Raw genomic sequence first — 60948 nt, 5'->3', positions numbered from 1 at the left:
TGTTTAGATAAAAGAATTCTAAATGGGAACTTCAGAAAATTTAGCAGTTAAAATAGTTGTTCAGTGTTCAAAAGTCAGTTTTAAGTTAATTCAAGAAATACACTATGGAGTACTATTTTATCACATGAAATAAAGTGTGTGATGTTGTGGTAGGAAATAGTCAACGAATTTGGGTATTCTCCATTAAAAAGAAAGTCACAAAAATTTTGAGTATCCAAGGTTATAGTTGATCATGAATCTGATATGTTTTAAACGAAGCACTCCTATATAAACACAGGATGATGTTATACAAAGGTAAAGGAATATAAAGAATTTAAAATGCACAATCAAAAGTAACAGGACTATAATTAATTTTAAAAATGAACATTAACTCAGAGCTTAAAAATTCTAATTTATTTCTCACAAATGCCACTTGATGCTTGACTCACAGCTTTATTTACATTTGTCTACAGCATCATTTCCTCATGAAATGAACTAGTACAGCTTAGTTAAACCAAATGAAATCATAATCATCTGAATTGTCTGTAAACTATTAGCTAAATTTATAACCTTGCATTTGCTTAGTACAGCCAAAGTTTCAAATACAGAAAGCACAAGAATAAACCAATGGTAACATGTAGACTCTAGAAGATCATCTGGGCAATTTAGAAGGTGGACTTTCAAGAAGTCTGAGGCACAATTACAAGAGAGTAAAAGTTCTTGTGCAACCTACAGTAAACGTAGCAAAGAAAATTAAGATGTAAAAAAACCAAGGGGAAGTTCATTGTAAAAATATCGTCAAAATACTTCTACATAAGATATTTTTGCTTCCATCTTTAGATCACTTGAAGAGAAAAATCACTCATTTTAAAATAAAAAACAAATAATTTTGGTCTGTCTACTAAACACCTTAAAACTTTAAAATTTTTAATTGCAGTAGACAATAATTTAAAATTAAGGGGAAAAAAAAAAAGTAGATACTGACCCCCATGACAAAAAGTCCCCAAGTGCACTGTCGATTTCCCTTAATATACTTACCTTGCATTGTCACTGAAGATACTGCTAAGAGAAACCTTTCTGTTTTTAAGCCAGAGGACAAAATGGGGTTCAAGTGACCATATTTTAATTCTGAGAAATAAAACAAACTCTGAAAGTATTTTAAGCCATAAGTAATTTCAAGTGAATAGGAACAATAAGTAATTCTGCGTGTCATGCAGAAATAAACATTCGTTACTCAAAAGAAAATTTTATGCAGTGTTTGAACATCCCAAGGTAAATAAATGTTCACTTAAATTCACAGAATCTCTGTTGGTCTTTCACTCAGAGAAATATTCTTCTGAAGCTTTCTTCAATTTGTTCCTCATTAACTATGATTTAACTTTGTCTGCCCTACCATATGTGATAACTGTTTTTTTAAGGATATCACATAAAGGTTCTTAAAATATTAAGATAAACATTTTGAAATAGATGATTTTCTCATCATTAATGCCAGTAAAGAGAGGAACTGGTTTTACACTTTTGCTCAAAATTATGTGTCAAGGAGAAATGAGTAACATCCCTTCTGCAATTCACAAGATTTTTCTTCATTAAATGTGGTGATACAAAAAGTAAAACAGAGTAAGAGAGAGACAAAGATTCTAAGGCACCCTCAGCATAGGGAATTTCAAATTAAAGTTTCCAGTTGGCTATTTTCAACGAGTTTTAACTTTTTCTGCTAAGAATCACTTTGACATAGATTAACATAAACCGGATGACTCCTTTTCCCAGATTGACATAAACAGATTGTTTCCAACTACTTTACCACAGTCTTGCCTCCATGCCCAAGTTCAGGCAAGCCTAGGTTATCCTGTCTTCAGTCAATAGATAGTTCATATTCGGAAATGAAAAAAAACAAGAGTTCAAATTAGGAAACAAAGTACTTTGCCATAGCTGAAATGGTTTTAAGTGAAGCAAATGGTTGTAAATAATGAATGATAAATAGAGCATATATTTTGGGACATTATGGCTTAAAATACTATTTAACTTTTAATTTCACAAATAAACACAGCTGTATTGATCTGAAAAGCAATGAAAGGCATGCACCTCTACTAGCAGATTTAGCACTTCTGACCAAGTAAGACACCAACTTCTTAAAAAATATGCTTCATGCACTGTACTGATTTTTTTTTAAGATGTAAATTTTAATACATTATTTCTTTTTTGAACTTGAACGGGAACCAGAATGGGATGATCCAGATGATGACCTGTGGTGCCTGTAAGACATAAGGAGAAAGCAGATAATCTAGTAAGCTAAAGCTGGTTATCTAGCATTTATTCATAAGACTGTGAAAATACAAAAAATAAAACCTTAATATGCTTGCAAAATAATTTAAATGTAAGATACAAATGTATACACATAATAACTAACTGGTATTTAGATGTTGGGTGTGAGCCCAGTAATATCATAACCATAATTTAAAACTCTCTATAATTTACAAGTATCTTCTCTTTTCAAGATATAGCCACCTCTCAATTATTTAAGGAAATGAAGAAAAGCCTTGCAAAAATGTGTAAAATTACAGACAATATACAACAAAGGCATATAAACCTGGTAATGGAAGTGTGACTTAATCAATCCCTGTGATACACTGTAGTGTGGTAAGTCTATATGTAAAACAAATACAGCAAGGCTTCTGTGTATGAAAATATATACTCATAAATAATTACGTTTGGAATTCTAGGTCACACAAGATGATTGTACAATTAGTTATAGGGTTATATTCATGCAGCTAATATGAATAAGTCAATATATCAACCTGGGTAAAGTAGTGGTGTTCCGAGGGGTTGGCCCTGGGCTCAGGGTTGTTTAGTGTTTTCACCAATCACCTGGCTTATGGAATAGAGAACATGTTCATTAAGTTTAGATGACAACAAACTAGGGGGATTATATGTGGCTAAGATATAAATTTGCAGAGTGGTAAGAAAGCAACAGAATGAATTTCACTCAAGTACGGAGTAATTTTCTTACAAAGGAACAAATGCACAAAAACAACACTAATTGTGTGTAACCTTAATATCTAAACTTCAAAATGTGAAGAAAAATTAATCGTTCTGTATAAGAAGAAATCATGAAGTAACTCTACCACTGAACTCAGCAATAATTAGATTCTACTTATTTATTATTTTCAGAAGCTGAAAGGATATGGAAAATTTGCAAAAACTATAAAGGAAATCATTAAAATGCCTATATAATTAGATACTGAGAATGTGGAGAAAGTTAATGAAACTGAGTAATTAGCCTGTTGCAGAAAAAGCTGACAGATGACACCTGCCCTCTCCAAATTTTAAAAATGTCAATACAGTAAGGTGATCTAGTAAAGGTCTTTCTCTTAGGGAGAAAAAAAAAATAAAAGATTTGGACTGCAAGATGAAAAATTTATTAGCTACACGAACAATTTCCTTATATCCTTATAGATGAAGGGCATAAAACAATAATTTGCTGTGGAAATGCATTTATACATATTTATATGAGAAAAGATTTCCAATGATAAAATAGTTAATTTTTTTACAAGAGGCCCCAGAATTCTGTTTCTAATATTTAGTGTAAACTCAAGAACATAAATCAATACATTTAAAAATCAACTTTTAAATTCTTTCTATATACAGCCTCTGAATTACAATCTTAAAAGACAGAAATAACCGAGAGTTGGCTATAATAATCATATATGAAAATAAAAATTTAAACAATAAAATGACCAAATAGTGGAAGAGTAGTTTGATCTATGACTTTTCTAAGCAACCTGATCAAGCACACAGGATAAACAAAATAATTAATGGTTTTGAAGTTCAAAGTTGCAAAGTGTAATTTAAAATTGGAACAAGGAGAAAACAAAAATCTAATCCTTCACTAGGAAGTTTAATCTAATAAACACACTACGAAAATCTAATCCTTGACGAGGAAGTTTAATCTAGTAAACACACTTAAGAACACCCATTCTTATTTCTACAGAAACCCAAACCTTTCGGGTGACCGTGATCTTGTTCGTCTTTTTTTGCGATCACCAGATGAAGAAGATCTAGAACGACTTCTCTTTCTGTTCCTCTCTGGAGATGATGATGAACTTGAGTAAGATCTTTTTCGTGGGGAAGAAGAGCCCCTGTGGGACCTGGAGCTGGATCTTCATTGATTGAGAAACAAATCAAACATTTCATTAAAAGAAGAAATGAGGCAGATCGTTTAGTTAACAGATAGCTGCAAAAATAAACAGGACATACAACTGAAAACTTTGTAAGAAGGAATACTTACTGCATACTCAACAGAAGACTTCTGGGTTCAACCATGAAAACAATTCTATTTAAGTACAATACTTTAACATTCTAAGCGTTCATCACTTAAAATTTAAAACCAGCTTAATATTTTAAGGAACTGATTTTTTTTAACTTAAGACTTACATTTTAAAGTATACATAAGTAACAAAACCAAAAAGTAACTGCACTGGCATGACTTTATGTCTAGAAAACATCCTCCCATTTGGGAACAAACTTGTAGGTTATATACAACTTCCTGAGGCAAATATAATAATTCCCTGAGGAATTATGCAACCTATTGGTTGAGTTGCTATACAAAAGGCAGGGATAGAGGACAGCAATGGGAAAGAACAGTAACTATTAAATTGCCAAATAAAGAAAAATAAAATGAATAACTTTAAAACTTTGATATATATTAACAATCTTTATTTTTATGAAGGACTATTATTCATGAAGTATGAAGTGTTGACATTCACATGTTTCAGGTAGAAGTAAATGTGCAAATGTTTAATGCAAAATTTTTTCTTCATTTACATATTTTGGTTGAAGGAATTTAGCTCAAACTTCCCAAAAAATTCACCTTTGGGCTTAAAATAAAATCAGAAAGCCCAAAAGGAGAATTCTTTGGAAAGTTATAAGCAATGAAAAAAATGTTTGGGAAGAACATGAAGGCTGTTCTGTAAATCTGAATTCTAGTACTTCCCAAAGGGATATAGGACTTAAGGATCTTCACCTAAGAAGCACTCAAATAAAAGTACTAAAACACTGATAATAGATAGTAACAAGAAACTCACTTGCTCTCCATTGTGTATTGGCTCAATACAAGCCTGCATACCATTCTTTCTTCCTTTAATGTTAAACTGCAAATGCCCTTTAATGCTACAGATTTGGCTCTACTAAGCAAGTGTTTTTTACCAAAAAACTATCCTAAAACTTCAGTGTGAATTTCCACACAAGTGGAATTTTAGTCATTTTCTATTCTTGTTAGATGCTTTAAATAAATCATCAATAAATCAACTTAAAGGGCAGCATAATTTGACCAAATTTAGGAAAAACTTCAAGAAAGAAAACACTAATGTCTCATTTGCTTCTCCACAAATTGTTTTCCTTGACAGGTTGGACTAAGCACAACCTGTAGTTAACAGTAATGCTTGCTTAAGACCACATCCTACCTAGACTAACCAACCATATACATTTTTTAACCAACCATATTTTAGTTTATAAAGTCTAAGGAGTGTTTGTTCTATATATAGTATTTATGTAAAACACTTGTATTTGTAATTCTGTAGTATTCTATATATTACCAAAAAATGGAAATATGTATGAAACATTCCAGAAACTTTATCTGATGTAAATGACAAAACAGTTTCTGTAAATACTGAAAGAACTGCCCTAACAAAACATAATCTGTTTGGGGACAAGGTTAATTTTCTTCCTTTTAAGAACATAGTAAACTTTTTCTTTGCATATTTCTAATTTTATTTGAACTACTATTGCAAACATGACTTTAATGTACTAGAGATCTGATGATAAGACTTGGCTCCATCTTCCTACTTCAGCACATTTTAGCTAGCACAAAAATAACAAACCTTGCATTACGCAAAATAGCAACCTTAATTCAATCATGGGAATGTCTTGGCACACTGCTGGCAATGGAAACATCTCATGGTGAGAAAATTAAGCTGAGGCAAGTGCATTAGTTTTCTAATGCTAAAATAAAATTGACAAGTAGAAGCAAAATAAGAGGAAAAAAGCAGCAACGCCTTCTGCAGCCTTTAAATATTTTTTCTCTCTGCTTTACAGAGAGATGCTACCTCATTCACCTTGATTTCGACCCACGAGATCTCGAACGTTCTCTGGAACTGGAACGAGATCTTGACTGCGAACTGGAAGAACTTCTTGAACGGGACCTGGAACAACATGGAAGGATTTTTTTTTCCAGGACCACTTAAATGAACTTTGTGAAATGAACACTGAAAGAAAAATATATATTAGAGTTCATTTTCATATAAAAAGACAGCTATTTGAGATAGATATTTTCAAAATACAGTATTTTAAGGTAACTAAACAGTTTACTGCTTTAATAGTTATGCCCAAATTTAAGCTAGTTTTAAAAAAAAAGAACTATCACTTCCCAAGTTTGCCTACATTACTACAAAAATCACTCAAAATTGTACAAATAAAAACACTAAGCATTACCTCACTTCATTAAGTACTTTCTGTTCACAAATAATTTTTAAAGCAACTGAGGACTTACACATCCAGGAATAATGAATGCTGCTGTTTGTAATTTAACTTCTCTGATAGATCTCTATCAATTTCCCTGATCTCTAACAATTTCCTTGTTTCTTTAGTCTCTAGCTAGTATGACTTTAAGTATGATGCCACGTATATGTTTGTTTAATCGCTGTTTTTCTGTCTACTCAAAGATTAGGGAATTAAAGAGAAAACACATTAACAATCCTGTCATTGTCTTAGGTAATTACTGAAAAATGACACAAGGGGAGATGTGGCCTATTTAAATTCTAAAAATCACAAAGAAAATAAAATTTACTTATTAACCTAATATATACCTTTAATTTATCCCTTTTATCCCTTTAAGTAATACCTTGCAGAAAAAGATTACTATTACATTTAAATCTTAAAATTATATTATCACACCTATAAGCTTTCAGACTTTACAGTACTCAAACAAAAATTATCTGTTAAGTACTCAATTACTAATATTTTGTCCCTAAATACCATTAAAATTCATGGCCCTTGGCTTCACTGCACCATGAATAAAATTCTTCAAGAGAACACTGCCTATAGAAGGTACTGCTTTTGCTCACCTAAAATTTTCATTGCTGACAACACAATCAGGTATTATTAAAATTTTACATTACTAGTAAAATAATATTCAAGTATGACACCAACTATATCCTTTTTCCTGGACATTTCAAAATCTCACGCATTAAGCCAACAGAACTAATATGTCTGAATTTCCTCCTTTACTCAAAATACTTATATCAAATTATTAAAACATTGTCCATTAACCAATGATTTAGTGTCTAGAAAATTTCTATACTCGCCTTTGACATCATGAGTGAAATCTTCCTTTTTCTTAAAAGTACCTAAATGTATACTACCTCTTTAGGTTAAGTATTACTATATGTAATGATTTAAATTAATTTTTAAAGTCTATTTTAATAAAAGGCATGGCGCTAAAAAATGGGCTAAGGAAGTTTCACATTAAAACTTTGCACTTCTGAAAATACCAGACAATAACTTCATGCCACTAAAAAAATTATTTTATAAATGTTGACTTGAATGAAATCTCTAAAATAAAAAGGAAAGCTTATTTAGTCAAGAAAAACAAAATTTATAAATAAAGAAGTTAGATACTGACATTTTGACTGGTGTTACCCTTGACCTGTACCCGTTTACCTGGACCTAGACCTTGAACTTGAGGGGGAGGATGAGCGTGATGAAGATCGTGAATGTGAAGATCGAGACTTTGAGCGACTTCGTCTATTAGATTTCTTTTTATTACTATCTTCTTCTTCACTGGCATCAAGATTATATTTTGAGAGATCAGCATCATCTTCATCCTCATCCTAACAAGAATTCAGTCGATTATTTACACATTTGTGTATGAATGCTATCTACTAGGAATGATGAACAGTTCTGTGCACTCAACATCTCCATATAGATATACGGTATCAACAGATATATGGTTCCGTCGACATCTCAGCAAATTCTCAATCCTAAAATCTGCCCACTATATTCCTCATCTCAAATAAACAGATGACTATCTCAGACGTTTCAGTGAAGTAAACCGAAAAGTCATACTCATTTCTTCTTTTTCTGTCATAATTACCAACTAAGCTGTCAAGAATTTTCAGTTTTACCCCTTAAAAGTCCTTGGATCCCTCTTCTTTAGTCTAAGTTCACAACTTTGCTCTTTTCTTTAGTATATTACAGTATAACCTCTCACGTAGTCTCCCTAACTCTAGAAATCCATTCTGTCTCCCCAGTATCTTACTATATTGACAGTCCCCAATCTGAAACAAATCAGATTTGCTTGATCTCATTTGTTAAGAAACAAGCTTTAAAAATTGTTCCACAATGATATGTTAAGTAGCATTTAAGGGCTTTTTAGGATCAGACCTCAAGTGTACCCTTAATCTGGATGTATACATGAGGCCATAGAACTTTAGACTCTGGACTCACAGAATGGATACCACCTGACCTGATAGTGTTTGACCCTCTCACCACATTCTCCCCTCTGCTCTAACCACATTAGTTTATTACGATTTTTTGATGTTGCTTCTTTCTTTCCTTTATTTAAATGACTTCTATTTGCTGTTCTCTGCCTGAAAGTGCTCTGATAACAGCTCTTGTGGCCAGCACCTAATATCATTCTATCATTCAAGGTCTCGGCTCAAATTTCACCTCCTCAAAAATCTTTCCATCCACTGAAACCAAAATAGCTCTCCTCATGATCTGTTATTATATTTATCTTTACAATACCATTGCTATCTAAATTATCTTTCATTTATGTCTTTCGGCTCTAGAATTGAAGTTCCATTAAAAGGATGGTTCTGTCTCATTACTGTAGCTCCAGAGGCAGAATAGTGCTTGGCAGAGTGAAGTTCAAAATCTTTTTGAGAACAAATGAATACATAAAAACATATCTTCACTATTGGACAAAGACCACTAAAAGATTCATGTTATATCATAGCTCAAGTAAGACTAAGGGGAAATAAGACAAGGAAATCATTTACCTCATCTAATTTGTATTTAGAAAGATCTTCATCCTCATCCTCTTCTTCTCCCTCAGATTCTTTATCTTCAACTTCCTTTAAAATAGATGCAGGACCAACTGCCTTCCCTCTGTATTTTTTCTTTTTACGTCCGAACTAGAGAAAAAGTTTCATATTTCTGTCAGCTAAAATGTTTTAAAATTACTATTTTTTCTAAGAAATTACTTTTACATATTTAAGTAAATAAATATTTTCAAGTTAACTGCAACAATTATGTATTTAAGTTAGGACTTCTTAAAAATGGTAAGCTGTCTTAAAGGATACAGAGTATACTTACAAAAATATACATTTATTATTCCTTTGCATTTTAGGTATTTTTTAACGTGTTCTAATTTGTGTTCAATCTGCACACTAACATACAGCTTACCTCATCATATTCACCATCAGATTCTTCTCTTTCTATATATTCAACATTTTCTCTTTCATTAAAACCACCGCCATAGCCTAAAAAGGGAGGGGGCATAAATTGTTACCCTATGACAATTCATTAAAATAATAAAAACATGTCAAAATTGGGGCGCCTGGGTGGCTCAGTTGGTTAAAGCCTCTGCCTTTGGCTCAGGTCATGATCCCAGGGTCCTGGGATTGAGCCCCGTATCGGGCTCTCTGCTCGGCAGGGAGCCTACTTCATCGTCTCTCTCTCTGCCTGCCTCTCTGCTACTTGTGATCTCTGTCAAGTAAAAAAAAAAAAAAAAAAAAAAAAAACAACAACAAAAATGTCAAAACTGCCTCCAAGCAATGGAGAAGAAAGAAAAATCTCATCAGTTCATTTGTCTAGCTAATAAATTACTACCTTAAAAAAAGCGTATTAAAAAACATCACTACAGAGAAGTGTTAAACTTAGATACTTTGGCTGAAAAAAGCCTGTTGCTACATTCCTAGCTCTTCTCAATTTCAAAATGTCCTGTATGACTTAGACTATGCATGAGATACCCAGGTGGAAAACACCTCCATCAAATCTATGCTAAAACCCAAGTTTTAAAACAACTTTCCTCTGTACTTTATCATAATTCTTCCGAGAGAAGTGGACTCAGTAAGAACTAAGAATCAAATTTCATTGATTACAGTTGCAAATAGACTGGTATCTTTTGATATGTTGAACTTTTGCTGGAATAAAATGTAGCTAGGGTTTGGAATATTCCTCATTATATGAACAAACATGATGACGTAATAAACGACACCCAAGTTGGTTTTAATACAACTATTTTTAATATATTGTTCAAAGTCACTTAGGTTCAATGAAGTAGGCAATAAACTTTTAAAAATGAAAACATTTGGGGTGCCTGGGTGGCTCAGTGGGTTAAGCCTCTGCCTCCAGCTCAGGTCATGATCCCAGGGTCCTGGGATCAAGCCCTGCATCTGGCTCTCTGCTCAGCAGGGAGCCTGCTTCCTCCCTCCCTCTCTCTGCCTGCCTCTCTGCCTACTTGTGATCTCTGCCAAATAAATAAGTAAAATCTTTAAAAATAAATAAAATGAAAATATTCTATTAAAAAGTAATCAAGCTCAGCAAACCACTATTCTTTGATGTCACAACTAATTATAATTAGATCGACAGTTTTTTGACACAGGTTTAAGAGAAACTGGAGCTGGTTTTAGAGAAAGAGAGTGAGATTTTGAATAAATCTGCCACTGAAAACATAATAGACCTAGGTCAGCAAGAGCAACATTATCTAAGTACTACTGCACATGCTGCAGAGCAGTACCAGCACACAAAGGCAGTGAGTCCAAGATTTAAGGATTTCATGAATGCACAAAACCTAAATAAATTTATGAACAAAAAAGTATTTTTAAAGACCTTAGGCGATGTAGCTTTAATACTGACAATCGTGGGCATTTAAAAAATGATCATTTACCCTATCATTTTATAAGAGACACAAATTTAAGGGATATAATTGTCCCAACAACAGAATATAATAAATTTAACTTTAAAAAAAATCATATTAAATTAATCTTATCTTCATTAGAGTCTGTATCAGTGAACACTGCAATGTGTAGGTGCTTATCCCTCAAATACTTGCATGTGATCTCTTTCCTCCTCCTACCTTATTTCAGAGACAATATGGACTTCAACTGTATTATACAAGAATTTCCTTTTGCTTCTGTACGTGATGTACAAATGAAGAGTGTATTAAATAACAGTAATAACTTGTCCTTACTAAAATCTTGGCTCTAACTTTTCAGAAATTAAATATAAAAAGAGAAAAACGAGCACAAACAAGTATACCCTGAACCTCAAGAAAACAGCTCATACTCAATGCTAATTTTAGATTACAAATACTGTGGAAAGTTGTAATTCACTATAGTTTACCTCTAAGTATATTTAATATTTTATCAGTATGTCCTGAGATTAAGGTATGCGTAGTGTAATAACAAACTTTTAAAAGATGACTAATAATAAAGATATAAGCTTCAAAGTACTTAAAAGTAGGAAAAAAAACAAATTTCACAGGATGAGATGGAAAATAAGTCATTTTAAGAGATGATTAGTAATAAAGAACTAAACTCTAAAAACTTAAAAGGAGAAAAAACTAAAAAACAAACCCAAAAAATCCACAGGATTTAGATGGAAATTAATTCACATATGAAAACAAAAAAAGAAAGTGAACAAATATAATACAATAGCATGATTATTTTCAGGTCAGCAGTACAGAAAAATGCCTGATAAACCAGACTGTTAATATGTGGAAACATGTAAAAATATTAAAACAATCCTATTTAAAACCAAGAGTTGGGCTTTTAGACAGTTCTTTGTTCACATTTAAGTAATTTACAGCTGAAAAATGATACAGCAAATAAATTATTGCAGGATTTAGAAAGTGAACTGTAATTCACAAGTAATTCTGCATAGGTATGTAAGTAAAATTACTTTTTTTAAAAGAAGATTTTATTTATTTGAGAATGAGAGAGAGAAAGAACACAAGCAGCAGAGGACAGAGGAAGAGGCAGACAGCAGGGAGCCTGATGTGGGGCTGGATCCCAGGACTCCAGATCATGACTTGAGTCTACCACAGCTGCCTAATCCAAGAGCTCCGTAAAATTAATTTAAAATGAGTATCATAGCAAATATAAAGCTATTTTTATGTTCTCATATAGGCCACAGAAAAAATTTAATTTTTGACAAGAACATTACTAAAGTATAAACTATTCAAAATAGAAGAATGGCTAAGTAAATTATTTGCATAATTATTTGCAGGGATAACAGAGAAGTCAGCAATCTTTCAGTAGTACATCAACTTTTCTTTTACGCAAACTATCCCATGCTTAGGAAACGTTCCCCAGAACCTTGGACTTCCTTATTAAAAATAGTAAAGATACACTGGAGAGCAATGGTATAGGTTATTTCACACCTACCACTGTGACCAGCAAAGACTACTAGTGATAGCCAAAGAAGTGGGAAAGAGTCAAGACACCAGAATCACAGAAAAAAATACTAGGTAAAGGAGAAGTGAAGACATCAAACTTTGAGGACTTCAGTTGCTCTTGCAATAGTGAAACTTTAAAGACTCATGAAATAGGTCAGAGAATATGATTAGATAAAAGGCTTTTCGGGAATACAATTTAAAAAAACTGTTAAAGATTTTGGACTTTAGCCTATAAACAAAACAGTTTTAAACCAATGAAGTTTTTACTCTGGAAAACAAAATAAAACATCACATCTCTGGCTGCCAACAGGGAAGGGGGGCAGAATATATAGACACCAGCTAAGGAGCTATTTCTCCAAGACAAGATATAGTGGTATTCCTATCTAGGGGAGTGGTGGAAAAGAATTTTGCAGGAGGAAGGGGGCGGGGAACAGAGGAGAAATGAAGGAGTTACTAAACACATCTAGATTTCTGGCTTACGCAACAAGCATATGGTGGGTAGTATTAATCATGAGAAAGAGATCACTAGAAGAGGGCCAGGTCCTGGGGGAAAATCACGAGTTCAGTTTGGATATAATAAGGTTGAAATTTAGATGGTAATATTCAATAGGCAGTTTAATATATGGGTCAAAGAAGGCTCAGCTGAAGACATATATCTGAGTATTATGTGTGCCGAAGATTACTTAAACTAAGGGCTCAGAAAAAAATGCCCAGAAAATTAAGAGCAAAGAAAGAAAACTTAAGAGAATGGATCTTGAAGAAACTCAACAAATATTCTGTGGCCAGGAGATGATGATGAATCTAAAAAGGACACAAACTACCAGAGGTGTGGGAAGAAAAAAGATCAAAAAAGATAAAACATATACTTTAAAGGTGAAGGAAGGAAAAAAAAGTGAGACTCTTTAAAGGTGAAGGAAGGAAAAAAAAGTGAGACTCACATGAGAGATTATTATTAAAAAAACAAACAAACAACAAAAAGAATAAAAAAAAACAAAAAAAAGGGGGAGAATAAAACAAGAAATTTCTGTTGCAGCCTCGAAGGCTTGGTCCAGGTGATTCTGGAAGGGTTAATGGGTCTCATACCCTCAGAAACCACACAGTGTAAGTGGTGTGAAGTTCTCAAGGAAAAGAAAACAGGGAAGTAGTTTAGTAAGTCTAATTCTGACAATGGTAACTGTATATAGAAGCCTTAGATTATGTGATGTCTGAGTCACTACATGATAAAGTCAGATTTGATAATGTGGTTGGGTTAACTGCTGATAACTGAAAAACTGTATTCGATTAGGTAAATATTTTCATCTCACCACAGAGAACACGCAAAGCCAAAGGTAACCTATTACTTAGGCCAATGGTTACCAAACACCACCCAAATCACCTACAGATTATTGGGACACACACCCAAAGAGCTTTCACAGTTCTGTTTTGAAATCTGTTTTTTTAAAAAGTTTCTCAAATGACACCAAGGCACAGCTAAATTTGAGAATTACTGCCTAACCTTTAGACAATTATCTCAAAAGATAATTGCCTCTCTGCCCTTTTTTTTTTTTTAAGATTATTTATCTATTTCTTTCTTTGACCGAGAGATAGAGAGCACAAGTAGGCAGAGTGGCAGGCAAAGGGAGAGGGAGAAGCAGGCTCTCCACTGAGCAGGGAACCCGATATGGGACTTGATCCCAGGACCGTGGGATCATAATCTGAGCCAAAGGCAGCTGCCCAGTTGACTGAGCCACCCAGGCATCCACTCTCTGCCCCTTCTAATGTCACTATTTGTCAGCATAGGACTCTCTAATACTGTACTTTGTAAACTGTGTAATTATTAAACAATATATGATCTTTTTTGGGTATGAAAGAAAAATACCAAGATAAAAACCTAAGGGCAAAACAGACAGAATCTTCAACTACTGTGCTCTTGTAAGAGAAGATGATAGAACTGTCAATTAATTTTTAGTTTTTCTAAAATCATTTAGTTAGAATACGATTGTATTTTACCTGTCCTTTCTTCTAATTTAGCATACTTTGGAGTATTACACATGTTACATTCTGATCTTCTGGCCCAATTCACATTACTGCATCTTTAGAAGAGAAAAATACCAAATTAGTAGGCTATAATACAACAGAAGAAAAAAAAGTAAATTTTTAGACATTCTAGAATTTTAAAATAAAAACTAGGATGAAATCACTACCATAAAGAAACGTTTATTAAGAACATTGCAAACAAAGAACATGTACCAGTAGTGGACATTTTCTGAAGAGAAAATATGGATTCCAACAAAACACTGAACTATTTAAGCAGAAAAGCAAAAGCTATATAGTTTGAGGAGTGCCTGTCATTTTTTTCAAAAATATGAGGCAAATTATACCTATAGAGATTTTGATGCCTTCAGGGGAAAATTCATTTTAAAGGTTTCACTAATTTTTCAGTTTCCAAATTCACCTCAAAGAACAGTAAAGTTATACTCTCCAAATAAAGTTAAATTTTTTTTGAGGAGTAAGTGCAAACACTGAATTTCACAGCATATAAAATCCAGTGACTTAATCTGTTGGAGAATTCTCCAATACAAATTTACTATCGGATCAGAAATTTATGTAAAACCCTCTTCTGATTCAGTCCTTTTTCATATATGCGATTCATCTACACAACAAAAAAGATGAAAGTTGGAAAAAATCTATACAGAACTTGAAAATCAAAAGTATTAAGGAAAACTACCTAATCAGAGATAATTATGGCAAACAACTTATGATTCTAAAACTACCCTGTAAACAGGCAAAATGAATTTTGTAGTGTATTTCGTATTAATGATAGAGACTAAAAATTTTTGAGGTTTTTCAATAGAAAGAAGTAGGTTTTGGTAGTTTTAAATAGCCCTTCTTTTTTTGGAATGCAAGCTGACTTTAAGCATTCATTTACTAGTATACATAATTCACCATGGTAAAAACCAATACTGCCCTTAAAAAAAAAAAAAAAGAATTTAAAAATTCTTTATACTACTCTGTCAGATACGGAATAAACCATCAACGTATCTTTGATTTAAAGGTTTCCTTGGTTTGTCAATGTGACTAATAAGAACTGGAAATACTAATAAGTAAAGGTTAGACATATTATTATGGAAGAAAAAGTGGATAATTTAAAACACATACGTTTTGCACTGCCAGTCATTAGCACTAAAAAGGCCTCGGCTCTTTTCTGCGAGTGTCTTCCCTATTTCAGTACCCCCAGCTTTCATCATCTTAGCCTCAGTTGTTTTCTCTGAAAATAGGAAAATAATGCTTTATGAATCTGGGGAAATTAAAAAAATGGTCCATATACAATTGTAATAGAAGCTTCCTTAAATGCTTACCTCGACCACATCTATTACAGCTGGTTCTTCTGGCAAAGTTTACATTTCCACATCTGAAAATAAAAAAATACAGAGATACTACTTAAATCTACAGAATTTTAAAAATTCTATATGCACAACTTTTAATGTGTCCTTATTATATACCCGCATCCAGAACTTCTAATGCCATCTCAGTCAAATCACAAAACAAACAAACAAAAAACCAATCCCCCCGCCCCAAATCCTTGCAATGAGGTAGAAAAAAACATGATTTAAAATCTCAAGTCCAGGATAAAATATTCCAATCTTTCGCTAACTGGTTACGTGATCCTGGTTAGTCATTTGATCTCGGTGTTTCAGTGTTCTACTGGCATCTACCATTGATTATAACAAAATCCCCCTGGCAATGCTGAAGTGAGATACGACTCCAACAATTACTGAAAGGCACCGAGAGTTAAAACAACTTCAAAATAAATCCTAGTACAGGAAATAAGAAGATAGGTACAAAAATACATTAAGTATTGTAAGAAATACATAATCCTAAAGATGGACCAAGTGGGAAAATAAAGATAAATCAGAAACAGCTTCATGGGTCTCGACAAAATCTTTTTACAAACGAGATGGAATGTAAAGAAAGAAGACAGGTTACACTAACTAAAAGTGTAAGTAAGTTCAATAATTACAAGGAAATGGAGTTTTCTAGGGTTATTTATCAAACCTCTGAAGCCTAGTTGAAAAAAACCACCACAACCAATAAACTCAACATGGTGCAACACAATATCACTTTATTTATATTGAGCAAACTTAATTAAAAACAAGAAAATTATCAGGTTCTCTAACAATAGTCTTAAAAGTACATCTGTATATTGGTAAAAGCCTGTTAAATGCTCTGAATGACATGCAAATCTTAAATTTTAAAAAGCTGATTTCTTTCAGGTGTTATACTAGGATGAAATAAACGTGTGAATTATGGAATGGGCACTAAACTGAGCATTCCATATAATTTTTAGACATCCCCCCCCAAATCTATGCCTTATGACCCAAATAAGCACTGAAAATATATCCTGAATATACACACTGTAGAAATAATACTTTATTCACATAATTGTAACAGAGCTGAAGGTACTCTCTTCGACCTACTTCAAGTATTTGCATATGCGGTCATAATGACACCATCAAAAGCACCTCATTCTACAAGTAACCGACAACACAAAAATCACAAGTTTTTTTTATCTTCTGAATGTTTTCAACAGTCTGTATCACTTAGACCAATGCTATTTGTAGCATATGAATCTGTTCTATTCAGTAGTGTTAGGCTGACCTGATCCTTCAGATAATCCCAATCTTCATGCAAATGAGCCATCCATTTATTATTAAATAAACACAACAATATTTCATTTAACTATTTAAAGTGTGGATAGAAGTCAAATGTTGGGGAAATAAGGATTTAATGTCCTTTAGGGACAGTAATTGATTTAACTTTTCTAAAACTACTACCAAGACCTAACAAGAGTATTTACATTTTGTATATTTTGTTGTTCTACACATTATCTATACTATCGTGTATTCATTAAAATGGAGCTATTCTATACCAGTTTTTGAAAGTTAAATAACCTACTTACATGGTCTGTAAGCAACAGAACTGGAATTGAGCCCAAGTTTGTTTCAAAGTTTCTCCTCTTTACTACCACTAACTCTATGATGTTTGTAGCTAACTTAATAAGAAATCACAGATTTTTATTTGAACGTTCAGTTGTGCTTTCCATTTTTTGGGCCATTACTTTCCGTGTATTTCCAAATGGGTACATTTATTTGAGCACCCTTCAAAAGAATGTGGCAATTTAATAGAGCACACTGGCTTCAGCAACAATGTCAAATAGCTCAGCTACGAAAACACGTGCTTCTCTGATGCAGGAATCTCCAGGGCTGAGCAGGCAAAAACACAGGCCTCTCCCCTTTAACAAGGCGATTGGTTCAACTTTTGTGGGGAATTATCAATAGAGAAAAAAATCAGAATTTCTTAAATAAAAGGTAATGTTTGGGCAAGGGGGGGATCACAAACAGTAGGGAACAAAGCTGAAATTAAAAACTAAAAAAAACTAAAAACAAAACAAAACAAAAAAAAACCCCAAATCCACGGCAAATTATGAGAAGCAAAAAAGACGAGTTCGAGAAAGCAGCTTCCCGCGAATAAAAGTTCCGCAGGAAAAAGTCACGTGGGGCATATCCAATAGCAAGCTGGCCTCGACTCTGGAGATTTCCTTATCGCTGAAACCTGGCCGAGGCGGGGGTGGGGTGTGGAGGCAAAAGGTAGGCCATCTCGCTTTCGAAAAAGAGGGGCTGCCTTGGAGAGATAATGTCGAGGAAACTTGGACACCTATCAACACAAAGGCCCCCGAAAGAGCTCAGAGAGAAGAGACCGGAGCCTCCTTCCCGCCTGGGAGCTGGCGGTTCGCCACCTCAACCCGGCTTGAGGTACCAGAGACCGTGAGAACGGAAAACGCCGAGGGAACCTGGAAAAACTTCCACCGATAAACCCTGCCCCAATTCGGGACCCTTCATGAACTCACTTTTTGTCAGGGCAAATCCAGTCACCGTCACTGACTCGGAAATTCTTGGTCGACATCTTGGACGCCGCCACCACAGCCACCCGCAGCTACGTCTTCGCAGGAGGAAGCGGGCTGGGGACTTTCGGCACTCCGGGGCTGTCCCCACGACGCCTGACTCCGACGCACCACTGCACCAGGGCTTGATGATGAGGACACTCGGCGGGGATTGAGTGTGAACGTTATAAGCCAGAGTAAGATGCCTGTGCGATTGTTTTCTGGCCGAAGGAGTTACAGTGCAAATGTATTCTCTAGAGCTAAAGTAACAGGCGCCGCAGGGTCAGCCCAGGCGGGAGGACTTCGTGGCACTGGAAGCCTCGGAGAGCCCCCTACAGGCGGGAGGACCCGAAAGAAAAATACTTCCGCTCCTATGGGCGGAGCTAGGGAGCCCAGGCGGAAGTGACTGTAATCAAGTTTGAGTTTGGGACCGCGGATTGCTTAGCGTAGGTTTAGCGGGTGAGGTATGATGGGCTAGTCAAGTATTTGTAGAAGTTATTTTAATAAAAGATTGAGAACTCTGTTCCTTAATCATGCACTTATCGCACGGATATCACTTAGAAACTTACTGGTTTTTGACGAGTACGTGGCTGTAACATAAGCAATGTACACGTGGGAACCGACCAATAATTTTAGAACTAGGATATTGCCAGTGTTGTTAAAAGCATCAGTGTCTTTTACCCCTTGCTTCTCTCCAGGGTTAACACGCTCCTCTATTTGGGTTTATTCGTTTGCTTTTTATAAAAATTTATGTTTCTAAACTGTTGAGCTTTACAAGGATAGTTGGTTGTTACGTTTTTGTTTTTGTTTTGTTTTGTTTTCACTCAACAGTGTACTTCCAAATTCGTTTTAGGTTGTTGCGTATACATGCATGTCATTGTAGTTCCTTAATTTTACTGCTTTATACTGATAATATTTCTTTGTGTGGCAGTTTATCCCTTCTGTTTAACAGGTTTGTCATTATAAATAGCGGTGGTATAAACATTCTAATGCACAGAGTTCCGTACCAAAATATAAGAATTTTTCTAGAGTACGACGTATACCTAGAGAGACCATTTTCAACTACTTCCTAGTTATAGTAAGTGCTTTAAAATCTGATGATTTTAACATCGTAGTCATTTAGGGGTTGGCAGCTGCTGGTTTTATTTTTCCTTGAGAATTGGTTATGTTTTCCCACTTCTTTATATATTGCTTAATTTTCTTTGTTGAGTAATTGTAGTTTTTATCTCAGACATTTTGAATGGATCCTGTTAAAAGCCTTTGGGGAATATTGGTTACTTTGTTTTTTGGGGGGAGGCGATCAATCCAGTCCAGTTTGATGCAGTTCCGCAAGCTCAGTCTCACTTTCTGTGTGTGCTGGTCCCTATCAATTCAGTTTTCAAAGGCTTTGGTGTTCTGTTTTGAGTCTGTCCTATACATACAACACGGAGATTTATGTTGGAACTTAGGCAGTACATTAGTTCCCCTTATTTGCAGTTTTGCTTTCCCTGGGTCCAGTTACCTGTGATCAACTATGAAAAGCAGATGATTCTGACTTACCTCAGAAGGTCAAGGGTAGCTTAACACTGTGTTACGAATGCCTATGTCATTCACTTCGCTTCATCTCCTCTTATAGGCATTTTATCATCTCGCATAAAAAGAAAAGGGTGAGGTATGCCTGGGTGGCTCAGTCATTCGAGTGTCCGATTCTTGATTTTGGCTCAAGTCGTGATCTCTGGGCGGTGAAATGGAGTCCCACATCAGGCTCAGGGCTCAGCACAGAGTCTGCTTGAGATTCTCTTTCTCCCTCTTCCTCAGCCCCTCAATAAATAAATAAATAAATAAATAAAATCTTTAAAAAAAAGTATGAGTGCAGTACAAAAAAATATATTCCAAGAAAGACCACAATAACATAACTTTTATTACAGTAAATTATTGTAATTGTTCTTTTTCATTATTAGTTATTATTGCCTAATTTATAAATTAAGCTATAAATTAACATAGGAATGAATATATAGAAAAAGTGTATATATAGGGTTTTATATACACAGTTTCAGGCCTCTGCTGGGGGTCTTGGAACATATATCCTATGGATAAGGGGAGACTAATGTAGTTTAAATTGTAGTTCAGTTCTCATACCTTTTGCTGTATGGCTTTGTGTCTTTCCTGCAGATGCTTAGCTCAGGTGTGAGAACAGAATTTATATGAGTTTATGCATAGAATTAGGGGGTCCCCTTCTACAGCTCTTTTTGATACTCATTTCATGCCCTCTGTTTTGCAGGGACCCCTCTTCGTGTCCCTCTTGCCAGAAATAAGAAGGTTTTCTTGGACTTCTAGCTGTCTTCCATAGCAGCAATAGCTGACTGGCGCCCACACTGGGGCAAAGAGGTAAGAGAAAAAAACGTGGATTCCCTCTGTGCCCTTCATACCACAGAGACCTCCTTTCCTAGTTCCCTTGTTTGGAAAGGTAGGGTTTCTCTTGGTCTGAGTCTAAGGCCCAACTCTCAAGTAAAAGTCCAGAGGGAGAAAAGGAGACGAGGGGGGAAGCCAGGTATTCCACTCCCCCCACCGTTTGGCTCACAGAAACCCCTTTTCTCCATTTATCCTGCTAGAAATACTCAAAAGAAAAAATTGCTCAAAAGAAAAAAAAATACAATATTTCTCTTCATTTTTGCTGCCTGTGTGACCATTAGTTTTGTTAGAGACCAGGCCTAAAGTCAGAGCTGTAGTAGAAAGTAGCAAAAACAAACAAGGCATTTCTCCAGCTTTGATTCTCCCCAGTCTGCCCATCTTTGTTTACTTTTCAGAGTCCTCAGGTAGTTGCTTTTTTAAAAATTTTGATTTGAGCTTTTAGTTGTAGCCAGCAGGAAAGAATAGTGATCTTACTTCATCTTGGCTCTGGCAGTGCAAATCAAGGAAATGCAAATTACTACTGTATACTCATCAGAATGATTAAAATGAAAAATTCAGGGATGCCTAGGTGGCTTAGTAGGTTAAGGATCTGCCTTCGGGTTCAGGTAATGTGGGGCAGCAGGGAGTCTGTCTCTCCCTTTGCCTGTTGCTCCCCCTGCTTGTGTGCCCTCTCTCTCTCTGACAAATAAATAAGTAAAAATCTTTTAAAAATTATTAAAAAAATAAAAAATAAAATGAAAAACTTGGACAATTCCGAGTGTTGGAAAGGTTGTGGAACAACAAATTCTTATACATTCTTATACACAGTGGTAGTATCAATTGATGTGTCTCCTTTGGAGAACATTTGTCCAGAACTTCTGAACATATATATACCTATGACCCTGAAGTTCCACTCCTAAGTATATTCCCAACAGAAATACACATATGTTCACCACAGATGTATATAATAATGTTCATTATTACACATTCATAATAACCCCAAATTAGAAATTCCCAGTTGCTATTAATGAGAGCCTAGATAAATTGTCATATATTCACCCATTGGTATATCACATATAGCAATGAAGATAAATTACAACCACATTAAACAGTGTGGCTGCCACTGAAAAGTATAATATTTATTGAAAAAGCCAGATACAAACTGGTACATTTACATGAAGTTCAAAAGCAGACAAAACTAACCTAAGATAATGGTTGCCTTAGGACGTGGGAAGGAAATAACAACTGGAAGCGTACATCAGGTGCTTTTTAGGATCCTGGTAATATTTGTCATGATCTGGGCTCTGGTCATACAGTTATCTTCTTTTTATAAAGACCCATTGAGTTGCATACTTACGACTTGGGGATTTTTTTAAAAGAAAAAGTTTAAAAAATACTTATATTTACTTATCTCACTTATCCCATCATTCAGTAGATGCTTTTTAAATATTATACCAACTTGAGGGACAAAGGGTGTGTTCACAGACCCACTTGTGACATGGCTGATAGAGACCCCTGGGCCTCAGCCCCTTCCTCTGCTTCTCCCTATTGCTCCTGCTGAGACAGAAAAAGACCAAATGGCCATCCCGCTTGGTTAAGAAAAGAAAAGAAGTTCCCTGGGATGACTTAGCATTCTCCTGAGACGCTTCTTTATAGATTATACTTCCACATAAAGGGGGCCAATGGGCCCTGAGAGACTGTGAAAAAGCCCCGTTACCATCCCCCATCACCTGTAACTATTAAAACTCACCCCTAACCCTGCTGGGTGCTCAGTCTTTGGGGAACAATCCCACTAGCCTGCCAACAATAATAAAGCTGAGCTGATCAATGGGCATACTGAGTTCTCCCAGATTTCCATGTGCTGCTTGAGTTTCCTTGGTCGCTTCAGATTTTCCCCAACATTTGGTTCACTGACTGGGAAACCCAACTCCGCTGGCCCATTGTGTCACTGGTGTGGGACAGGAGATGAGCCGTGAAGGACAATGGAGTACATACCCTAGGGTTTAGGCATGTCCTGCTGATTTCGGCAGACCCAAAGATGGGTTCTCCTGGACGGCTGTGGCTCGCCTCCGCCTGCTGGACCAACAATAGGAGACTGGATCCACCCGTCTGGACCAGGTAAGCCCCGGGGCCACTGCCCAAGTCAGATCTGCCCATTGGGGATGGGAGGGGAGCCTGATCACCTCCCGTTAGTCAGGAATACCCAGAGGGGGGCATCCAACCTGCTTGAATGTGAAGAGTGCCTGACTATGTGAATATGTCTGTACGGCTCCACCGCTTCGGCTACGGAGTCTGAGTGGGCTGCACCCTGAGTCTCGCAGAGCGTGATATGGCATAATGGTCATCTACTCCACGGAGTAGCCTGGTCCGGGGTTTATACAGATAGACCTTAGCTAACACCCTCCTAAGTTCTCTTGAGGGATTCGAGCAGGACAGCATCTGAAAGAATCCCCTCCCTTTGTCTGCGAAATCGTTCATGATGGGAGGGAAACCCAGTAAACCCACTGTCTTAGACTGCATGCTTAAAAACCTTACAAAGGGCTTCAGGTTCATATGACCCTGAGATAACGAGGACCCTCTGCAAGCTAGAATGGCCTAGTTTCGACATTGGATGGCCCTCAGAAGGAACCTTAGATTTGCTCACCATCCGACGTGTTTATCACACAATCACCAGAAACCCGGGGCACCCAGATCAGTCTCCATATATTGACTCCTGGTTAGAAATAGCTAGAACTCTTCCCCCATGGGCACGGTTCTGCATAAATAGTAAGGGACACTGCAGGATCCTTGTCACTTAACCAACCAGAAGTACTTGGAATAAAGCCATACATCAGGGGACCCAGAGGAAGAGTTCCCACCACCGAATGTTCCTCCACGGCCCCACTGACTGCTCCTGAAGTGAGACCCGGCACCCCACACCCTTGGTCTCCCCACTTTTACCGGTTCCATAGGGATGGAACCAGTTGGAACCTGCCTCCTCCCATTCCAGCGACAACTGCAGCCTTTCTGACACCTCTGATTCCGCCAATGGCCGCAGTCTCCCTGCCACCTCCAGTTCCCCAACCATCAATGGTCTCACTACCAGCCTCCTTACCACCCCCAAATACTCGTGATGGGGACTCCTCCCCAGAACCCGAACCCCGAAACACCACGCACTGCCTCTGAACACAGGAGATCCCAGCCTACCAAATGCCCCTCCATGAGACTTGAGGTCCTGATACGATTGTTGCAGATGGCATCCCCCAACCAGGTCAACCCATCATCTATTATCAGCCTTTCACCACTACTGACCTCCTAAACTGGAAACATCATACTCCCGCATATTCAGAGAAACCACAGGCAATGATTGACCTCATGGAATCCATCTTCCAAACCCACCGACCAACATGGGAAGAAGCTCCTTCGCACCTCTTTCAACACCGAGGAGAGAAGAAGAATCCTTCAGGAGGCGCATAAGTGGCTCGAGGAGGTGGCTCCAGCAGGCACTCGAGAACCAATGGATGGTAAATGCAGCCTTTGTGGCACAGTCAGCTCCTGATATCTGTTGCAAGCTCCAAAAACTTGAGGGTTTTGCCGGGATGAACATCACCAAGCTACTAGAAATAGCCAATAAGGTCTATTGAAACCTAGAGACTTTAGCAAAATGCGAGGCTGAAAAGGAGATGAAACAAAATATCACCCTGCTGACCGCAGCCCTTCAACAAAACTCTCAACTACGAGGACTGCCAGAACAGTTAAGAGGACAGCCTCAACAATGCAGAGCCCTCAAAAGGGATCAATGGGCATACTGCAAGGAAATGGGGCACTGGAAGAACGAATGCCCAAATCAGAGGCCAAAACCATTCAAATCCTCCACCCGACCTGAAACCCAGGCAAACTGGGATCCAGACTTTATCAGACTAGCCAACATAGACTCGGACTGACGGGAACTGGGCTCATTAACGTTAGGGCCCTGAGAGCCCATGGTTGATGTAAATGTGGGGGGGCAAAAGATCACTTTCATGGTGGACACCGGGGCAGAACACTTGGTAGTAACTACACCAGTGGCACCCCTTACAGGACGAACCATAACCATCACGGGTGCCACAGGGAATCGAGCCACAAGCCAACTCTTTTGTCAATCCCAAACTTGTAAACTAGGCAGATCATTGTGTCCCATGAATTTCTATATATTCCAGAATGCCCCGTCCCTTTACTGGGAAGAGATTTGCTTTCAAAATTAGGAGCACAAATCTCCTTCAGAACTTTGGACAGGCCACCATGAGTCTAAAACCTGCCAGATCTTAACTCATCTTGTCCCTCAACACACTCTGGGATGCAGAATGGAGACTGTTCAAAAGAACACCCTGAGACAAACCCTGAGGCCTACCAGGCTGCAGTACCTGGTGTATGAGCGGAAGATAACCCTCCTAGACTTGCCATCCGGTAAGCTCCAGTCATTATAGAACTAAAGGCTGGAACACAGTCGCAATAGCAAAGGCAGTATCTGATCTCACAGGAAGCCTGAATAAGCATATAGGCCCACCTAGAGCAACTAAAAGAAGCAGGCATTCTGGTCAAATGCCAGTCTCCCTGGAACACTCCACTGCTCCCAGTCAAAAAGCCCAATGGTGCTTTTGATTGTCCAGAACTTGTGTGCCATAATCGGGTTGCTCAGACTACATCCTATGGTGCCAAACACCTATACCCTCTTAAGTCAGATCCCACCAGTCGCTGCCTGGTTTACCTGCCTCGATCTGAAGCACGCCTTTTTCTGTATTTGCCTAGCCCCCGTAAGTCAGCCTCTCTTTGCCATAGAATGGACTGATGTCAGCTCTGCACGCCAGATGCAACTCACCAGGACCAGACTTCTGCAGGGCTTTAAAAACTCACCAACAATATTTAGTGAAGCCCTGGCCTCTGACTTGGCTGACTTCCCTAGGAGCAAGCTGGCTACACAGCACTCCAGTATGTTGTCGACCTTCTCATTGCCAGCCCAGCTAAGGAAACCTGCCGCCAAGCAACACTCAACCTCCTACATCACTTATCAAAAAGAGGATATCGAGCATCCTAGAAAAAGGCTCAGTTATGTAGACAAGAGGTCAAATACTTAGGATTTGTGATAACTCAAGGAAGATGGACCCTCAGCACCTAATGAAAAGCCGCGATAATTAACATCCCATGGCCCACCACCAAAGGAGCCTTTCATGAGTTCCTGGAGACTGCAAGATTCTGTAGAATCTGGATACCAGGGTTCTCAGTCATAGCCAGGCCCCTATATGATTCACTAACGGGACTGGACAATCAGCTTCTACAATGGGAAGACAGACGAGAAAAGGCCTTCAGATAGCTCAAGGGCTTACTTGGAAAGGCCCCAGCCTTAGGCCTACCTGATACCAGGAAACCCTTCTGCCTGTATGTTCATGAGAAAAAAAAACAAAACTGCTGTATGACTTCTAGCCCAATCAGTAGGCCCTTGGGTGAAGCCCATTGCATTTCTGTCAAAAAAATTAGACCCTGTCGCCTTCAGATGGCCTCCTTGCCTGCGGGCTCTGGCAGCCGCCATACTCCTCATCAAGGAGGCTGACAAACTCATTCTTGGACAACAGCGCACAGTAAAAATTCCTCACTCAGTAATCACTCTTACGAACAGTCAGGGTCAAAAATGGATATCAAACAGCAGGCTCACTCAATATCAAGGATTACTTCTAGAAAATCCTCACATAAACCTAGACTGTGCAGGCCCTCAACCCAGCCACATACCTCCCAACAGTGGAAGGGGAACCAGAACATAACTGCCTGGAGATCACAACTGAAGTCTATGCCACCCGGCCGGACCTCTGGGACTCCCCTTTGACAAACACCAACCTTACCTTATACACTGATGGCAGCAGCTTCCTAAGCAATGGCCTAAGGAAGGCAGGTTATGCCATCATCATGGCACAGAGGTCCTAAAAGCCAAAGCACTCCCTGTGGGATGGTCAGCTCAGAGAGCTGAACTCTGGGCCCTCATCTGGGTGCTCTTACTGTCTAAGGTCAAAAAGGTCAACATATATACTGACTCAAGATACACCTTCGCCACTCTACATATACATTGGGCAATCTACAAAGAAAGAGGACTCCTCACATCTGATGGAAAAACCATCGATGGAACCACTTAGTTGACCAGGCAGCCAGGGAAGCTGCCCAAGACGGACAACCTGCCATTATAGCATCCATTACCCCTTCCTTACAAAATCCTACTTATACAGCAGCTGAAGATGACTGGGCCAAAACCGAGGGAGCCATTCACCATCCCCAAGGGTGGTGGATCCTCCTGGATGGGCACTTATTCATTCCAGCAAACCTCACCCCCTATACCGTCACTGAACAACATTCAATTTCACACTTGGGAAAAACAGGGCTTGAAAAACTGCTGGCAAAACGTTTCTACATCGCCAGACTTGCAACCTTAATGCAGGTCGGTCACAGATTGGTGCACCACTTATGCTAGACACAACCCAAAAACCGGACCTTCCATGCCCCCTGGAGTACAGTGCACAGGGACAGCTCCCTTTGAAGACCTGGAAGTGGACTTCACAGAGATGACCCCTTACCGAGGTATAAAATATCTGCTAGTTCTGGTCTGTACCTTCTCAGGATGGGTAGAGGCATATCCAACCCAGACCAAGAAGGCCAGAGAAGTCACCAGAGTACTCAGGGAGGACATGCCTTGGTACGAGATCCCACTTACCATACACAGTGACAATGGCCCGGCTTTTTATCTCTGAAGTTCTGCGAGAGTTAACTTCAGCCCTCAACATCTCCTGAAAACTCCAAACAGCCTACCAGCCTCAGAGCTCAGGGAAAGTAGAGCGTAATTTGGATAGGAAGCCCTATCCAAATTACATGCTGAGACCTCCTTAGGGTGGACAGATCTACTTCCCTTAGAAGTATTCTGCTCCTGCTGTACCCCTCAGAAAAATGGATTCTCCCTATTTGAAATACTCTGTGGCAGGCCACCCCCACTGTTGTCTTCTTTTCTGGGCAACCTTAATGTCTTAGGAGACACACATCTCCAGGATCAACTATTATCCCTAGGAAAAATCCTCGCAGAATTACATGCCCACATATTAGAGGGCCCCTATATCTCTAGGAACCCCTGCCCATTCTTTCCACCCTGAAGATGAGGTCTGGGTAAAAGATTGGAAACAATGAACCCCTTCTCCCAACTTGGACTGACCTACAGATAGTAATTCTCATAACTCCTATTGCCCTCAAGGTTAGCAATATCATGCCATGGATCCACCATTCATGAGTTAAAAAGGCAAACCCAGGCCAAGCTACCTGCACCCCACATCCATCACCATCAAACCCTCTGAAGATCACTCTAAAAAAGGGCCCCTAAGCTCTGAAATATATCCTCTCCTTTCTCAATCCACCTGGAGCTTCATGTTATGGCTACTAAGCTTCCTCTGCCTCTTCCTGCCAGGGACCCTCACTAACCCAACACCATATGACTGAAAGTTAACCCGGACTTTGGGAGGCCAGGACAAAGTCCTCTGTAACCAGATCACTGACGACTGTCCCACCTTCCAGATATCCTTATGTCAACTCCTGGCACCATACAAGGAACAAGTGCTTGAAGGGAGGCTATGTAAAGAACAGGGACACCAGATGAATCTTTGCCCAGACCAGGGGTTAGAAGAATGCAGAGAAACCTTTTGTGACCAATGGGGGTGTGAGACCATGGCCCCATGGGTGACATCAGGCAACCTTCAGGTCTCCCCAGTTTACGTGTCCCAGGCGAACCAAACACTCACAATTACCCCCACAGAACTGCAGAGGCTCCTACTGGGACCAGCCTCGACGCTGGGGACTGTATTTGTATGTTTCTGGGAGGGACCCTGGAATGATATTCACTCTCTGCCAGGACAGAACCACTCCACGGCCCAGGTTCTCTTCTATAAACCCCACTTCCTCAGGGCCAACCATTCAAAACTATACTTGTCAACTCTTTTTTTTCTTAAAGATTTATTTATTTGACAGATAGAGATTACAAGTAGGTAGAGAGGCAGAGAGAGAGAGAGAGGAGGAAGCAGGCTCCCAGCCAAGCAGAGAGCCCGATGCGGGGCTCAATCCCAGGACCCTGGGATCATGACCTGAGCTGAAGGCAGAGGCTTTAACCCGCTGAGCCACCCAGGCGCCCCTATACTTGTCAACTCTTAAACACCTCCTACCACTTATGGCTCAACTCGACCCATTCCCCTACTGGTTCCACCTGTTGGGTCTGTCTCCCCTTGACTCGATCAGCTTTCTTCAGTATCCTTGTTCCTCCTAGCTGGCCGTTGCCCAGTAATACAAGCCCTTTGAGATTTGGCCCCATACAAAACTCAGTCCTGTTGCTCCCAGCTAACAATCTAACCTGCTTTCTTCCCCTGGTTGCACCAAGACCCCCGACCCAGGCTGCCAGAACTTCACAGCTCCTCTACCTTATTACACCCCCCTGGCATTTTCTTCTCCTGTGAAAACAACTTCTCTTTAGGTGCCACAATGAAAGTAATGTCCCTTCTGGTTGCATACTTATGTTTTTGTCCCCCTCTGCCTCACTATACTCAGACTTCCAGTTCCAGTCCCAGGTCTCTCTTCACCACTGAGGCCGGTGGGCAGTAGTCTTATGTTCCTTCTGGGGGCCAGAATCTTCACTCGTATAGCTACTGGTGCATCACACCTCGGGACTTACCTTAACTTTTACTTCAAGCTTTCACAGGAACTCAACGATGACATGGAATGTATCTCAGATTCATTAACACCCCTCCAGACACAACTGTCCAGACTGGCGGCAGTAGCCTTCCAGAATTGGTAAGCCCTAGATCTCCTCATTACTGAAAAGGGAGGAACCTGTCTCATCCTACAGGAAGAATGCTGCTACTATATCAATCAGTCTGGATCGTCATTTCCAAGGTTCTCAAGCTCCAGGAACACATCCAGCGTCGTCAAGAAGAAATCACATCTTGGGGTTTCAACCCACAATCATGGACATCCTGACTATTACCCCAAGCAGGCTCTTTATTGTCCTTACTCCTCCTAGTTACCTTCGGTCCTTGTCTCCTCAACAGCCTTGTCTGTTTCATCAGAAATTATCATCTCTCAACACAGGACTGCCCGTATCCTTGCCCTCCGAGGATACGGTCCCTTAAATCTAGATAATGATGATCTCTAGGGTACCCCTGCCGATCATCAAGAGGGGGGATATGAGGTGGATAGAGACCCCTGGGCCTCAGCCCCTTCCTGTCTACTGCTCTCTGTTGCTCCTGCTGAGATGGAAAAAGACCAAATGGCTGTCCTGCTTGGTTAAGAAAAGAAAACAAGTTCCCTGGGATGATTTAGCACTCTCCTGAGATGCTTCCATATAGATTATACTTCCACATAAAGGGGGCCAATCGACACTGAGAGACCGTAAAAAATGTCCCGTTACTATCCCCCATCACCCGTAACCATTAAAAACTCACCCCTAACCCTGTTGGGTGCTCAGTCTTTGGGGAAGTATCCCACTGAGCCCGCCCGTGAAAATAAAGCTGTGTTCTTCCAGATTTCCATGTGCCACTTGAGTTTCCTCGGTAGCTTCAGATTTTCCCCAACAGTTTCACTGGTAAGTGGGTACCTTCTGGCACTAGTAACTGAGCTCTCTTACAGTTGCAATATTGAGTCTACCATAACTTATATTAAGTCATATTACAGGTCTATTAGGAAAAGATCTAGAATTAACTGAGAGTTTAAGGTGGTAATGATCCAGTCTCTGAGGTTTACATTTGTAGATTCAAGGAGAATTTTCTAAAAGTACAGTTAAATCAAGCAGATTTTATTTATGATGATTAGTCATATTCAGAAAAAAAAATTTGTAATCTGTTACTAAGTAACAATGGAAAATAACTTTGTATAAAGTTCCAACTCATTAATTCACTACAAGAGTCATAATTGAGATACATTAAAATAACTTTTTTTAGTTGACCCGAATTTTTTCCTTAATTATGGTATGTAATCCTTGTGTTCTAAAGTATCTGTAATTACAACTTAATAAGCAACCATAAAAATATTTGCTCTTGAAATAAATAGATCTTACTCAAACAAAAGAGTAAGGAATTTAAATAATAATATAAAATAGTACATTTAACACTCACACCTAAAAAACTCTGTAATTTAATCTGGGAACTTGTGGAAAGTAAAATTTATTAGGTCATGAGGATAGCAGTGACTTTAGGTAAAGTTGTGGAGTATATGAAGTTGTGGCTGGGCTTAGTGCAATTGGTGGAGATATTGTAGGATAGAGGGGTGGGGTGGTTCTAAACTCCAGAAAGGGACTCAGAATTTAGAAATGGAGTAATAAAATACCATTCATTTAGAAGTGAGGTTGGAAGGATTAACATGCAATTGATTAAATCAGCCTTTTGAAAGTAGAATTAACTCACTCTAACATCTGATTTGTAGTTATAATATGAAGGTGAACAAAAGTCTTCTAAAGCCAATCCATATTCCTGAGGGAATTCTTTTACAGGTAATAATAGCTTCTATTTATTGATCACTATATATTCAATAGTGTGCTAAGAGCTTTACATCCACGATTACATTTAGAATCCTGCCAGTCTTTAGGAAAGATATTGTTAGCTTTGTCTATTGATGAGAAATCAAGCTTTAGAATTATAATTACCTTGTGCAGGGCTATGTAAAATGTAACATATGGAGACTCAAGTCCAATCCCAGCTCTATTACTTGTTAATTCTGTGACCTTAGGCAAATTACTTGATCTATATTTTGTTTCTTCATAGAGGAAATAAAGGTGATGATAATAGTACTTGTATTTTATTTATTTTTTAAGATTTTATTTATGTATTTGAGAGAGAGAGAACAAGAAAGGGGGGGGGAGTGGAGGGAAAGGGAGAAGCAGACTTCCCGCTGAGCAGGGGATGGGGTGCAGGACTTGATCCCAGGACCCAGGGGTCGTGACCTGAGCCAAACCAGATACTTAACTGACGGAGCCACCCAGGCACCCAATAGTACTTATATTATAGAATTGCTAAAAGGATTAAGTGAGATAACTTACTTAAGGTGCTTGATAAACAGAACTCAATGAAAAAAAGTAATTATTATTGTTCAGTTAAAGGCTAGAGCTGGTGAATAACATGCAGTTAATGTACCAAAAGTCAACCAAGTGTAGCTAGTAAAAATTTTCTGTAAGGATAGCATGTCAACAGAAAGATGACTTAGAATAAGTGTAAAACAACAATGAAAAAAACATAATAATATATCTGGTAATGACCAGAAGAGAAGGTTCTTTGTGTTCAAGGATTACAACTAACTTTTCAAAGAGAAATATTCCTAAAATAGAAAAGGAATTTCAACTATCCCAACTTGAAAGAAAAATCCCTCAAGACTACTCATTCTCTTTCTTCTAATTACATGCTCACCAAACAACCCTCTGACTGATCATTTTCTCTCCGGCGTACATTTAAACTATGATGGCAAAATACCCAGAATGAATTCTCCATACACATTATTCTTTTAGATTTAGTTTTCTTTATAGATTGATACATTGACATTCTGAGATGCCTATCAGTTTCTTCTAGGTCCTCTTAACATGTTGGTCCCCAAGAGGCTTAATTAGCACTGGTGGAAATGATAAAGTTGAGTTTCTGAAACTACAAAGCTAAGAATCTGGTTTTGGATATTGTACTACAGCTCTTTATGCTGGCAAGTGACAAAAATCACAATAAAATGGCTTAAACAACAGAAAGGGGAGGGAGTTAATATTATAAAGAGAAGGCGTTTGACGAATAGCCAGCAAAAGTGCAATGTAGATTCAGGAGACTGAAAGAAGCATCCCAGCACTCTTCCAGCAGTCTCTTTTCACTGCCTCTCTGCTTACACATCATTCTTTGCTTTCTGTAGACCAGCTTTTCCTGCTACTTCATTCATAGGACAGACAGAAGTAGTACATACTGATTTTAGACCTGAGCAACAGACCCTGTACCTCAGGGTCTCTCACCCTTTGGAGAACCTTCTTCAAATATTCTAGCTCCCCTCCAGTGCTCTGGAGCTGGAACCTAGTCCTGTGTGGGTCTTGGCAATGGACGCCCTCAAGTGCTCTGTTGTTGCTGGTGGTGGAGTTTGGCCTGGTCAGCAGGCCCTTCTGGGTGGGGTACTCTAACCCTAGGCTGAGACCTTATTGGCCTCAGTTCCTGTTACTCCCTTGCACGATAATAACCCCTTCTCACTGTGAATGGAGTCCACCAGGTGCCAGACAAGCTCTGGGCCTTAACACTCTAGGTGTAGATGTTGGGCTGCATGGACATGCCAATCCCATGAAAGATAGTATTTCTTTCATGGGATTGCACCAAGTTTTAGCTTCCAGAATGGGGCTGGTTCACTGATTTGGGGGTGATTTTCAATAGCACTGGACACAGGACAAGTTTAGGACCTTGGTTACCCACTGTCCTCCATGGGCTGCCTGTGTGAGGTGGTACATGGGTGCTTACCTGACTGTAAGCATCTGGTGCTCTTACCTGGTGCATGGGTGCTTGCTTTAAGACCTAAGAAACTCCTAGTGAGGAGCAACTGTGAGAGCTTTGAGTAGCCCACAGATCTTTAATCCTGGGGTCCCCATTCCTAACATATTGCCGGTTCCCAAGGCAGTCACACCACCCTTTTGCAAGCTATGTGCTACATGTCAGGTAATCCTTGTCATGGCCATTCTTGTCTCCTCCCAGAGGTTTTCGGACTGTAGTACTGCAAAGCCAGTGGCCCCTTGTTGTCAAAGTCATTTCTTGCCTTTAATCAGTGTGGTGACATTCTGCTGTCCTGGGTCAGTCTTAAACCTTGTAGGACAAGAGATAAATATGGCTAACCTGAATGGGACTGCCCTTCTTGCTCTGTCCAGGGCCTTTCATCTATCCTTACCACTGGTAACTGGTATGTGGAAGGCAGGGCTGTGATCAACATTAAAAAGGTCACATTCTAGCAGTGTAGTGATCAAGGCTTAGTTCAGAAGGCATGGTTGGAAGGTGTGTTGTTCTATGTTAATGCTCTGAATTCCATAAATAAATGCTAAATAAATAAACTTCTAAATGATGATGTAATATGACTATAAAACAGAATAATTGTTTACATTTTCCTGCATCCCCTGGCTAAGACTTGCACTTGTGATCATCACCCACAAAGCACATTAACAACATTTGAGAGTCATTGGAAACCATTATTCAAGGGAGTACAATGGATGTTGCTATGAGATGAGTGATGATATAATCAGAATTCAATAAATGACATTAAGGAACTGCAGAGGCCAGGAGATCTATACTCTTTCAAAAATTTTAAAAGCTTCCAAAGAGCCATAGCATTGTGAATAATAATAGTGTTGTTACATTTTCCTTGCTTGCAGCGGGATATATGAAATTAGTCAGGAATGGTATCCTTGACAATAAATAACACAAAGAAGTAGATCCTGGAAACTGGGAAAAATTCTTATGTGCATTGATTGAATAATAAAGATTTGTGTCAATACATTTTTCTTGCCTAAATTTTTACCAGTAAATCACTACACCTCACATGGGCTTATGATTTTTGTAATTACTTTTATAATCAAATTGTTGCTATTGATGGCTTGCATCTACACACTCCAAGTATTTCCACAGGGCCTTGATACTCTAGAGGCTATGCTGGACAGATGATAGTGTTAACAAAGCATATGCATTTATATCTCCTTTCCATTCGAGAGATTCCCAACTGGAATCTCTTGGCCCCAACTTCAGATTTCTAGACAAAGGCTCTGGCTTTGCTACCTTGGTTCCATCAGCATGTCAGGTGGCCAAGGGCATGATGGGGTGTACAACCAAGACTTCTAGGAGGAAAAGGGAAAGGGATCACACCCAGGGAAAAGAAAAAGCAGTTGGGGGATGCCTGGGTACCTCAGTGGGTTAAGTGTCTTCATTCAGCTCAGGTCGTGATCCCAGGGTGCTAGGATCAACTCCCGCATTGGGCTCTCTACTCAGCAGGGAGTCTGCTTCTCCCTCTGCCTGCTACTCCCCCTGCTTGCTCTCTCTGTCTCTGACAAATAAATAAATAAAATCTAAAAAAAAAAAAAAAAAAGCAGTTGGTTCTTTTGTTAGTTTTCTAGTGCTATGTGACAAATGACCATAAACTTAGCATCTTAAAACAACTATTATATTATCTCTCAGTATCTGTCAGTCAGAGGTCTGAGCCTAGGGTCTCTCTCTGCTTAAGGTCTCACCAGACGAGGATTGTATCTACTGTGCACACAATTCTGAGGTTCAGAGTCATCTTCCAAGTTCATTCAGGTTGTTACCAGAAGTCAGTGCCTTGCAGCTACCGGGTCTCATTTTCTTGCCAGATGTCAGTGAGGGCCAGCTCTTAGAGACTGTCCTTAGGTGCTAATCATATGACCGTCTTAGAACATGGAATTTATTTCTCCAAAGCCTCCAAGGGAATTTCTCGCAGTCTATTCCTGCTGCTGCTGCTACTACCACCACTACTATTGTTATTACTTGCTATGGCTACCACTACAGCTACTACAGTCTTATAGGATGTGATGTAATCACTGGAGAAATAAATCCATCCTTTGCTGTATAATATAACCAGAGCAAAGGAGTGGCATCCCATCGTATTCACAGGTCCTGCCTGCATGCATGGGGGGAGTATAATACATATATGCCAGGAGGAAGAATCTTGGGAGCCATCTTAAAATTCTGCCTGCCATGGCTCATAAATAGGCAGATACTCCATAAGATGGCCGGTACAGTTACCTCTATCTTAAAGCACTGAGCAATCTTTAAACTGACCATCCTCCTCCTCCTCCTCAACATTCTTTAAAGAACACCATAGTTTATAATAGTGCTTAAGATGTGTGTGACTATTCATAGACATTCAAGTCTCATGTACCCCAAAAATACATCTGTGGGAGTAATTTGTCACCCAGATCTCTTCTATAATTCAAATGATTAAACATTGTTTACTTAGTACACTTATAATTTGACATTCTTAGAAATTCAGTGGATTAAATGTGAGTATATACACACATGCACACTTCATATATCCCCTACAACTTAAATTCTCCTTTCGTTCTGTGCAAACCATTAATAGGGAATTTTTTGCCAGCTGGTGTTTCAGAGTTCTTCATAAATTAATTATTGTATTTACTAGCCATGTGGGAGTGGAGAAGTCTAACTGGGTCAAGGAGGCTGGCCCTGCTGGAGACTGAAAGGCAAAGCATGTATAAGGTGTCACTTGCAAATCTAGTGCAGTGCTTTTTTGAATACATGTTAAAAAAAAAAGTGAATAATACTGAAATTGCATGTAGATTTATGGGAAAATCACATCATAATTAGAATAAAAATTTATTGAAATTTTCCATCAATCTATGGCAAAGACAAAATATTTTCGCTGACATGGGACTTCACAGGTATTCATGCCACAGGAGAAATGGGCTGCTGTACGTTAAGAGCACATTCCTTCACTCATTCTCTTACTCACTCAGGGGGACAGGGCTAGAAATTATAACAATAATTTGTTATTATTATAAAAATAATTTGTTATTATTATAACAAATTTGTAACATTATAAAAGAGGACAATATCACAGCCTGGTGCTCACAGACTGCTGGTGAATATGGATGTGTAAAGAGAGAACAAAGTGTAGTATAGGCATAATCAGAGAATATTGTTGGCATTCCTAGGTGGAACAACTCTTCCAGTTCACAAGTGGGGAAAGGAAATCTATCAGGGTTAGTTCACTGCAAGTAAAGAAACCAAATCTGGTTAAACTTTATCTTTCAATGCTAGGACAAGAAGGGGCAAGCCAGTCACGTGGGCATGAAACTTAAGGAGGCAGTCTCAGCTGTTGGACCTGGAGGTGTCATCTGAGAGTGAGTGTCTTCTTAAATTTGGGGGAGACAGCTTCTCACTGCAGTCTTGGTCCTGTTTTGTCCTTCAGTCTTTTTTTTTTTTTAAGATTTTATTTATTTATTTGACAGAGACACAGGAGAGAGGGAACACAAGCAGGGGGCGTGGGAGAGGGAGAAGCAGGCCTCCCCCCAGCCCAATGTGGTGCTGGGTCCTAGGACCCTGGGATCATGACCTGACCTGAGGACGGACGCTTAACAGAGCCACCCAGGCACCCCTTGTCCTTCAGTCTTACAATCTTAGTCAAAACTTTTTTTTGCCTAGTTTTCTTTCCAATGATAAACATTTGAGTAATTCATTCACACTGATGTAAATAACTAAAATCAATTTGAACTACATGTTCTTTTTATCTTTTTTTAAGATTTTATTTATTTGAGAGAGAGAGAGCACACCAACCGATGGAGAAAGAGTCTCAAGCAGATTCTGCAAGCATGGAGCCTGCCCAAGATCATGACCAGATCCGAAATCAAGAGTCAGATACTAAACTGACTAAGCCACCCAGGTGCCCCAAAGTACATATTCTTCTAAAAGAACTCTCAGCTTAGCAGAAATCATCAAGCCCTTAAATCATGGAAAACCTCAGATGTTGACAGGGCCAGGCAGTAGCAGGAATGAAAGAAGCAGGCTAACGGGCTATTCAGAGACCTTCAAATTCAACCTAAAAATAGATACTGTTTTGGCCAAACAAAAAGTACCTCCTGGATTGTTAGATTAATAGAGTAGTTGTTTGCATTCCCTGCCGAAGGTTAAAAAAATTCAGATGCTATGTCAGAATTTCTGAAGGCAAATGCTGTTAAGGACATAACAAGAATTGGACAGAGAATACCTACTTGGGGTATTCTTTCTCCAATTAAGCTTCCCTTGTGAGGCCTAATTAAACATTTCTTTGGCCTAGTTATTCCCACTTTCTGCTGTCACAGCTTATTGTCTTGCCTGTATTCCATGAATCACAAGACATAACTGGAAAGTTTTCACAGCTAGAAACGAGAGAGAAATATATAACGTTTAGGAAAAAGAAAAGTTGTAGTATCACTAGAACTCTTTAGAGTCTCTTGCCCAGACAGAAGTAGTATAGGAGACAAGAGTAGTCAAAGTTTATATATGTCCAAAGTACTTTCCCATTACTTCCTGGTGCTTCCGAGGGGACTGTCAATCATAGTACTCCCCTTTACCCCAAGGGCAGGTTGGGATTCTTTTCCCAAACTGTCCAGTTGGAATATCCAGGCTCTTGAAGGGGAGGAAGGAACAAAGCAGCCAGCCTGTGATCCATTCACTTCCTTTATTAGAGGGACACCACTAGGGGAAAGAAAAGAAAAGTGGTATGATCTAATCTTGTCAGCTGGGCTTGAGGTAAATAGAACAATGATTTTAGACAGGAGGGGGAGGCTTTATCTACAGAATGCCCTTAGCAGGATCTCTGTTGATAAAAATTGCTTTCAGTAAATAAACCTGGAATCTATGGTTTTTGGGACATGGCTTCCCAGGACCATGTCATATAAACTACCCAACTCTTGGAGGTAGAACATGAAGATGGCTCATAAATTACATGCCCCCTATTCTGTGAGATAATAATCTCAGAACCTCACTCAGAAACTTCATCTATGGGACGCCTGGGTGGCTCAGTTGGTTGGACCACTGCCTTCGGCTCAGGTCATGATCCCGGAGTGCCGGGATCGAGTCCCGCATCGGGCTCCCAGCTCCGCAGGGAGTCTGTTTCTCTCTCTGACCTTCTCGTCGTTCTTGCTCTCTCTCACTGTCTCTCGCAAATAAATAAAATATTAAAAAAAAAAAAAAAAGAAACTTCATCTATTATTCTGATCTGGTAGATAGAAAGGACCTTGCAAAATTGTCCCAAAACTTCTCTGCTTTGTCTTTATCTCTTGATTTCCTGTACTCTTGAAATTTTTAGTAAAGCTTGATGCTAGGAACTATCTCTCATTTTTGTGAGTCTGATTTGATAATCCAGTTGTGTGTGTTAGCTCCACTGGCCATGGTTCTTGGTTGAAGAATGAATATGTGAACTAGATAACACCAATTAGAATATTCCCTAAGATTCATTTAGGAACATTGGGTGAGGAAAATTCTCTCTCCATTCGGGTTCCTAAACTGGTAAATGTGGATATGAGATACATTGTAGAGAGAGACACACCCACCCACAAAAAACAAGTCAAGCAGATACAGTAAGAGCTGATGGCTGGAGAGAATTAGAGAGAGAAGAAGAGAGGAGAAGTAAGGGATGGGAAAAGAGAGTGAATTCTGAATATAACATTTCAATCCCTGAATTTTGTTCTGTCTGAAACCATGTCTATCCCTTGGACTTCCTCCATAAGCCATGTCCACACATTCTCTTTGTGCTTAAGCTAGATTGTGCTGGGTTTTTCCCACTTGCAGCTAAGAATTCTAATATCATAGCTGGAATTTGGTATGGACCAGACTAGGAGGAAGATCTGAGTTCAGGAGCAGACAAGCTGTCCAGGAAAGAGTAGTTTTCAGAGATACAGATCAGATGAGAAACAAAGTAAATCCACATCATAAAGCTGCTTCTGGCTCATGCATAAACATTATTGAAAGGTTAAATAAGATTACAACTTTTATAACAATTTATTTTTTTTCAAGATTCCACTCATTTATTTGACAGACAGAGATCACAAGTAGCAGAGAGGCAGGCAGAGAGAGAGAGAGGGAAGCAGGCTCCCCGCTGAGCAGAGAGCCCAACGCGGGACTCGATCCCAGGACCCCGAGATCATGACCCGAGCCGAAGGCAGCGGCCCAACCCACCTAGCCACCCAACAATATTTTTAACCATTTTATCCTAAGCAGTGTGGAGGTATGCCTTTCTGCTTTCCTTTTCTTTTGCCAGCTGTACCTTGTGACCTCTTTTGGGGCTATGTGACCAAATAAGACAGTGTTTTGCAGCTTTGGCTTTGGCTTAAGAGGCAGAGCTCCATTTTAGGAATTGTCCCTTTCTGTTGTAATTACCTATTTGCTTTTTTTCATCCCCAATTCCTCATAGGTAGGAGACAAATCTTATTTATTTCTTCAATCTCAGCACGTGGAGCACAGTTAGTGTTCAATATTTGTAGAACAAATGAAGAGAGGAATTTTGTTTTCGCCATCACTGAAACTCTGCACAGGCCTGACCAATGGGAAATTTCACAGGCTTGATTCCTTCCTATTCCCTACCAAATGTGCATGATTATATTTCTCAGTATGCAACCAACTGTTAGACTGTGATGAATGCTATCATAGTTAAGGCATGTTGCTAACATTTGCAGTGAGCAAGGAAGGACTGTTTTAAATTGTTCCACAGTTTAGAGTTCCACAGTTAGTAGTGGTTACATTATGGACTTTGGAACTAGAATTCCTGCTCTACTGTCTGCTTGCTGTGTAACCTTGGTCAAAGTGCTACATCAAAATACATCATACTGTTATTGTCAATATTAAACAAATGCTATATTTAAACCCTTGGGGTAAACATAGTAAACATAAGTGCCATGTATTTGCTGTAATTAGTCTTCTTGTTTACAAAGCCTTACTTTTATCACAGGAAAATGGGTATAAAATTTTATCTGTGCGTATATTTCCACTAAGATAATGCATATAAGATGCTTGACAGTAGATGCACAATACAGAGAAAGTATTAATAGCTATTATTAGGATATAGTTAGATTAACTAAAAGTTACCATGTGTACCAAACCTGTATTACTCATCTTCAAAAACAAAATAATAATGTAACTCATTTAACATTAAAGTACACTCATAGACTCTTAAGTAGAATAATGTTGGGGTTAATGGTAGAGGCATTGAAACCAGTTGGCCTAGGTTCAGATCTTAGCACTATGACATATTGTGTGATCTTGGGCAAGTGATTTAACTTCTCTGAGTTATCTCTGATAAAATGAAAACAATGATAATATCTGTTCAATAATGTAGTTCTGAGGATTAATGGAGGCAATGCCTCTAAAGTAATAAACACAAAGGAAATAGTAAGACAGGAAAATAGTAAGCAGACAATGAATATTAGCTCTTATTATTGCTCTAAGCCTCAATCACTTCCAAAAAAAATGAGGATAAAGGTATCTACCTCACCAGGCTGGTATATGGATAAAATGTGGTAGTTCTAGTGAAAATGTCTAGTAATGTAGGTACTTCATAAATGCCAGTTTTCTTTCCCATTTTTATGATTCAGGAGACAACTTAGAATTTTACAATGCCTTAAGGTTATCAGTACAAATATCAATTGGATTTCTACGTGTGTGGTTATAGGACAGAGAGGATTAGGTAAAATTTGATCAGTGACACATACTAAATGTTGTTTATTGAATAAATATCATTCAGACCATTCAGTTGGCTTATTAGCTATTCTTTCTTATTAAAGAAGATGGTGCCAGGAGAACCCCATTTTTGTATGTTTGTTTGATTCAGGTCACAGATAAATGGTGATTTACTTTATTCAGAGAAGGATAGAAAACTAGACTGGTATTTTGAGTTTCTTGCCGTGAACATGGTGCACAATCTGCTAGAACTGAAGGAGAATGTTATTAATCAAAGGGTGCACAAGGAGGCAAAGGACTTCATTATACTGTTTTGCTCCCACAACTTGCACCTGGAGCTTTTTAATGAATGTGCCCTTTGGAGACAGGTGGCACTCTGCAAAGTGTAAACCTCTCTAAACCTCTTCTTGTCTCAAAGTGACACGTCTTCATGGCACTGTGAATAATCAATCTACGCCTTAAATGATGTGAAAGGCTTTGGTAGGAGTGTAATTAGTTGAACAATTTTTTTTTTTTGGTCTTTAGGAGTACACATGGCTAAAACAAGGGGAAGAAAGAATGTCAAGAAACAGCTGGAAAAAAGAAATTATGTATTCATTGGAAAAGGCAAGCCTATAAATGATGATATTGTGTACTGGGTGAATAAGCACAGTAGATGGCAGTTTAGTAACACCCAATATCATTTTGTCACGTTTAGAAGTCATCTTTTTAAAGAATATGTAGAAAAATGTGTATCTTATGTTTTATATATTGTCATCTTTTGGGGGGTAAGTTCTGCATGTGATCTCTGTTGGTTTAGAGAAACAGAATTGTTATAAGCTTGTCAAATAGCACAGAATATAAAGGGCATTAGGGTGCTCTAGGATTTTTACACATTTTCTTAGCATCTCATTCATTTTGAAGCATATAAAAACTTTTAAAATATATATTTGAAGCAATAAATCGCTTGGGAATTACTCTCAAGTAAAATAACCCCACAACCAACAATTGATTCCTAGAAAAACCTGAATATACTTTTAGCATTTCATGGATGGGTATTCAGTTGTTAGTTAAAGGATTTAGCAAACTAAGAGGTGTAGAAAGGTAGCAGAGACAGTAGATATTAAGAAGAGAAGGTAAAATTTCCATGAATTTTTGAATGTGAAAATAAGGAGAAAAAAGAACCCACCTTTTCCTGAGTTACAAGCTTAAGATTGCATCACTTGTCACATGGAATTCACCAAAAGTCCAGGCATTAAAAAGTTCTGGTCCCAGAACAGAAAGCTGACAGTTCTTCCTACAATGGAATCAGACCATTACACACATTCTATTGGTTTAATTGAGCATACATTATATCCTTCAGCAAGAAATCTTCTGCCATGGTACCCTATTTTCTTGGGCACCAGGGCTTGACAGATTTCTCACACAAGTAAGCAGTTGAGAGTGATACAATTTTGACATGAAATGTGCTTATACTTTGAAAGCCATTAAACAAGACTTGTTTGCTTATAATTTTCTAATAAAATAAAGGGCCTTCTGTGGAAAGCAGTTTTAAAAACACATCATAACATTTTAAGTGTGTAGGTCTTGCAACGTTTGTTCTAATTTTCTAGTGACAGACACAGAGTAATAAGATTTCCCTAACAGATGCTTAGTGGTGGGTACTCACATGTCACTCAAGCTGACAAGGTTTTAGGAAAAAACCACTTTTATCACCATGTAACCAGTTTGAAAAATTAACTGCACATAATTACACATGATTCAATTTTGCTTAGTTGAGAAGTATAAACTTCACAAATTATAATTTATTAAAGTTAATATGATAGAATTAATTGGAAATACACCCCAAACAACCCACTAGATCCTATTCTACAAATTTGTCTGTCCCAGACAAGATTCTAATCCTACATGCCTGGAGAAAAGCATTAGTTTAGCTTATAATAAGATCATAGAATTTTGGAGCTCGGAGAGAGACTGTGAGATCATCTACTTCAAATTAAAGCCTCCTTTCAAAGAAAAAAATATATATATGAAAGATTTGAATTTAATTAATATTAAAATAAGAGATAGCAAGCACCATTCAGGTTGTGAATGAAATGAACATAGTTTCTTCTTTCACGCATATATTCATTCATTCTCTCAGCAGATATTTATTGAGCTTCTCACAAAACAGGTATATTCCAGAAATTATGCTAGAGACTGATAATGCAAGAATAAATATTTCACTCTTTCTGCCTCTGAGGAAGAACTCAGAAGATAGCTGGGAAGGTAGACAAGTAAATTAATTGTAGTGTGATAAAGGCTATGACAGGTTTGTATACAGTCGTGTGGGGAAAAAATGATGAGGGAGAAATCTCTGTCACTTGGGAGTTTTTCAAAGACAGCAGACAGGAAATCACATTTGAGCTGGAGCAGGAATTCTCAAAGGAGAAGTGGGGGCTGAGGATCTAGGAGAGAAAATAGATATGAAGGCAGAAGAAGTATGTTTGGAGAGTGAGTGTGTGAAATGTAGGGAATGGTGGGAAGTGATATAGAGTCAGACTTGGAAAGTTAATTCAAGGAAAGACTACAAGTATAAGATGCTAAAGAGTTTGGCATTACTTTTGTAGGAAATAGGGCACAATTGAAAAAAATGTAAAAGTGAAGATAAGGATATCATCTGATTTATTTTTTGAAAAGCTATTGACTAGGTTATTCATGGACACGTTGAACTATGTTTTGGTGTTATATTTGGACAGTAGAAGTGCCGATAGACAAAGGTATATATTAAGATATATTTTAGAAACTGACTGAACATGGTGGTCAGTTGCTTGGGAGAGACAGGTGCTAAAGGAAAGGGAAAAGTGGATGGTTTCAAGAGGTCTAGTTGGCATGATTAGTTTTGAGGGCTTAGACAGTCACTTTTTTAATACTCCTCATAAGCTTTTGAAGATTATAGCAGATAAGAAAAACCAAAGTTTCGAAAAGTTAAGTAATTTGGCAAGGTTACCACATAGGTAGTAGCTTATGGAAACCAGATTTGAGCTCATTCTGTTCGACTAATTCCAGAACCCAAGTTCTTAATCACTGTGCTGTTTCTTTCTGTACTGACTGAGTGGGCAGTGACACTATTTACCGGGCTGGGAAATACAAGAAGAAAAGTTATGGGGCATCTGGGATGGCTCAATTAATTAAACATCTGACTCTTGATTTCGGCTCAGGTCATGATCTCAAGGTCATGAAATTAAGCCCTGTGTTGGGCTCCATGCTCAGTGGGGAGTCTGCTCGAGATTCTCCCTCTCCCTCTGCCCCCATCATGCATGCTCTTGTGCATGCACACACACACACTCTCTCTCTCAAAAGAAAAAAAAATTTTTTTAAATGTTTTGAATAGAAGATAATCAGTTTAAAAGACCAAACAGTGGAAATATTCCAAAGAGGATTATAGATAACAGTCCTAAAGTTGTTCATATTCTGTTCAGAAAGTTCATATTTTAGGAGATATCAGTGAATAAATGATGGTTGAAGCCGTAACAGTGACTGGAGGGCCCAAAGAATAGGCATAGGGAAATAGGCACAGGTTTGTATACAGTCATGTGGTAAAAATGATGAGGGAGCAATCTGTGTCACTCGGGAGTTTTTCCAAAGACAACAGATAGGGAACCACATTTGAGCTGGAGCAGGAATTCTCAAAGGAGATGTGGGCGCTGAGGATATAGGAGAGAAAATAGATATGAAGGCAGAGGAAGTATGTTTGGAGATTGAGTGTGGCAGTGAAACAAAGAGTCAGGGGAAGGAGACTGAGAAGGAACATTCAAGTGGCTTAAAGGGAAACCACTACGATCAGATTTCCACACAAGTCTGTGAAGTAGACTTACTTTTCTCCCTTGAGCATACGTTGGACAGAAGGTTGGACCACCATCTTCTTACTTGCTCATTATTGTGTTAAGAGCATTCTCACAACTGTGAAAACCTGTCACTCTTATCTTCTTTTCTGAAGTTCACAATCTCTTCTCATTCAGGGTCACCCTTTTCTACTCCATACAAATTCCCATCATCAAACTGGACCATGAATCCACATCTTTTTTTGGGGGGGGTAGAGATTTTATTTATTTGACAGACAGAGATCACAAGTAGACAGAGAGGCAGGCAGAGAGAGAGGGGGAAGCAGGTTCCCTGCGGAGCAGAGAGCCCGATGCGGGGCTCGATCCCAGGACCCCGGATCACGACCTGAGCTGAAGGCAGAGGTTTTTAACCCACTGAGCCACCCAGGCTCTCTTGAATTCACATCCTTGATGATGATGAATGTGCCCACTCTCACCTCAATTTCTAGTCTGTGCTTGAGCCAACTTCACCTCCAACATGTTTCCCTGTTGTTCCAGGAACTGCTCTGCTTGTGAAATTCCAGTGACTGAGCATAATGTCCTCCTCTCTTCTTCCCACTAACTCAATTAAGATTCAACTTAGTTAACATCATTTATTAATATCTATCATATGTTGTGTCCTAGGATTTAGGAGATACATATATATGAATATATACGTATTTACATATATATGTTTGACTATCTCCATCTCCGTCTATATTTGTATCTGTATCTGTATCTATAGATCTTAGCACTGAGACATTGTGCTTAATATCAAGAATTTCACTTAATAGGAAGGGAGCAGATATGTAAACATTTTTTGCAATCTCAGTGAAATAAGTAAAATGCTAGAGGTATATTATAGGAACGGCAGTATGATATGATGGAAAGTTTGAGGAATTCTACTTGAGTTGGAAATGGGAGATATATTCTTTATCTATAATTGCATAACTAAACCCTTAAACAGAGAGGCTTAAAGTAGCAATAACTTGTTATTTCTCACAATTGTGTGGGTTGAGTGGGCTCCACCTACATTCAACTAGTGGTTGGGATGGGTAGGGAGAACCAAGGTTTTATTCACATGTTTGGCTATAGGTGCTGTAATGCCAGCGCTCCCTCCCTGTGGCCTTTCTCTCCACATGATATACTTCAGGCACAATAGCCTGAGCTTCCTTAGAGCATGGTAGTTGGTTACACTGGAACTGGGACAGTGCCAATTCTAAAGCATTTTATTGGCCTGCCAAGAATCAAGGACTTTTTGTGGAAGTAATGGCATGAGTGTTACAGGGATGGGATAAAAATTCAGCAGCCATTTCTTTTTTCTTTTCTTTTTTTTTTTTAAATATGGACAGATTACCGCAGGAGACTTCAAAAAGGAAGAGAATCTTGAATTGAGTCTCAAAGCCTGAGAAATTTGGAAATTTGTCAGTTGAATGGGGATTTAGAAAAGGAGCTCTTCCGGAAAAACAGCAGTGACATGAAGGCAGGAAGCAACAGAGTCATTTGGTTGCCAGGACATGTGGAATGCCTGTGGGCATTTGTGGGAGGGAATAAGAAATTCACTTACTAGGCAAGTAAGATTATGGAAAGCCTTGTTATAAGAAGTAAATTGAACTTTATCTTCCAGATAAACGCTGCAGAATAGGCTTAAAGAGGTTTTAGGTGGGGGAGCGGCTGCTCTTTACTCTCATCGATTCTTCTACTTTGCTGGCTTTGTATGTTCTTGATCAATAAGCTTTTGGCTTTCTTTCCTTATTTAAACCAACCTACAACTCATCGTATTCACTTAAACTTCTCTCTCACCAGCCCAACACTCTCATGACCTTCTTTTCATTCCATTATCCTAAGCCTCAATTCTAGGATAACCTAACCATCTGTTCTGATCTTAACACCAGGCATTGACTAATACTGGAGCAAATCACACAGCCATGTTGATTGCCTGCCTTATACATTCATGATTTCCAACTTCTGTTGGGCTTTTAATATCCTCTAGCAAATCTTTGCATATTCTTGCCCATTCCCCATGCTGGTCATTTCTTACCAGTCTTTTTTAAGTTTTGCACTTAATGCTGCACTATTTCCCCTTAGCAGATTACCTTGACTATTTCACAGAGGAAATAGCTGTTACAGCTGTGAAAAACTTGCTTCAGACCATCTCTTTGAAGTTCACTTATTCTTTCTTCTGGATCATCCCCTTCTTTTCCTTCCAAATTCCTGTCATCTGCCTGGGCCTTATTTTACTTCTTCTGCACCTCTGAATTGGTTTACAGTTCTCATCCACTTTTATCCTCCTTCCTTCCACGGTCCTTCACCTGCGCTCATAACCCAAGTCTTCTACCTCTTTCAAGTTCTTCCTCTAACAATTATGTCCTTTCTTACTTGCTTTTTCAGTTTATCCCTTCTCACAACTTTCTCCTCAGCCTAAAACATAGAAAAGTCTTCCTTATCCTATCAACATTTTCTTCAGCCTTGCTGCTCCCACATTCAATAATCTCTCAGTGTACCTCCTGCTGAATCTTTCTTGTTTCACATTTATTCTTTAGTGGTCTGCAGTTTGACTTAAGTCTTGATCAAATGTCAAGCAATTTCTAACACATGGTGTGCATGCAATAGATATGTATTGGTGATCAATTTCTTTCTTTTTTTTTTTAATTTATTTATTTGACAGAGAGAGATCACAAGTAGACAGAGAGGCAGGCAGAGAGAGAGAGAGGGAAGCAGGCTCGCCGCTGAGCAGAGAGCCTGATGTGGGACTCGATCCCAGGACCCTGAGATCATGACCTGAGCCAAAGGCAGCGGCTTAACCCACTGAGCCACCCAAGCGCCCCAAGGTGATCAATTTCTTTCTTTTTTTTTTTTTAAGATTTTATTTATTTATTTGACAGAGAAAGAGAGATCACAAGTAGGCAGAGAGGTAGGCAGAGAGAGAGGGGGAAGCAGGCTCCCTGCTGAGCAGAGAACCCGATGTGGGGCTTCATCCCAAGACCCTGAGATCATGACCTGAGCTGAAGGCAGAGGTTTAACCCACTGAGCCACCCAGGTGCCCCCAAGGTGATCAATTTCTAATTGCCAATATTATGATCTCTTTTTAGCTCTCATTTTACTTATAGCAAGAAGTGTGGGACAGTTTCCATTTTAACGTTCTGCCCCTGGCATAATGGAACTTGCAAACCACACATACAAGTGGACATAATGGCTCTGTACTCCACAAATTTCTTTAAAAATCAATGTTATTCTATTTGCATTTTGGTTTGTTGGAGACTGTGTTGTAACAATTGGTAATTGTATTGAATATTACCAATACTGATATTTCATATATATATTATATACAGGATATAAAGATTATATACTATACTATGTTACACTATATAAAAATTACAACTTAAAAAATATTTTATTTTATTTATTTGACAGGAGGACAGAGTGAGAGCCCAGGCAGGAGGAGCAGCAGGCAAAGGGAGAGGGAGAAGCAGTATCCCCACTGAGCAGAGAGCTCCATGTGGGGCTTGATCCCAGGACCCTGAGATCATGACTTGATCTGAAGGCAGATGCTTAGCCTACTGAGCCACTCAGGCGCCTCCAAAATTATTATTCTTAGTATGTCTCTCTTGAAGTGTGGTGCCCATTTAACACACGATAATCACAGATTTTTAGAGCAACAGAACTTTCTCAGATGCCAAATAGATTTAGGAAACAGGAATCACAGTTTCCTAGCACATAATAATCAATATATTTTTATGTAATGAATGGATGAATGTTTCTTGTAAGTAACCTAGCCAAAATTTTTCTAAATGCATGTAGACTCTATTTCTGATATTTCAAATTAAAAATACCATCCATTGTTAGGGCTCAGAGTGTTCATGCATTCTAAAAGACTATTGTGCTATTGTTATCGAAAGAAAAAAAACCCTCCACCTTTTAAGTACAGCAATTCACAGGTAAATTTTGTTTGCTTTCTCTGGAAATTTTATCTGTTACAGCATTGTTTTAGATGCAGTCTTTCTATAGAAACACACATAAACTCATGAGGAGTTTGAACTTAACCTACTGCTATAAAACTAGGTACTTATTGGTTTTCAACTCATCTGACTTTTATCTTATGGAATGCGAGCTCATTTAATGGCATCAAGCACGAGAAACTAGAACAGCATCCCATGTACTGCATACCTTTGGGACCATCCTGTATAGTGTTGACATGCAGTCTCAACCAGCCTGACAATAAAATGATCCATTTATCCAACACCAGCAGCAAAGGAGGAGAGACTGCATCTTTCCACTCCACCTCCCACTCCCAGAGCCAGTCCAAGGCTTCCTTTGGGCCAAACACACACACACATAAGGCACTTCATCAACAATGTTTATGTTTTCTGTTAAATTGGACTTACTCTTCTTACGAGAATTTTCCCCTGGATACTTTTTCCAAATAGCACAGCGAGTATTGTGAACTAAAACTTTTTAATAATAAACTTTGTGGTTATAAAACCTTAGGACTAGGAAACACTTATAACAAATAAAAATGAACAGCTTCACCATTACATAGACAAGACTACTGAGGACTTAGGAGAAATTGTTGATGCTTTAAAAAGAAAGATGTATTAGCCTAAATCTTAAAAATCAAACTTTTTAAAGGAGCAGTATTGTCTAATTGGGGGCTTTTATAAGTTTCTTAGGAATCTACTCCGTGAAGTAATTGCTTTAAGCACCAAGAGTATTGAGTAAATTTTTTACTTCCTTAATTCCAATCCCTGATAGTTCTGTTTTCTTTTCATTACTTTTCTTTAGCACCAAAAGAAATCATCTTTTTATCTAGTCTATGACTATTATGGTTGCTTAATGGCGTTTATTTTTCTTACTGAAGATAAATCATTCCTCCTTGGGCCATGTTTTATTGCCAACGAAGAATTCTGGAATGACCAGGTAGATTTGATAGCCCCCAAATATTTGCTGTTGCAAGTGAACTAAATTCAACTCAAACTAGCTTAAATAAAAATAAGAAATCTCCAGCTCATAACTGAAAACTCCACAGGTGAGCCTTGGCTTTACACACAGCTTAATTTAGAGCTCAAATCATCAAGAACCCCTTCTGGGTTTCTTCTGTTCTCAGGCTGACTTGCCTCGTGAGCATAATGGATAAGGGAATTCTAGTTCATCACATCTCTACTAATTTCAGTAGCAAGTCAAATCTTCTCTTCTCCAGGAGCATATGTACTGGTGAGTTAAAAAATAGTAGTGGTTAAAAATAGTAGTGTTTGTTATGTTAGTTATTATTATTATCCCCTTAAGCTTGTGCTACTTGTCCATCTCCTTACTGGGCACTGTGGTCAAACAGGGTATCTGTAAAGTTTTAAGGTCCTTAGAGTTTTGGGGGAAGGTGTTCAATCCCATACAAATCATATTTGAGAATAAAGGTAATTAAATTCTCTCAAGGATCAATAGACCACTTTTTGCCAGAAATAAGGGTGAAAAGCTGGCAAGGCAATTGTGATGTTCATTTTGTGCATCTGAGTGAACTATATGGGGTCTCAGATGTTTGGTCAAACATTATTCTGGGTGTATCTGTGATGGTATTTTCAGATGAGATTAACATTTCAATCAGTAGACTGAATAAAGCAGATGGCTCTCCTTAATGGGGTTGAGTCTTCTATCAGTTGAAGGCCCAAATGAAGAAAAAAGGGATGACTCATCCTCCATGAATAAGTGGGAACGCCTCCTGCCTGACTACTGAGGTAGGACATCAGTCTCTTCCTGACTTGGACTTGAACTTGAACTGAAACATTAGCTCTTTGAAGTAATAAGTAGCATTCTAACAACAACAACAACAACAAAAAATGAGACCTGGACAGAAAGATTTTGGATGGGAAATGTGACAGGAAGGCTGGCAGGAAAGCATGCAATGCTCAATGAGAAACCCTGCTTAGCTACAGATGGTATGAGGGCTGGGTCCTCTATCAGCTAGCGATCTTTCAATTGCAACATTTAGAAAATCCAGCAGAAAATGTCTAAAACCAAAAGAGAATTTATTTGTTCTCATGACTGGTACTTACAGCTTGTGTGCCATTTATCAGTTTCTTGCTTCTAGGTTCCAAATTCACCCTTCGATATATGTTCTATGGCAACAGACAATCCTTTTTAATGTTTCTCCTTTAAAGTGAGACTTTTGTGTTAAGCATTCTTAGTTGAGGGTGCTGGATGGACCTTGGAGGAAGAAAGGGCTCTCCTGCCTTGTCTGGGGGCTGCTTGATGGGCCAGCAACGTGGTTGTATGGACATCTGGTGAAGTTGTGCTGCAGAATGTTGTCCTTTGGCAACCTCACAGGCTGGTAGTCACTCCTGCGCTGTACACTGGATATAGATTAGTACTCCAGAGTCTTCCTGTCCGTACCAATACCACATTTCCCTTTTCAGGTCCCTGTGCAAATTGTCTGTGCCCTAGAGGGTCCCCACCAAGCCAGCTTCAGCTCCCTGTGAAAGCTTTGCGTGCTTTGCCTGCCATCCAGAAGGTTTTCTATCCTCTGCATGTTGCTGACTGCCTGCTCCCCACCTGCACTCCACAGGGTTGCTTCCTGATTGCCCAGCAACTGCAGAACAGCTCAAGTCTGGAAAACCAATTTAATTTCTGGTCTGTCCAATAGGGAGCTTCTCCAAGTTCTGAAACCAGCACTGATGAGGGGGGTCTCCTTCCAACTTTGTCCTTCCTAGGGTATTCTTCTCAGTCCTGGGTACCATGCCAAATTTCCTTATATTTTATAGTCTCTCTTTTTTTTTTCTAATATATTTTTTTATTTGTTTATTTACAGCATAACAGTGTTCATTGTTTTGGCATCACACCCAGTGCTCCATGCAGTACGTGCCCTCCCTATTACCCACCACCTTGTTCCTCAACCTCCCACCCCCCCGCCCCTTCAAAACCCTCTGGTTGTTTTTCAGAGTCCATAGTCTCTCATGGTTCATCTCCCCTTCCAGTTTCCCTCAACTCCCTCTCCTCTCCATCTCCCCATGTCCTCCATGTTATTTGTTATGCTCCACAAATAAGTGAGACCATATGATACTTGACTCTCTCTGCTTGACTTATTTCGCTCAGCATAATTTCTTCCAGTCCCGTCCATGTTGCTACAAAAGTTGGGTATTCATCCTTTCTGATGGAGGCATAATACTCCATTGTGTATATGTACCACATCTTCCTTATCCATTCATCCGTTGAAGGGCATCTTGGTTCTTTCCACAGTTTGGTGACCGTAGCCATTACTGCAATAAACTTTGGGGTACAGATGTCTCTTCTTTCCACTACATCTGTATCTTTGGGGTAAATACCCAGCAGTGCAATTGCAGGGTCATAGGGAAGCTCTATTCTTAATTTCTTGAGAAATCTCCACACTGTTCTCCAAAGTGGCTGCACTAACTTGCATTCCCACCAACGTGTAAGAGTCTCTCTTATCACAGTGTAATACTCCTTTTTAGTATATGTTTATGTTTCTTTGCAATTTCAATCTCCTGATTGGACTCAGATTGATATACTTTTTCTCAAGGTTCAAAAATTATTACCACGAGCAATCTCTTGGCTATACTTCCCTTGGGCTATTTCCATCTCAGCCAGGCTTTCTTTTTGTGGCTTCACATATTATATTTTTAAACAATCAAATCTATTTGAAGACTCCAAACTTTTCCCCAGAAGCCCTAGCTCTATCTCCTCACATGTCAGTAGCTTGGGTTGGGTTACATGCACATCCTTGATCCTATTGCCGTGTTCATGAGAGATTCTCAGTTTCCCACTATCTACTTACCTAGAGATAATCACTTCTTCATTCTAGGACTTGTCACTTCTAATACCCTACTTTTTTAAAAATTTTATTTATTTGACAGAGAGAGATCACAAGTAGGCAGAGAGAGAGGAGGAAGCAGGTTCCCCGTGGAGCAGAGAGCCCAATGCGGGACTCGATCTCAGGACTCCAGGACCATGACCTGAGCCTAAGGCAGAGGCTTTAACCCACTGAGCCATCCAGGCGCCCCTAATACCCTACTTCTGATGTAAATTTCTACATCAGTTGAATTTTGTTCTTATTGGGTCTTGAGCCTGCCAGCTTTTGGGCTGGGACTAAACCATCAGCTCTCCTGGGTCTCCAGTTTGCCACCTGCAGATCTTGGGACTTGTTAGCATCCATAATCACACATGCCAGTTTCTTATAATAAGTTCCTACTGCCCCCCACAGCCCCCACATCTTCTTGACTCTGTGCTGATATTGACCTCTGAAAAGGGAACAGAGGAAGAAGATAGAGAATGGAAGAGTAGGGGAGTGGATGAAGGCATGAGGATTGGGATGTAGGGAAAGAAACAACATGACAACTTTCTTTATCCCTAAAGGAAACTATATTGACTTCCAGCACCAAGGATTAGTGCAGCCTGCTTTTTGAAGTCTTTTTTTTTTTTTAAAGATTTACTTATTTATCATTTTTGGAGAGAAAAAGAGGGCGCCTGGGTGGCTCAGTGGGTTAGGCCGCTGCCTTCGGCTCGGGTCATGAACTTGGGGTCCTGGGATCAAGTCCCGCATCAGGCTCTCTGCTCAGTGGAGAGCCTGCTTCCCTTCCTCTCTCTCTGCCTGCCTCTCTTGTGATTTCTCTCTGTCAAATAAATAAATCTTTAAAAAAAAAAAAAAAGGAGGGAGAGAGAGAATGAATACAGTGGGGAGGGGCAGAGGGAGAGAGAGAATCTCAGGCAGACTCCCAGATGAGCAGGGAACCCAATGGGACTGGATCTCATGGCTCCCAGATCATGATCTGAGCCCAAATCAGGATGCTTAATGGTGCTCCACCTATTTTTGAATTTTATATGAAGTCATTAGCATAAGCTATTTTATGTCTAACTCCATTGAATATGTTATGAAATTTGTACATGCTGTTGATTATATGTATAGTTTATTAATTTTCATTGTTTTGTGAGTATTCCAGTGTATGAATACACCACTATCTATTTATCAAAGTGACTGTTTAAGTGGAATTTGGGGGTTATAGGATATCCATGTGGTTAGCTCTAGCAGATTCTGAGAATCAACTTTCCAAAACAGTTCCGTCCATACACTACTACCAGCAGAAGATGAGTTCTTGTTGCTTCATAATCTCTCCAGAACTTGGTATTTTCAGATTCCTAATCCTTAGCATAGAAAATTTAAGCTTAATTTTGTCTGCAGCGGTGAGCTGCTGAAGGATTTTCAGCTGGAAAGTGGTGTGAGCAGGAGACCTGCACTGGTACTGTTGAGAAAGACATGAGGAGGGTGGTCAGTTGGAACATGATTTCAGTGATTTCATAAAACAATGTGAAAGCAAACTAGAGTACTAACAGAGGGGCTAAAAAGAAAGAGACAAGAGATACTGCTTTACCGTGTGCCTGTAAATAATAAGATTTGGCAATTAATAAATCATGTAGGTAGAGGCAGCAAGGGTGGCTGAAGATCAGCACATGCTTGAGCTTACATGACTGACAAATCATTGGTAGAATCTTAACCAACTTAAGAAAGCTTGGGAGAAAATGATGGTTTGAGGGAAATCATTTTTACTCAAATTATATCATTTACCTTATTTACCTTTTGCCAGACTCTTGGTTTAAAACTATGACAATTTTTTTTTTCCAACTCTGATTTCTTATCACTGGAAGATCACTCTTAGTAGAAGTTGGATCGGTAGAGAAGAACAAACCAGGACTATGGTGGGATAGTTAAATTGCCTCCCTCTCTGTGAACTCAGTATCCAGAGGAAGCAACAGAAGGTTTTCTATTATTCAAACCTGACAGCTTTGGTGTAAGGAGCGGTAGTAGCTAGGAGAGAGACAAGTCTGGGACTTCTGGGAAGCCTAAGTCCACACAGCTTTTCAAGGAGGAGCTGAGTTATTTTGTGTGCTCACTTCCATCACTAATTCTTTCTCTCTAGACATTTGTTTCTGTCACTAACATAAGCATTGCTTTTTTCTATTTTTGTAATACATTCTTTGTCTAACTCGGTATTCACAGAGCTATGGCAAGCACTTAGATGCTCGAGGACCAGCACTCCACTACCTTTATACGTACTGACATTGAGCTAGTTACTCCAATGGGTTGTTTTCATTTTTGAGACAGTTTGCTTGAGTAACAGTCCAGGCATTGCTGTGTTGGCCTATCTATATGCATTCCTATTCAGTGATCTCGTAGGCTGTTTGTCAGTTTTAGTACAGCTTCTTTGGCAAAGGTTTTCCTTTCATTGCTTTGGTAATATTTTACCTACTCTTGTATCCAAAAGCTTAAAATGACTTGTTAAGCTTATTTATATTGTTTCTTCCAATGGAATTACTTGACAAAGGATTTCTCTTATATTTCTACTTCCCAAGCCTATTACTATAGCTTAATAGCTTACAGTGTGGCATTAACAAGAAACAAAAATCATGGTACCTTATATTTCTAGACCACTTTAAAATTTTCATGGCACGTTTACATCTATTTTATTTCTCTTTGCTTTCCCCATCATCTTAGGAGAGAGGTGTTGTTAGATGTAGATTTTTTCAGATGTAGAAAATGAGGCCCATGCATAGCCAGGACTTCAAAGGACTTCAAATCAGATCACTGCCTGTGATGGTTAATTTTGTCTAGGCTGTAGTATGCTTAGGTATATGGTTAAATACTGATCCTGGTTGTGTCCAGAAGAGATTAACATTTGAATTGGAGGACAGAATAAAGCAGATTGCCATCCCTCATGTGGGTCATCCAGTCTGCCCAGAGGGCCTGAGTAGAACAAAATGATGCAAGAAGGGCGAATTTTCTCTCTGCCTAACTTCATAGAGCTAAAACCTCTGTCCTCCCCTCCCTTGGACTGAGACTTACACCATCAGTACTCCTAGTTCTCAGGCCTTTAGACTTCTGTTAAAACTTATGCCACTGGTTTTCATGGGTCTCCAATTTGTGGACTACAAATGGTGGGGCTTCTTAGCCTCTTATATTTGACTTTTGGGGGGCACCAATAAAAGCTGTCAACCATTGTCTGATTATATTGCCAAAAAAGGTCTGGTTTTCATAATCTAAAAATTGAGTCACTTTATATATTTTTCTTTTTTTATGTTTATGTTTATTTCTTTTCTGTTCAGTTTATTTCTTTTATTATGTTCAGTTAGCCAACATGTAGTACATCATTAGTTTTTGATGTACTGTTCAAGTATTCATTAGTTGCATATAGAATATTTTTCTTGGTAGAAATAAATTTATTTTCCTGGGTATGTTGTATAGATCATAACATAAGTATAAGTGTATTTTTTTTAACAAATTGGTCATTGGTAAATGTATTAAAGAAAATAAATAATCCAAAACAAACCAACGAGAGACAAAGCAACTCTTGTATTAGCTTAATGTTAAATATCAGTCATCACCCAGGTGAAAGACTAAAATGCAGGTGAGAATAGATGTAATGTTTGTAAATTTATTAGCAGCATGCAACTCAATCACGCATTGGAGTCTACTGACTAAGATCAATGTAATGGAAAACACAACTCTCTTGAGTGCTGTTCTTCTAGGCTCTTCTAGTGAAAAGATATTTTTAGGCAACTCTATGAAATTCAAGGAACTGTGAAAGGTAATGAGGTATTCTTCACAGAGCAGTGTACCATGTCCATTCTATCACTGAAAGAATAATGACATGAGTCAGAAAAGCTGAACACATATACATTTAAATTCCTGAAAAATGATGTGAGTGTGCAGTTAATAAATTATTTGGATATTTTGTCAATGTTTACATCCTGGCTAACTAGTGAGCATCCTTATATTCAGGTGTAACAGATTTATGAATGCAGTTCAACTTCCCTGCTTCTATGGGGATCCAACTAACAGGAACAAAACTGAAAAGGGAGTTATTAATTAGGCTCCAGAATGATAAGAAGTAGGCAGTTCTTATTCAAGACTATGGGGGTTCTGTGAGCCAAAGAAATTGGCAAATCGGAACTTTAAATCTGTAGAGGTAAGAGGAAAGAGAGAACATTGGATTTGCATAGCCTAAAATTAGGTCAAAAATATTTGTATGTTTGTTCTTTTATTTATTATAGATACCATGCCCAGTGTGGAGCCCACACTGTCTTGAACTCATGACCCTGAGATCAAGATCTGAGGTGAGCTCATGAGTTGAACCCTTAACTGACTGAGCCACCCAGGTACACCTAGGTCAAAAAATTTTTAATCACAAAATAAGATAGGAAAAAAACCAAAAGTCACTGGGAATGGGCAAGTGGTTCCTTCACAATTTCTTCATTTGACAATGCTAAGGGATGAGATGGTTGAGGTTTTTCTTTATAGAACAGTGGACACATGATGAGTGGAAGGGTTCAAGATGTTAAAGGCCAGGAGCTGAGCAGGTGATTATTGATTACTCTTCCTTATGATAGACTTTACCTAATATTCTTTCATTAGACACAGTTTAAAATACATAGCATCAAAAAAGTTACAAATGTAGTCAATTGTTTAGTTTTTCTAAAGGATTCTAAACAGTGACTGATTTTTTTTTTAATATTTTATTTATTTGACAGAGAGAAATCACAACTAGGCAGAGAGGCAGGCAGAGAGAGAGGAGGAAGCAGGCTCCCCGCATAGCAGAGAGCCTGATGTGGGGCTCGATCCCAGGACCCTGGGATCACGACCTGAGCCGAAGGTAGAGGCTTTAACCCACTGAGCCACCCAGGCGCCCCTGACTGACTGATTTTTAAAAACTGAGCTGAACGATTTTTGTAATTCAGTTAGTAATACAGAGCCACAGACTCAGAATGGGAGAAGAATTTCAAGATTATCCAATTGCTCTTGATAATAGGAATTCTTTCTATAATGTTCAGATTGAGTAATAATCTCCTGCTTGGCTCTCTGTTGACATGGTACATGTTACTTATGAGATCTCCCATCCCATTGTGTACAGCCTTATATTTGTAGATTTTTTGGGCTGCCTAAACAACTTCTCTGATTTCTAGCAGCATTTGAATTTATGTTTATGGGCAACCCTCTTCTCTATTAGATTCTGCGTAGTGGAACTACTTCCTAATCATAGCCCTGACTGACCCCACCCTAAATGGGATAACAACATGACCCAAAGTAGAGCCCCCACCCTCTCCCTCAAATTTCAATCTTGAGCACAGTGACAAATGTTTGACACTGTTTCATTTCTAGCACTGGTGCCCTGACCAGACTATTTTTTCCCCCTGAAACTGCCTGCATTTCCTGCCTTCTCATTCTCTGAATGAATCTACCCTGTTTTTCCTTATTTAATTTCCAAAACTGATTGTCCTGAATGCTGGCAGTTATATGTATGACAATCAACTGGGGAGCCTATTAAAAATGAATCCCAGACCTCACCCTCCTCCAGTATGTAATTTAGTAACATGGGGTGGGGGTACAGCAAGTTAAATTTATAGCACATCCTCTGGGTGACACTGATACAGTCAGATTATGGACTGACTTTTGGGAACCAATACTCAGATGATATAACTCAAATGTAAATTTGCACTTCAATAAAAACTTCTGAAACTGGAAAAGGCTTGCTGACCACCTCATTAAATGAATGAATCCCAGTTCTTTCGTTCACTCAATAATTCAACAAACAGATATTGAACATCTATCCTGTGCCAGGCACCATGATGAGCCTTGGGAAATACGATACCATTAAGATTATTTCAAACTTGCTACTGGTGGGCACTGAAGCACTGGAAAAAAGAGTAAGGAGCAAATATCTGGATTTCCACATCCTGTATTTAGCACATATCACCCGTAATCTTCAAAAGAAATGAATAAGCATTTATTTTTGTATTTCAATATGCTCCATACTCCTCAAAGATGTAACAATGTAGATTTTTAATTCTAGGTGTGTTCTTTCATGTATGTTAAAAAAAAAAAGTTCTGGGTAAAACCAGAACTCCTTGCTCTAATTAGTCGTTGACATGATAATAAATTTCAACCATACCAATTTTTTGTCAGGTTTAATAAAACAAGATTTTCTTCTTTTGTTGTGCTATGGACTTGCCTCACAGTTAGACACATAATGTACAATAACAACTGTATAGTTGGACAGGATATGAAAATGTTCAGAGGCTCCTTCTTTCAGCTAACAATAAAAATAACTCTATGCAAAATACTTGCTGTTAGATTAGGCTCAGATTTCATATTATTTTGGAGGGTATTTTAAGATTCTGAATTGATAGTCTCAAGCCAATTTTCAAACTTATATCCCACATTACAAATTTTTGTTGACCTCTAAAATTTCTCATCATAAGCTTAACTAGTTGTAAGATATATAGCTTATAGAAAATTGTGAACATTAATATAAAAATTTCATTACTCTTTGAAATGTATCCATTTGATTCCTGCCATAATCGATATAAAAATACATGAACAAACTCATTTTAATAGAAATTCTTCATTTGTTTTTTTCTCTCTGAACTCCTATTTCTATAGCACTTTTGGAATAAAATTTTATCCTAGTTTAGTACATTTTTTTCTGCCCAAAAATCTTTCAAGGATCACTTTTTCCTGCCATAAAAACAGATATGTAGATTGAAAAGTAATTGAAAATTTGTGACTATAAGACTCCAGGTGTTAAAATTTCTTTTTTTTTTTTTAAAGATTTTTATTTATTTATTTGACAGAGAGAGATCACAAGTAGATAGAGAGGCAGGCAGAGAGAGAGAGGGAAGCAGGCTCCCTGCTGAGCAGAGAGCCCGATGCGGGACTCGATCCCAGGACCCCGAGATCATGACCTGAGCCGAAGGCAGCGGCTCAACCCACTGAGCCACCCAGGCGCCCCTTAAAATTTCTTTTGAATTGATTTTTTGTTATATGAATCAATACAAAATTAACCTAAACAACATAAATAATGATATATTTAGATAAACATAAAGATAAAATTTAATAAAAATGTATCCATTATTCAAATGGTTATGCTATTTTTTGTTCAATAGATGTATGTATCTGTGAATTCATCTTACTTATTGCTAGAATGAGACAAAGCACAGCATCAATCTATTTTTGTTTCTATGGATGTAAGATCTGAGAAAACATATTCCCATAAATAAGTAGATGAGAATGTAAAGAGTTTTGTTTTAGCAATGTCACTCAAATATTTGAATTCCTTCCAAGTTATATGCCAAAATCACATAGTTATCTATCATCAAAAATTATTTTTAATGATCTACCAGCTGTCATCTTAATTAGGTCTTCTTTCAGTTTTGTTAAAGGCAAAGAATCGAAACCGAATCCAGATTTTATGACTCAGTTATTAGTCATTTACTTTCTCAATACCAACACCAATATTTTGAATTGTCCTATTGTTTGCACCTCTGGAGATTTTTACACTCAGGTTCAATGTATTATCATAAAATGGCAAAACGGATGATAGTCATGCCTCTCTTTTTTAAAAGAACAACTGGCATGAGTATTCTCAGGCAGTCAAATTTTGGAAAGAGTACATGTGAAACTTGGGGTCTGAAAATTATTTCCTGAAAATTATTCCATCCCCTCCCCAAAGCATTCATGTCCTAGGTAAAATTCTGATGTAAATCATGCTTAAATAGCATGTCTCCTTTTGAAGATAGTTACAGGTTATTCAACATTATATGAATATAGGTTTTTTTGTATTGAAACAGAGGGACCTATGGTAGCTTGTGTATTGTAAAATAGCTGCCAAAAAAAAAAAAAAAATCCCCTTTCCCACATCCCACATTTCCCACATCCCACATGTCCCTCTTACCGTGTGACATTGACACTCTTGTGTTGAGAAGTGGGATTCTATTTTCCTTTCCTTTGGATTGGGGGGGGGGACTATTAAGGAAATAATGTTCTGTGATTTCTGAGGCTAGATCATTAAAAATGATAAAGTTTCTGCCTGTCCACTGGGATGGACAGCTGCCACTGTGAGGAAGCCTGGCTACGTGAGAAGGATGTGTGTAGGTATTTTGACTGATAGCCTCATTTGGGGTCCCAGACAACAGCCAACATCAACAGCCACACGTGTGTATGTGAGGGAGCCTTTGAGATTACTCTAACTTCAGCCACCCTGTTCATCTGAATGTGACTGCATGAAAGACCTCAAGCAACAACCCCAGACTGAGAGAGATAATAATATTATCATTATTTTAAGCTGCTGTGTTTGGGAATGATTAATTATGTAGTAATCATAGTCAGAACAGGAACTACTAGAATACTTTAGTATCCTAAATAGTTTGATA

General features: G+C 38.6%; 1 protein-coding gene and 1 long non-coding RNA gene across 5 annotated transcripts; one reads left to right on the top strand and one right to left on the bottom strand.

The window, feature by feature from the left end:
* Positions 1-371: 371 nt before the first annotated feature.
* Positions 372-18455, bottom strand: ZRANB2 (zinc finger RANBP2-type containing 2). 3 transcript variants are annotated; one of them, XM_046001379.1, is made up of 11 exons: positions 18321-18455; positions 15772-15824; positions 15572-15680; positions 14423-14505; positions 9439-9515; positions 9033-9167; positions 7693-7862; positions 6090-6176; positions 3978-4136; positions 2775-2848; positions 372-2231 (listed from the first exon to the last, which is right to left on the bottom strand). In XM_046001379.1, exons 1-10 carry the CDS (start codon positions 18374-18376, stop codon positions 2815-2817), a joined length of 963 nt encoding a protein of 320 aa, XP_045857335.1. In that variant the 5' UTR covers positions 18377-18455; the 3' UTR covers positions 372-2231; positions 2775-2814. The 3 variants fall into 3 exon arrangements, 2 of the variants coding, with proteins under 2 accessions (XP_045857335.1, XP_045857325.1); XR_006817944.1 differs by having other exon boundaries at positions 2139-2231; positions 2775-2844; XM_046001369.1 differs by lacking the exon at positions 2775-2848.
* On the top strand, positions 18414-31485 carry LOC123939635. Of its 2 annotated transcripts, XR_006817946.1 has the most exons (5): positions 18414-18550; positions 20614-20720; positions 22754-22841; positions 29443-29543; positions 31170-31485. It is a non-coding gene; the product is annotated as an uncharacterized LOC123939635 (long non-coding RNA). The 2 variants fall into 2 exon arrangements; XR_006817945.1 differs by lacking the exon at positions 31170-31485 and having other exon boundaries at positions 29443-31147.
* Positions 31486-60948: the final 29463 nt, after the last annotated feature.

The sequence above is a fragment of the Meles meles genome, chromosome 1, assembly GCF_922984935.1.
Source record: "Meles meles chromosome 1, mMelMel3.1 paternal haplotype, whole genome shotgun sequence".
Lineage (NCBI taxonomy): Eukaryota > Metazoa > Chordata > Mammalia > Carnivora > Mustelidae > Meles > Meles meles.
The sequence above is the reverse complement of the archived record's forward strand: the minus strand, read 5'-3'. Positions and strand labels throughout refer to the sequence as shown.

Bases quoted from the DNA above. Each gene is read 5' to 3' on its own strand.
- ZRANB2 (XM_046001369.1), bottom strand. From the start codon at position 18,376: ATGTCGACCAAGAATTTCCGAGTCAGTGACGGTGACTGGATTTGCCCT. The intron at 9,516-14,422 runs GTAAAATACAAT...CTCCCTTTTTAG, and splicing joins TAAATTAGAAGAAAGGACAG to GCTATGGCGGTGGTTTTAAT. The intron at 7,863-9,032 runs GTAAATGATTTC...AATTCTTGTTAG, and splicing joins CTAAATACAAATTAGATGAG to GATGAGGATGAAGATGATGC.